General features: G+C 46.0%; 5 protein-coding genes and 1 pseudogene across 6 annotated transcripts; 5 read left to right on the top strand and 1 right to left on the bottom strand.

Annotated features, from left to right (window-relative positions):
* The first annotated feature begins 14,442 nt into the window (after nucleotides 1–14,442).
* On the top strand, nucleotides 14,443–17,492 carry LOC136460413 (uncharacterized). The gene is made up of 5 exons (XM_066460118.1): nucleotides 14,443–14,581; nucleotides 15,558–15,628; nucleotides 15,789–16,821; nucleotides 16,905–17,337; nucleotides 17,399–17,492. Exons 1-5 carry the CDS (start codon nucleotides 14,443–14,445, stop codon nucleotides 17,490–17,492), a joined length of 1,770 nt encoding a protein of 589 aa, XP_066316215.1.
* A 2,403-nt stretch (nucleotides 17,493–19,895) lies between these two features.
* LOC136461946 (sphingosine-1-phosphate lyase-like) lies at nucleotides 19,896–26,014 on the top strand. Its single transcript, XM_066461339.1, has 15 exons — nucleotides 19,896–20,423; nucleotides 20,549–20,594; nucleotides 21,597–21,742; nucleotides 21,890–21,949; nucleotides 22,341–22,565; nucleotides 22,671–22,812; nucleotides 22,938–22,988; nucleotides 23,085–23,176; nucleotides 23,914–24,040; nucleotides 24,149–24,164; nucleotides 24,536–24,643; nucleotides 24,738–24,792; nucleotides 25,089–25,235; nucleotides 25,474–25,552; nucleotides 25,662–26,014. The coding sequence occupies exons 1-15, from the start codon at nucleotides 20,239–20,241 to the stop codon at nucleotides 25,782–25,784; spliced, it is 1,602 nt and encodes a 533-aa protein (XP_066317436.1). The 5' UTR covers nucleotides 19,896–20,238; the 3' UTR covers nucleotides 25,785–26,014.
* Nucleotides 26,015–26,153: 139 nt separating this feature from the next.
* Nucleotides 26,154–29,670, top strand: LOC136461945 (putative pentatricopeptide repeat-containing protein At2g01510). Of its 2 annotated transcripts, XM_066461338.1 has the most exons (3): nucleotides 26,154–28,972; nucleotides 29,089–29,197; nucleotides 29,515–29,670. In XM_066461338.1, the coding sequence occupies exon 1, from the start codon at nucleotides 26,355–26,357 to the stop codon at nucleotides 28,896–28,898; it is 2,544 nt and encodes an 847-aa protein (XP_066317435.1). In that variant the 5' UTR covers nucleotides 26,154–26,354; the 3' UTR covers nucleotides 28,899–28,972; nucleotides 29,089–29,197; nucleotides 29,515–29,670. The 2 variants fall into 2 exon arrangements, with proteins under 2 accessions (XP_066317435.1, XP_066317434.1); XM_066461337.1 differs by lacking the exon at nucleotides 29,089–29,197 and having other exon boundaries at nucleotides 29,515–29,669.
* Nucleotides 29,671–30,908: 1,238 nt separating this feature from the next.
* Nucleotides 30,909–36,523, top strand: LOC136461944 (uncharacterized). Its single transcript, XM_066461336.1, has 15 exons — nucleotides 30,909–31,248; nucleotides 31,374–31,431; nucleotides 31,523–31,590; nucleotides 31,778–31,957; nucleotides 32,087–32,183; nucleotides 32,284–32,394; nucleotides 32,784–32,967; nucleotides 33,070–33,196; nucleotides 34,590–34,591; nucleotides 34,725–34,875; nucleotides 34,996–35,145; nucleotides 35,286–35,387; nucleotides 35,536–35,645; nucleotides 35,742–35,860; nucleotides 36,159–36,523. Exons 1-15 carry the CDS (start codon nucleotides 31,018–31,020, stop codon nucleotides 36,254–36,256), a joined length of 1,788 nt encoding a protein of 595 aa, XP_066317433.1. The 5' UTR covers nucleotides 30,909–31,017; the 3' UTR covers nucleotides 36,257–36,523.
* A 1,162-nt stretch (nucleotides 36,524–37,685) lies between these two features.
* On the bottom strand, nucleotides 37,686–39,514 carry LOC136460412 (uncharacterized; annotated as a pseudogene).
* A 22,773-nt stretch (nucleotides 39,515–62,287) lies between these two features.
* On the top strand, nucleotides 62,288–62,602 carry LOC136460411 (uncharacterized). The gene has a single exon (XM_066460116.1). It carries the CDS (start codon nucleotides 62,288–62,290, stop codon nucleotides 62,600–62,602), a length of 315 nt encoding a protein of 104 aa, XP_066316213.1.
* Nucleotides 62,603–70,804: the final 8,202 nt, after the last annotated feature.

The raw sequence follows: 70,804 nt of genomic DNA, 5'->3' as shown, positions 1-70,804 counted from the left end.
CACACTTAGGCTTTTACTCGTCCTCGATAAAAGGTTGGATTACTCAAGACATAACCTTAGGACAAGACATCAATATAAAACCATTCCCAGTTATGCATGCACCGCAGGATTCAAAGTGTCTACCATGAAACTTTGGGTGGTTGAAAAATGGAACAACTTAAAACATATCACCATCTTCCTTCAGTCAAGTCAATTGGAGAAACATTTTAAGATTTTTAAAAACAAGACATAGCTTACCTTCTCCTTTTGTAGTACTTCTCAAATCACTTTGTATATATGGTATTTTTGGATCCTCACCAAGGCATTGATGATTTTGCCTTCTTTTTGCTTACTTCTAAAAGCTTATGTGGAGCTTAGGTAGGGATGAATATGAAAACATACTTGCATTGCATATATTGTAAAGTCAAAACAAGGATCTAAATAGAAAGATGTCATACTCTTAGATCAAGAAGTGCATGTGTGTGGATATGTATATATGGTGGCTAACCTAATTTTACTATGCTCCTTAAAACATATCTCTCTTATTTGAAACTTGAAAATACCTTTGCAAGGAAACATGGGCTATCTTATTCATCTCTTTTTCTCTTTTTTCAGACGGGCATCTGAGTACCCATTGTTTTCAATATCTTGGACACTTGTCCATTTTTTCAATACTTTTTCTTTGAATAACTTTGGCATAGCCACATGCCTCTTTTCTGCAATTGAAACTTTTCAAGAAAGACATTTACAAGAACTTGGGGCATTTATCCTATCAAGCATATTTTTGTGTCTATTCCCAGTGTAGGAGTAGAACATTTATGGGTGGATAAAAACATAGTGTTGCATACCCCTAGTGTAGGAGCAGCAAATATATGTGGAATGTATGTGATCTTGATCTTGGGAGCATGATAAGTTTCTCAACAAGGGTCACAAGGCTTGACCAAGGCTTGACCAAACTCAATACAATGACAAGTAGTATATGTAGAAGGTTTCTCCTAGTCTATATTTGGCTCTAGTAGGACATTGCTTACCACAAAGGAGAGGTGTAGCTATTCATTTTACTTTTCGAAATAAAATTCTCTAGTAATGAGACATCAAGAATCAAGTTCTCATTATTCTACTATATCTCATTCCACAACAACTTAAGCGACATGGGGTCCCTAATTATAAGTTCCCAACAGTGGCATGACTTCCAGGAAAAGTATTATGTGAGTCTATCCTTAAGTCATGACTGAAATAATCTTTCCTCAGGTTTTAAAGTTGTTTATTAATGGATTTTCAATTTGGTTCAAAACGGAAAGCGAAACATATAAAAATAGAGTGTATTGGGCTCATACCTAACTGTGGACGAAGCACGAGGCGAGGCAGTGCTGTGGTGGGCCGAGCAGCCCATGTAGGAGGTTAGGCGGCTCGCTCTCGGGCCCATCTCGGTCCAACTTTGGCAAGCGCGGTTCTTGGTCCATTGCTTTCTGATTTTTGTGACTTTCACGATTGAATCTCGTCTTGCTGTCGTGGTGTGTCTCCCCCACACTTGTGTTTCTATATACCTTTATGCACAACATGTGGAGACAAACACATATCCAAAAGAAATAGCGAGCATACATTAAGAAGACTTTATTAATATATAAGGTACTTTATTACACAAGCACACATTAAGCACACACTTTTTTCTGACCTAACACAAACTTTAATATCCTAACCATCTGAGCTAAGGACAAACCTAAACATTAAACATGATCACACTTAACCTAATACTTGTGCCTTATCACTGGACCTATTACTTAGTTTTGCTTCTTATCCCCAAGACAGCGGGAAAGGATAGAGATTTCGCTTTTCAAATTCTTCCACTAGAGATGTTCTAATTCCATCCTCTTATTCATGACTTTGATAGTTCTAGTGAGGAGAAGGGTCTTTTCTTGGAGGGTTGTGACTACCTGAGTAAGGAGATCAACTCTCTTCTCAAAGGCTACCACGGTCATCCTCTAACGCTTCTCTTCCCTCTCTAGTGGAGCTAGGGTAGACCTCTTTGGTGTCTCCTTTGGTGGAATGATCTTGATCTACCCTGGTGTAGCCCGAACTCCATCAAAAGCTACTCAGGGTATGGTCATAGTGTACTTGGCACATGTGACATCCCCGAACTTGTTGGTCTTCACACTCATCAGCGTCTCATTAGGCCTTGAGGGAAGGAGCTTGGTGTCCTTCTGCACTTGAATCATCAGGCCCTTCATCTATTGTGGCTTGTCCTTCAGGAGCAGGCACTCATGCGATAGAGGGAGCGCTGGTTGATGAACTTGGGCGTAGTAGGATTGCTCATAGCTTCTTCTTGGAGGAACTGGAGCTACATGCTTGGGAGGAACAATGGCTAGGGGCAGAGGTTCTCCTACTAGGATGATGGCTAGAGACTCATCTATAGGTGATGGCTTCTTTGGGTTGGTCTCGAAGGGGATGATTTGCTTGTCAGCCATGGGAACTAGGAGAGGAGCAGAGCTTTGCTGCTGTAGGAGAGGGAAAGCTTTGATGGGATGGCTATGGAGACAGGCAAGGGCTCATTTATATAGGGGGGTTCAACTTGCAGCAGGGGTCAAGATCTATCCATATGAGGTCTCGTAATGAGGAAAAACAGAATACATCAAAAAACTATGGGATTACGAAGAGGAAGGATCTAGAAGACACGAGAGAGTTGATAGGACGCGAGAGGGACTGATAGTGGGTTAGGCGGCCTCTAGGTGGGGCCAGGCGGCCCCACATGTTGGGTCTCGCTCGGGGTGATTTTTCTTGTGGTGATTTCTAGCTCCTATCTAATCCCAAAAAGTATATTTTTGTGTTACGAAACATTATAGAGGATGGTAGTGGTGTAATTTATGGTAAAATCTAGAACTCTACCTCATCCAAATCCTCAGGTGGTTTTTTAGGTTCTAGAAAGATCTTGAGATGGTGGTCATTTACCTTAAATAATGTACCTTCGTCATTTTGAAGTGTTACCGCTCCATGTGACAAAGTGCTTATCACCTTGAATGGTCCTTCCCATTTGCTCCAAAGTTTTCCATGCCCAAATAATTTAACCCTAGAATTAAAAAGTAATACCTTATCTCCGGGGGTGAACTCCTTCTTCTTTATCCTCTTGTCATGCCATCCTTTCGTTCTCTCCTTGTAAATCTTAGAATTGTGATATGATTTTTCACGCCATTCATCAAGCTCTAAGAGTTGCATCTTTTTCTTAGTTCCTATTGCTTCAAAGTTCATGTTCCATCGCTTGATAGCCCAGTGAGCTTTGAATTCTAGCTCAATAGGTAGATGACAGGTCTTCCCATAGACCAATTGATATGGTGACATCCCAAGTGGTGTTTTATAGGCCATTCTGTAAGCCCATAATGCATCAGGTAATCGATCTTTCCATGCAGTTCCCATCTTGTTGACCGTCTTCTGTAGAATGTTCTTGATTTGTTTATTTGATGTTTTTGCCTGGCCACTTGTTTGAGGGTGATATGGAGTAGCGACATTGTGACAGATCTCGTGCCTTGACAAGTAATTATGAAAATTCTTGTTAGTGAAGTGAGTTCCTCCATCACTAATCACCATCCTTGGAACTCCAAATCTTGGAAATATTATCTCTTCAAACATCCTCTTGGAGTGTTTTGCATCAGCAGTTCTGAAAGATCTTGAGATGGTGGCCATTTACCTTAAATAACGTACCTTCATCATTTTGAAGAGTTACCGCTCCATGCGACGAAGTGCTTATCATCTTGAATGGTCCTTCCCATTTGCTCTGAAGTTTTCCATGCCTGAATAATTTAACCCTGGAATTAAAAAGTAATACCTTATCTCCGAGGGTGAACTCCTTCTTCTTGATCCTCTTGTCATGCCATCTTTTCGTTCTCTCCTTGTAAATCTTAGAATTGTGATATGCTTTGTCACGCCATTCATCAAGATTTGAGAGTTGCATCTTCCTCTTAGTTCCTGTGGCTTTAAAGTTCATGTTCCATCGCTTGATAGCCCTGTGAGATTTGAATTCTAGCTCAATAGGTAGATGATAGGTCTTCCCATAGACCAATTGATATGGTGACATCCCAAGTGGTGTTTTATAGGCCGTTCTGTAAGCCCATAATGCATCAGGTAATCGATCTTTCCATGCAGTTCCCATCTTGTTGACCGTCTTCTGTAGAATGTTCTTGATTTGTTTATTTGATGTTTCTGCCTGGCCACTTGTCTGAGGGTGATATGGAGTAGCGACATTGTGACAAATCTCATGCCTTGATAAGTAATTGTGAACATTCTTGTTAGTGAAGTGAGTTCCTCCATCACTAATCACCATCCTTGGAACTCCAAATCTTGGAAATACTATCTCTTCAAACATCCTCTTGGAGTGTTTTGCATCAGCAGTTCTGTATGGCATGGCTTCAACCCACTTAGAGACATAGTCAACTGCCACTAAGATATATTCATAGTGCTTTGACTTTGGAAACGGTCCCATGTAATCAATTCCCCAGACATCGAAGAGCTCGATCTAGAGGTTGTTGGTGAGTGGCATGTCATCTCTTGAATTAATATTCCCCTACCTCTGACATGCTCCACGTCTTTGGATGAAGTCCTTCGTGTCTTCATACATGGTTGGCCAAAATAATCCACTTTGCTAGATCTTAGAATGAGTGTAGAATGCACCATAATGCCCTTCATATGGTGATGAGTGGCATCGTTCTATGATCTTGATGCCTTCTTCTGCCGGTACACACCTTCTAAGCAGGCCATCAGAGCAAACTCTGAAGAGGTATGGTTTATCCCATATGTGGAGACGACTTTAATAGATAAGCTTCTGTTTGTTCTTCCCTGGTGGCACATAACCTGCAACCATAAAGTTAACAATATTTGCATACTAGGGGTCAAATTTTGTGACCTTGAAGAGCATATCATCCCAAAGAGAATCATTGATGGGTAGTTCCTATGAATTCTCAAACTGCATTCTGGACAAGTGATCGACAACAGAGTTTTCTACTACCTTTTTATCTTTTATTTCTAAGTCAAATTCTTGGAGTAACAAAATCCATCTTATCAATCTGGGTTTAGCATCTTTCTTAGTGAGCAAGTATTTTAAAGCAGCATGATCAGTATAAACAATCACCTTAGCTCCTACTAAGTAAGATCTAAACTTATCAATAGCAAAAACAACATCTAGAAGTTCTTTTTCAGTTGTTGCATAATTAAGTTGAGCTCATATTAGAGTTTTGCTAGCATAAGCAATTGCAAATGCTTCTTATCTTTAGTTTGTCCTAAAACTGCCCCCACAGCATAATCACTAGCATCACAGATAATTTTAAAAGGTAGCGACCAATTAGGGGGTTGAATGATTAGTGCAGAGATGAGTGTTTTCTTAAGAATATTAAAAGATTTCAAACATGCATCATCAAATTCAAAGAGAACATCCTTAGCCAACATATTTGTTAGTGGTCTAGCAATATATGAAAAAACTTTTATAAAGCGGCGATAAAAACTAGCATGACCAAGGAAACTACGGACCCCTCTGGTATTTACGGGAGGAGGTAATTGTTCAATTACTTCAATTTTAGCTCTATCTACCTCTATCCCTCTTTTGGACACCAAGTGTCCTAGCACTATTCCTTCTCTAACCATAAATGACATTTCCCCAATTAAGGACTAAGTGTTTTTCTTCACATCTTTGTAAAACCTTGTCTAAATTTTCAACACAATCATCAAAAGTTTTTCCATAAACAGAAAAGTCATCCATGAAAACTTCCATGATCTCTTCAATCATATCAGAAAATATAGACATCATGCATCTTTGAAAAGAGGCTGGAGCATTACATAATCCAAAAGACATTCTACGGTAAGCATATGGTCCATATGGACATATAAAGGTGGTTTTGCTTTAGTCATCTGGATGAATCGGTATCTGGTGGTACCCTGAATACCCATCAAGGAAACAGAAAAAAGAGTGGTTCACTAGTCGCTCTAACATTTCATCAATGAAGGGCAATGAAGAGTGATCCTTCTTTGTTGCCTTGTTAAGTTTTCGGTAATCTATACACATCCGCTATCCAGTGATGGTTCTTTGGGGGATTAATTCATTCTTTTCATTTTTAACTACAGTCATGCCTCCCTTTTTAGGCACAACTTGAACAGGGCTTACCCACTCACTATGCGGCATAGGATAGATAATCCCGGCATGCAAGAGTTTTAAAACCTCTTTCTTAACAACCTCTCTCATCACATTATTAAGCCTACGTTGGGGCTCCCTAAAAGGTATATAATTAGGATATATAGAGATACGATGGGTGCAAAGAGCAGGGCTGATACCCTTAAGGTCTTGGAGCGAGTAGCCAAAGGCAGAACGATGCTTTTCTAAGACAGTTAGCAAGCATAGGGATTCTTCATGAGAGAGTTTATCACTTATGATCACATGAGAATCCTGATCATTATTAAAAAAAAGCACATCTAAGACTAGAAGGCAGGGGTTTAAGCTCAATGGTGGGCTTAGGTGATTCCAACAATTCATCTAGAGGTTCGAATTCCCTTAGATTTTCATCTTCCTCCTCGATGAAGAATTGGGCATCATCTTCAAGGTTGGGTTCGATCAAATAATCAAGAGATGCAACCTTAACCTCTTCCATTGGGTCTTCCTTGGGAATTGGCTCACTCTTAGCATTTAGAGAATGAATAATGGGTATAGAAAGTTTAAAGTTTTTCCCAAGTCTTATATTTAACTTCCTCGTTTGGCCTTCTTGGATAAATCTTCTATTGGTTGTCCTATCAACAGGTCGAACTCCATAATATCAAAGATATAAAAGCTCAAATAAACTCTAGTTCCGTTGACATGGATAGGGAGGACATACAAAATTCCCAAACTCAGGAGAATATGTCTTGAAAGACCTTTCAATAACTTAGTTGTGGGGGGTAATGGCATGTGCTCCAATAAATCAAGAGCAAAAGATGCAGACATGATATTAATACCCACAACTGAATTATAAAGAGCATCAAAGAAGCTTTATTAATTTGGCAACGAATGGATATAGAAGGTGAATCTAAACAAATCACATCAGAGGAAAGCTCTGATTCTTCTAGACATTCATTGCTTATAATAGACACTAGCTCTTTCATAGTCTTTTAAGGAAAGCTTCCTTAGAAGGATCTAAAGGTTCTTTATTCAATGATTTCCTAGACTTCTGGGGTCTCCTCATGGTATGGTAATTCAAGGTGTTTCCATATTCATTAAAAAGTTCATCCTCGAATTCCAGCATAAAATCTGAAATCGGAGTTTCCTCCTTTTCTGGTGGTTCAGGATTTGGGACAGCTGAAGTTGGTGATGGGTCTGGTAAAGATTCGGGTTTAGCTATCTAGAATTCTTCCTCTAATGGCTTGTCTTCTTCTTCCTCAGGGATGTTCTCTAAATTTTTTGTAAGAATGCTTCTCCCTGCATTTGCGGAGACATGCAAGAACGAGCCTCGTGAGGCCTGTATTTAGAAGTGTTGAGCATTCCCTATCAAGACACATATAAAAGTGTTGAAGAAGAATAGGGTCTTGAATGGCAAGGTCAGGGCTAGTATTGATAAGAGTATTAAAGCGTTCCCATGCCGTGCCTAGAGATTCTTTTTTCTTTTGTTTAAAAGATAGAACCTCTGAACGAAGTTTGACTACCCTAGAGATGGGAAAGAATTGCAAGCAAAAGATAGAACATAGGGCTCCCCCAATCTCATTGTCTACTCCATATAGTAAGATTGTACCAACGTTTAGCTTTTCCCATCAAGAAGAAAGGAAAAAGCTTCCATCATAAGGTTTCGTCTGACATGCCTGTAATACGCAAGCATGCACAAGTCTGCTCAAACTCATTTAGGTGGGAATAGGGGTTTTCATCATATTCGCACGAAAAGGGTTTATCCTGAACCATATTAACTAAACACGGGCGTAGCTCATAGCCAGATGTTAGGATAGGCTTTGAAGAGTTTTGGTTGTAGGCTTATGCTCGTGGGAGCACCATATTAGTAAACAGGGGTGGATTCTAGATCTATGGCAAAAAGAATAAAAGAAAAGATAAAAGTATAATACAAGGATAAGTTAGGTTTGAAGTAAACTCAGCAACCGTTTCCCCAACAACAGCGCTAGAAATGCTTGTTGGTATAAATTAATGCACACAGAATAATCCGCAAGTGCACGGATATTATACCAATGTAGCACTTCACCGGGAGTACCCAATTTTATATCGAACTCAAGGAAATGTGTGTGAGAATAACTAACTCTAACTTATCCCAACTTCACAATCAAGGCTAGATAATACGAGCGTATTGGAGACTACTAAGGTCTTCTAGTTCTAACTTCGGTAAGCTTTGTCTTCTATTGTTCAATTCTGGGGATAATACTAGAGAAAACACAGACATAGTATGTTTCCTATAGCAATACTATCCTGCTAGTCCTATTAATGGGAGGTGGACTATAGAGGATTCAACGAGGCTATAAAAGTCACCCTCATGAGCTACCACCAATTTAGAAAATAGGGTACATCTACGAGTAACCGAGTCTAAGCACCACGCTTACACTATGAATACTACTTTAACCTAGGAACTACAAGGATTGAAGTACTCAAAAGAGAGTCGCAAACCTAGAGAACAATATGAACAAGATGCTTACTTAAATTAGAAGTCGATTACCAGAGAAATCTTAGAAGCAAGCTCAAGAAGAACTTGATTCCGCCAGGTACAAGCCGTAGAGAGAGCACCGACAGGCCAACACTCCTCCATAACACTTCCCTCACACTCTATCTCTCTATTTCTAGAACTAGACTAGATCCTTTGGAGGACTAATCTTCTCTTGATTGCTAGCTCTGATCCTGGTGGATATATGAATTAGGGTTTCTGGCCTCTCAGCTCTCAGGATCAAATGAGGCTTATGCCTAGGGGAGAGGCAGGGGCTGGATTATATAGCCCTGAGGGTCCAATGTGGGCCATTGGATCAAACCGACTTAAGCAATGGTGGAGATGCATCCTAGGAGGTTGTGGGAAGCCGACATAGCAACGAGGTTGACAGGTGGGCCCACAGAGGGCTAGGTGGCCTAATAGTGGGTTTGGGCATCCCCACATGTCATCCTCTGGTCCTCTGCTTCGATGACGTGGCTCTTAGATCCTTCTAGAGTCTTCCCACATAGGTATCGCGGTGGGATTCCATGTTTTCCTTTGATGATTAGGTCCTCCTTGGTGGTTTTCTGATTAAACCCTGCTGAAAATACAGATTTACCAAAACTCATAGAATTTATTAGTTTAAACCCCTAAGTCTACATTGGTGATTCTTTTATGCCCTTATACATATTTTATTGACAGATAAAATATGTATGATAATTACCGTCAACACCATCCAAGCTTTGAGATCTACTAGAAGTGGCTGGTAATCGCACATGGTGAAGTAATCAAATGATTAATTGTGTGATCCACTTGTTCTTCTCCCCCAAATCTAATGTTTCCCTATATTTGGTGATTTTTGGTGCTCTTTCTTTTTTTGTTATTTTTGGAACTGCACTAGATATGAGTCCTTGAGCTTTTTGGAGATGATTCTTGGGCCTATGGACATGGGTACATGATGGACTAGACCTCAGCACTTATCCCCCCATGACTTGTTACCAAAATCCCACTTTTCTTTGCCTCTAGTCCACTTATTTGTGATTTCTTTGAGGTGACCATTTACTATTGATTCTTGTGCTCAATCTAGATGGAGTGACCTCTTGGAAACGTTTATAAGCACATTGCTTTCAAAATTTCTATGGGGGTATGGCCCCCGGTATCCACAAGACAAGACATGGGCCGCACCATCAGAGGTGGCCCAACCCATAAGATCAAGGCCTACACGGCGCTGCTCGACATGCACCGCAAGCTATTGTATACTACCAAATAGGATACTTTCCTTATAACCCTGCCCCTCCAGACTATATAAGGAGAGGCAGGGGTCCCCTAGTGGACACGATCCATACATCTCAATACAATACATCAGAACACAGGATATAGGTATTACGTCATACTGACGGCCGAACCTGTCTAAATCTTGTGTCTTGGTGCTTGTATTACCATCTCGCTCCTGATCTCGCTCACCTCTATGACAAATCTATCATCGTGGGATACCCCTCAGTAGACTGCCAGCATCTTTTGTCGACAGTTGGCGCGCTAGGTAGGGGTGTGCGCTTGATCCCATGGTGAGCCAGATGGACCTCAAATCAACAACGTGTTCTCGTCGTCAATCTCGTGGAGATCCATGTCGGTCCACGATGACAATTCATCGCTGGCTACACCAGCCCCTATGACAGCAGATCCGATCTCGGAACCACCTCCAAGGTCATCTTCACTAACAACTCAACACCCGCCAGGTGCTCGCCGTCAATGCCAACCGGATAACACCATACGTCGCCGACCAGACTTTTTGTCTAAAGCTAAGTCATGTTTTAATATTCTTCTAAATATTCTCCAATCTCCGTATATCGCCATGACGTTTCTCCGAGCTGTTTTCTCCATGTTTGCTCTCCAAATGATTTTCTGAACCCCCGAACAGTCCTATTGATGCTCGGACGCCTCCAGAGATGGCCCTATCTCCGGCTCCTCCCTACACGTGCACGAGCGTCTGCCCTCTGCATTATGGGTGGTCGGCAGTGGCTCCTTAGCAATGCTTGTTCCTCCTACACATGCATGGGCTCCGCGCTACGCGTTATGGTTAATAGGCTAGGCAGGGGTCCCCTAGTGGACACGTTCCATACATTTCAATGCAATACATTAGAACACAGGGTGTAGGTATTACATCATACTGACGGTCGAACCTGTCTAAATCTTGTGTCTTGGTGCTTGTATTACCATCTCGCTCCTGATCTCGCTCACCTCTATGACAAATCTACCATCGTGGGATACCCCTCGGTGGACTGCCGAGCATCTTTTGTCGACAATTTCCCATGAGCACCTAGATTTCATCCTTTTGAGCTTTCTCGACAAAACCCCAACTTGAGAAGGGAAAATAAAAAATTGTGGAGAAGTTTTGATCTTTTGGTCAAGATCTCTTGGAGTATCTTCCCGATGGGGTAGCAAAGTTTTGTGCAAAGTTTTCATGATTTTTGGAGTTCATTTGCCTAGTTTTTTACTTTTTCTACGAAAGTTCATAGGTTGAAAACAACAAAACAGGTTGTCGCGGGTTCGTAACCACGACGAGCATTGTGGTTGTTCGGCAGAAGTCGATGTGTGGGTCTATGGTTGTTCGTAACAGGGAAGGGACATAGCTCGATTTATTCTAGTTCGGGCTTTGGAGCCATACATCCAGTAGTATAGTGATCTTCGTGTTAGGAATGCCCAATCAGGAGATTGCAATGGTGGAAATCAAGATAGATTGGTTGGGGATCGCTCGGTGCTATCCTTGAGTTCGTCAGTGTTCTTCCTTGATCCCTCGATGTTGGGCCGAATCGGAATCCTCCTCTAACTGAGTTGGGTCCGATCCCTTCTAAGGGGAGCCATGCCTCTCCTTATATTTTGAGGAGGACACAATGTACAAATCGGTTTAGTTCTAGTCTATAGTCTATACAACGGGTGCATGAGTCTTCTACTGCGGCGCTGTTGAATGCCACCTTGTCACATAGGGAGGAGTTGACAATGCCACAACCGCCTCCTGACGCCGTTGCCTCCATTTTGGCGCTTGATCGTCAGGGGCTGCCTGCTATGGCATGATCTCCTTTGGGTGAGCCTTCTCGAGGCTTCCTTGGTCCGCAAGGAGCCTCCGCCTAGAGGGACTAACGAGCAGGCACAGGAGCCCTCTGCCTTGGGAGTTGGTGGAGTCCTTTGTCTTTGTTTGTGTCACGCTTGTTGCGAGACCATGCTGAGAGAGCTGCCAATAGGTCCTCGCGCTCGTCGAACAGCAGTCGGTGCAGTATCTCCTGAGCCGGATCCTGGCTTATGCCTCAGGGCGTCGCTGGCCCAGGTGTGCACTGGGTCAGGCTCAAGACGCCGTCACTCGGTAGCCCGTGGCCGTGGTCGAGCCCCTGAGCCTGAGTGGTGGCAGTGAGGGCGCTCGGGCTTGCCCTGGGCCCGTCCAATGGGTGCGATCGAGGCTTTGTGTTTTTTCGTGCGCTAGGTAGGGGTGTGCGCTTGATCCCATGGCGAGCCAGATAGACCTCAAATCAACAACGCGTTCTCGTCGTCAATCTCGTGGAGATCCATGTCGGTCCATGACGACGATTCATCGCTGGCTACACCAGCCCCCGCGACAGCAGATCCGATCTCGGAACCACCTCCGAGGTCATCTTCACCAACAACTCAACACCCGCCAGGTGCTCGCCATCAACGCCAACCGGATAACACCATACGTCACCGACCAGACTTTTTGTCTAAAGCTAAGTCATGTTTTAATATTCTTCTAAATATTCTCCAATCTCCGTATATCGCCATGACGTTTCTCCGAGCTGTTTTCTCCATGTTTGCTCTCCAAATGATTTTTTGAACCCCCGAACAGTCCTGTTGATGCTCGGACGCCTCTAGAGACGGCCCTGTCTCTGGCTCCTCCCTACACGTGCACGAGCATCTGCCCTCTGCATTATGGGTGGTCGGCAGTGGCTCCTTAGCGATGCTTGTTCCTCCTACACATGCATGGGCTCCGTGCTACGCGTTATGGTTAACAGGCTAGGCAGGGGTCCCCTAGTGGACACGTTCCATACATTTCAATGCAATACATCAGAACACAGGGTGTAGGTATTCCGTCATACTGACGGTCGAACCTGTCTAAATCTTGTGTCTTGGTGCTTGTATTACCATCTCGCTCACCTCTACAACAAATCTACCATCATGGGATACCCCTTGGTGGACTGCCGAGCATCTTTTGTCGACAATTTCCCATGAGCACCTAGATTTCATCCTTTTGAGCTTTCTCGACAAAACCCCAACTTGAGAAGGGAAAATAAAAAATTGTGGAGAAGTTTTGATCTTTTGGTCAAGATCTCTTGGAGTATCTTCTCGATGGGGTAGCAAAGTTTTGTGCAAAGTTTTCATGATTTTTGGAGTTCATTTGCCTAGTTTTTTACTTTTTCTATGAAAGTTCATAGGTTGAAAACAACAAAAACAGGTTGTCGCGGGTTCGTAACCGCGATGAGCATTGTGGTTGTTCGGCAGAAGTCGATGTGTGGGTCTATGGTTGTTCGTAACAGGGAAGGGACATAGCTCGATTTATTCTAGTTCGGGCTTCGGAGCCATACATCCAGTAGTATAGTGATCTTCGTGTTAGGAATGCCCAATCGGGAGATTGCAATGGTGGAAATCAAGATAGATTGGTTGGGGATCGCTCGGTGCTATCCTTGAGTTCGTCAGTGTTCTTCCTTGATCCCTCGATGTTGGGCCGAATCGGAATCCTCCTCTAACTGAGTTGGGTCTGATCCCTTCTAAGGGGAGCCACGCCTCTCCTTATATTTTGAGGAGGACACAATGTACAAATCGGTTTAGTTCTAGTCTATAGTCTATACAACGGGTGCATGAGTCTTCTACTACGACGCTGCTGAACGCCACCTTGTTGCATAGGGAGGAGTTGACAACGCTGCAACCGCCTCCTGACGCCGTTGCCTCCGTTTTGGCGCTTGATCGTCAGGGGCTACCTGCTATGGCATGATCTCCTTTGGGTGAGCCTTCTTGAGGCTTCCTTGGTCCGCAAGGAGCCTCCGCCTAGAGGGACTAACGAGCAGGCACAGGAGCCCTCTGCCCTGGGAGTTGGTGGAGTCCTTTGTCTTTGTTTGTGTCACACTTGTTGTGAGACCATGCTGAGAGAGCAGCCAACAGGTCCTTGTGCTCGTCGAACAGCAGTCGGTGCAGTATCTCCTGAGCCGGATCTTGGCTTATGCCTCAGGGCGCCGCTGGCCCAGGTGTGCACTGGGTCAGGCTCAAGATGCCGTCACTCGGTAGCCCGTGGCCGTGGCTGAGCCCTTGAGCCTGAGTGGTGGCAGTGAGGGCGCTCGGGCTTGCCCTAGGCCCGTCCAATGGGTGCGATCAAGGCTTTGTGATTTTTCACGGCTTTGTATCCGTATGCAAAATGGCTCTAACTTTTACGCCGTGTTCGCTGGTCTGATTTGGCGGCTGGTTCGACTAAAGCTGAATGGGCCGTCCGGCCTAGGCATTCAGCTGCCTGGGCCAGCCGTTCGGCTGACCCAGAAAAACCAGCTTGCGCCCTCCCGACGCTCCCCCTCTCGCATTCGCTCCCTCACTCCCGCCGCCGAGTTAGGGTTTCGCTGCTCCCATGCTCCCGCCGCCGACGCGTCGAGTTGTTGCCCGCCCAGCCACTCCCGCATCGTCACATGGCCGTCCACTGTCCTTCTCCCTTCCCCCTCCCCCCCTCCCCCCATGCTGCTCCCACGCTCCCACCGCCGACGCTTGTAGTTCTCGCCCGCCCAGCCACTCCCGCTTTGCCGCACGGCCGGCCGCTGTCCTTCTCCCTTCCTCCTCCCCCCCTCCCCCCGTGTCGGCGATGGAAGCCGCCATCCACCTAGCCCGTGTCGCCGTATTCGGTCTGGGCTTGCCCTCGCAGATCCTCCGCGTTGTCCTCGCCGTGTTTGTGGACAGATCCACCCCCTTCGTCGGCTACGGCCTCACCTCCAACGACTCCGGTAAGTACCCGACTTGCTTCAATGTTCTGCCGATTCATATGTTTGGTGTCCTTTCCAGATCTGACTTGTAGTCAGTGCATACACATTAAATCCGTCGTTTCCTATCCCATTTTGGCTAGAAACTAGTAGATCCGCTTCGTTAGGGTTCAAGTTCGTGCTTCCAAGTGTGGTTGCCTGTGTACAGCCAGATTATATCATCTACCGCTTATGTTTGCTACACATGGTCATGGGCATGGAGTAGTAGGTTTTGTTTCTAGATTTGATTTGAGCGGGAATTCGATCGAGTGTTGCTGTTCCTCATTCTTTTTGTATCATATATATCTGCGACATTCATATATATATATTGAGTGTTGCTGTTCCTCATTCTTTTTGTATCATATATATCTGTGACATTCATATATATATATATATATATATATGAATAAACATTGGACGATCTATTGCATACTTTTTATGGATTTTTTTTCCTGGGTTTGTTACGAATCAGAAGCTTTTTTTCCCTGCTCAGTGCTCAACTGCTCACCTTGTGCTGCCACTGCTAAGTTAGCGCAGGCTATGTTGGTCTGGCTCACCGTCATGAGGTCGTTTGGCTGGATAGTAGGTTGCATTTTGATTCACAATTTTTTCATAAAAAAATTAATATAACTGCACATCAGCTGTGTGGACATTTCTGCATCTTCATCGAAGTCTCAGTTTCCCCGGTAGTTTAAACTGAATACTCCTATTTTGCCCCATTTGGTCATTCAAGAAGGTACTGTTTCAAAGTGATGACTATGTTATTTCTACAACTCGGGAATAGTAGTAGATGGCTGGCATCTGCTCGATGCATGATGCATGGTATGAATCATACAGTTGTTACAATTATGATGTGACGTTTTCTGCACAAAGATGGACAACCTGTGGATTCTTTAAATTTGCAATGACCCTCATCATACAGCTTCGATCTTACTAACAGATTAACATGTTCACCATGTAGGTGTGCACTTTCCAAGTTCATATACTGGCACCGTCGTCAACAGCTTCCTGCTCCCCGCAGAAATCCTCCCGGTACAACTTGCGTTCCAAGCGCTTGAAGCGAGAAATCAAGGCAAGTCCACATTCTGTCCATTGCTTCATGTTTGAGTTATTTCGTTCTTTCCTTTAGTTTTTTTCGGTACCGTTACTATGCCCTCCCACAAACGACAATAGCCCTTCCACGTTCCAACAGATGCCTCCGAAGCGTGCAAGTTGGACGGACGACGAAACCAAGCTGTTGCTGGACCTTTGTCTTCAAGAGAAGGAAAAGTGTAACTTCAATCAGCAGGGCCTCACCATAGCTGGCTGGTGCAACATTTACACTTACTTCCCCCGTTTTGATAAGAAACAGTGCAACAACAAGCTAGGTTACCTCAAAAAAGCCTACCTAACATGGAAAGAAGGGCTTACAGCCATTGGGCTTGGGAGGGACCCCCAAACGGGCGCCATTGCTGCTGATAGTGAGTACTGGGAAACTCAAGAAGTTCCGCAGCCCATGAACTCAGTATGTCAGCTTGTTACAAGTTGTGAAAACAGCTTCAACGAGATGGTGAACGCAGCTATGGCTGCTGGTCTAGCAGTTGCACACATGCTGCATGTACCACCACAAGGTAACCATGTTATCCAAGTGCCTGAGCTTACTGGAAGGCAGTGGGTAGACAAGCTGTTGTCAGATGCTAGCCGTTGCTTTGACAACTATCGAATGAGGCCTGAAAGTTTGGTTAGGTTGCATAGCATACTAACTGATAGCTATGGGCTAACAGGCAGTAGGGAGCTTGAATCAATAGAAGCTTTAGCCATGTTCTTATGGGCATGTGGTACAAATCAATGCCAGAGACAAATGCAAGAGAGATTTGGGAGGGGGTTGGGGACATGTAGCAAGACATTTGCTCATGTGCTGGCAGCCGTGGCTAGGTTTGCGGATGACGTGATTAGGCCTAAGGACACTAGTTATTCAGAAGTGCCGGCTGCTTTGGTGGAGTACAAACCATTTTTTGATGGCTGCATAGGCGCCATGGATGGCACGCACATAGAAGTCATAGTTGATAAAGGAGTCCGTGATAACCACATTAATAGGAAAGGAAAGCCAACCCAAAATGTGGTTGCGGTCTGTGACTTCGACATGAGGTTCACGTATGTCGGGGCGGGGACAGAGGGTTCCGCTCATGATATGCGGGTGAAAAGGAAGGCAGAAGCCGATGCATCTTTCCCACATCCACCGTCAGGTAAGTTGGAGCTTAGTCTTTTTGGTTGTGTCATGCTTGAGCTAATTGGATGGTAACAGATTATGTCCTATGAAATTATGTAGGCCGGTATTACTTGGTGGACTCTGGTTACGCACTTCGACCCGGGTATCTAACGCCGTATCCAAATAAGAGGTATTGGGTGAAGGAGTTTGAGACAAGGGGGCCTGCAGATGCGCAGGAGTTGTTCAACCGCCACCATTCAAAGCTGCGTAATGTCATAGAAAGAACATTTGGGGCAGCCAAAGCGAAGTGGCAGATGTTGAAAGCCGTACCCCACTATCAGGGGATCAAGCAATCCCAGATAATCCTTGCTCTTTGTGGACTGCACAACTACGTGCATGAGCTGGAGGGTCAACACCAAGTACGGCACTTCAGGCAGCCGACAGACCTTGGCCCTTTGACTCAAGTGACAGCTATGGCGATGGAAGATCCTAATGACATGGAACATGTCCGCGAGTGGATAACCTATGGACTTGGACTCATTGGGATGACAAGGTAAGTGAAACAATTTCAGTTTGTGGAATGTTATCTGTTAAGTCATGCATTTGTCATCCAGGCTGCCTAGTTTGGGTCTAATGAAACTATGTTCACATGCAGGTGAAGTAGTTGCGTACAAGGTGCAGCAGGTCCAGTACTATAAATTTGTTTGAGGTATTACTAATAAAATCTTTTTCCAATATCTATGCTTCCTTAGTGTTTCTTGTAATATGACAAGTGGATACACAAGGTGATGCACATTGACACTTAGAATTAACTGCAGTTTCTTTTAGCAGTAACAACATGAACATGTTGTGACTGGTGCCGACACATAAGATGGGTCAGTACATGTACAAGGCTATATTTTGTAGGTTGAGTGTCACATGCACATTTTCTTCACACTGCTGTTGCATTATCAAAGAGAGTTGAAATGGTTTGTTTCTTGCCTTGTTAGTTATGATAGGGATACATGGAGATGATTGAGGCAAATCAGTTTAGAAGGGTTCATTTCAGGGTGTTGTACTCTTGGCCCTTGGGAAATAATCTGAAAGTGTGGGCGGTAGGAAATTGTCAGTTCTGTTTTTGTGGTTACTCAATCATAATAGCATAATAGATAACTGACCGCCTATAAGCTTGCACTATGATTCAGCTGAACCCTGCCTGCTTTGCTATTTGTGATAAGGCTGAGATGATGAACTACCTGGTGACCTTGTGTTTTTTTGCATGAGAGTACCGGTCTAGCAGTAACAACATGAACTTGTTGTGACCATGGTGTGTAGTAATTTCCTAGCAGGATCACTACACTGACGGGACTATTTTGTTTATTTGTGAAGTACTGCAGAGTAGCAATATGTTGGTTTGAGTTAGCTTTAACCATTTCAAGACCCTTAGAATTGGAACCTTGAACTCTAGATGCAAGCGGTGTACTGATTTGTACTTGTGTTTCTCATTTCCTTCGCTTCATGTTTTTCCAGAGCAAAGCTGGTGGTTTCATTCCTTGCTGCATCGATGGATCAAGGGAAAGCTCGGTCAGCGCTGGAACGACAAGGCTTAGCATTCCTTTGTGGCTTATAAGCTAGACTAGTCACTTGTGCTCATGTATGTCATGGATTTGTGTGAAATTATGGCCAGCAGCAGCTTGATCAATGTTTAGGATTTTTTTTTGTTTGACCATGTATCTGAATCTGCCTATGTACATGGCTGTTTAATTGTTATGTAGCACAATCAGCCTTCAGGTAGTGCTGTTTGAATTTCAAATCGAAATGCATTTAATGCTGTTGTGGGGCCATTTTTTTGAATCACTTCCTTGCTGATTCAGTCGGCTGAACATGCAACTGTTGGCTGGAATGAGGCACTGTGCCGTCCTTTCAGCTCCAGCAGGTTTCAGACAAGTTCTTGACCAGCCGAACACGGCCTTAGTGTTTTGGTGGCCAAAAGTGCTCCCCGCGCAAGGGCGTTTGGTGCAGTTTGAAGACGGTGTAGGAGTCGCACTCGCACTGAACGGCCTTAAAAAAGCTACTTACTAAAAATTTTAGCCTGTAACGTATCCTTAAATTTTGAGTCTGTCTACCCAATAACTACGTGTTTTATGTAATTTCAACGTATAAATTTTTTTACGCCATAGAATTAAGATTCAACAATCCCCATCCTCCTTCTACCTCCAGCCTTCTTCTACCTCCAGACAATCACAAATCACAAGATCATAGATCTACAGATCCACGTATCACAATAAACAATTTTTTTCTATGCAAGGACAAGAAGACAAATCCGGTCTCGGGTGGCCGAGGACTACTGGTGACCTCCCAGTACCGGGCTTACGCATCAATGTCGTACTAAACCATGCATATACAGCCGGGCTTACGCATAGACAGTTGAAAAGAGAGAGAAAATCCATATGTTTTTTATGCTAAAACACATGTATGTTATATAGCATTTCGGTAAATTTTAGTTTGTGACGTATCCTTTTTTAAATATTAGATTTTTATTAAATAAAATAAAATAATCCCGTAACAAAACAAAAACGCTCCACCCATATGGAGGTACCCACTTTAATGGCTTTCTAGAAGGCTGCTAGTGCAGTAGCCAACTATATATTGCAAATTCAAGTTGAGAAGGAAGTGAGTAATGTTAGGCCTGTTTAGATTTAAAAGCTAATAGTTAGCTGCTAATAGTTATCTCTTTGGATCCAAATAGATCTACTTAATAATTCAACTAACTATTAGCTGACATTCAACCAACAACTATTTCATTAATCAGACCAAATTAGCTAATACTAGCAGCTAATATTGGCTATGAGCCCGTGATCTATTAGCGAGCTAATTATTAGTAGCTAATAGACCCAAACAAGCTCTTATTGTAATTCAAGTACAGTATTACTCTTAGACGTGCACACCTTTGCTGACTACAGTGTGAGTACAATTTATTGGCCTCGCTTGACTCGGCCCGCTTTGGGTTGCGTCCAAGCACACCTTTGCTGACTTCACTCCCAATCGACCGTGTCAAAATCAGAAAAGGCGTCAAAGAATATCACTAGCAGTATCCTCTGTGTTATATAAAAACAAAAAGGGGGGAAATGATAAAATAAAACAAAACAAACCAAATGCCTGGAGCAAACTCAGTTCATTGATCATCGTGCCTTCCATCTTCTGCTGCGTTGCTGATTCGTCTTTGCCGGGCGCGGCGCCTGGCCGGCCAGCTGCAGCGGCAGCGCAGCAACCCCTCCGCCCTCCGGTCCCCCACCCCACTCCTCCTCCACGCCGTATATAACAATTCAACCCGGCCCGGCTCTCCTCTCCTCTCCTCAGTTCGATCGATCGCATCCGGCGCCCCCCGCTACACGACACCGCTCACCACCACACCGCGCTCGACGCCTCGACGAATCCCACCAAACCAATCCGATCGAATAGTCGAGCAACGGCCATGGAGGCGGCGTCGGAGCTGGCCCTGCGCCTCCGGGCGGCCGCCAACGACCGCCTCGCGAGCTACGAGCCGCTGGCGCTCGTCGCCGCGCCGCTCCTCGCGCTCCTCGTCGCGCGGGCCCTCCACGCCGCTGCCAACGCCGTCGCCGACCGCGGGCTCGTCGCCATCGCCATCGCCGCCGTCAAGTCAGCGCCCGGCCCCCGCTCTTCTTGCTTGATTCCTTATGCCCGCCTGCCCGTTGACGACTGCGTCTAAGCGGCACGTACTACTAGCGTTGCTTGCTCATCTAGCTCTGCTTTGCTCTCCGCAGGTTGCTGCCGGGAGTCTCCGGCTACATCGCGGCGGAGAAGAAGAAGGTACTAGTGCATCTCTATAATTATTCTTACACGCCGGAAAGGAAAACAAAAATTCACAAAAGTACAAAACCTTTCTTCTCCTTCTGCTTCGTACTTGCATCAATCGGTCGAGAAGCGTTCGTGTTTTTATCTCTCGTGCTCCACTATTGATTGATTGTGCAGTGTGAATCAGATTGTTGCAGGTAGATAGTCAGTCGCTGTTTCTCTTCTCCTTATGATAGTAGTAAGCAAGGAACTTGCCACAACTTTGTTTCCGTCAACATATTTTGACGTATGCGCCTTCAAAAAGATGCTTTTCTGGCAAAGAGCCAAAAGTCCCGTACACAGCTCCGCTGTCAGTGCTGTTCACATGATCGCGGTGCCATTGCACCTTGCACCGCATCGAATATTTAGATACTAATAAGGAGCATTAAATATAGATTAATTACAAAACCAATTGAGGCTAATTTGCGAGACGAATTTTTTAAGCCTAATTAATCCGTCATCAGCACATGTTTACTGTAGCACCACGCTGTCAAATCATGGACTAATTAGGCTTAAAAGATTCGTCTTGCAAATTAGTCGTAAGTTGTGCAATTAGTTTCGTAATTAGTCTATATTTAATACTCCATGCATTTGTCCAAATATTTGATATGACAGAAATTTTAGGACCTCCTGTATAAACCAAACAGGCCCGTCTGTTAGCTTCTTGGTGCTACACGCCTACACTGCTACTGTTAGCTTCTCCTTTAATTAAATCTGGCTGAGTACACGCATCTTATAGCTGCTTTCGTGCACGCAAAATGTGGCTTCTAAAGGCTTGTGGTCCTTGATCAATCTCGTGTACTAATTCTGAGATGTCATCGACATGCATGAAACATGGTGGACTGCTTACCCTGATCACTCTTGTGATTACTTTCGTACATCATGATGTACTATATATGCTTCCTGTTGACGTTTTGTTGTATTATATAATATGTATCAAGATATAACCTTACGACGTCTCTGCTGCTATTGTATCAGGTTGTTGATAAGATGCAATCCGGTGGGGCCAAGAACGATCGGCGAGCTGAGTTGCCAACTATTGGTCTTGCCGAGCAAGTGATAGAGGAACTTGAAACCCTGAAAGCCAAAGATGTAGACTGGCAGGGAAAATGCTCTGGCACCGTGTATGTGCACCTCATTCTCACAGACAATAAACTGAAACTAGTGCATCCCATCACGTTCCAATTTATTAGACTTTGATTTGGTCATCATGTTGTAAACTACTCATTCTTTTCTATCAAACAAAATTTATTGGTTAACTTTTCTTGCAGATATATTGCTGGAAGTGAGTCTGAGGGCCATTTTGAATTGATAAACAAGGCGTACTCTATGTAAGACTGATATTTCCTTTATGTCACTTTCAATCTTGATTGATCCAATGTACGCATACTTCTCATGGATCTCATCTAAATGCGACATGCCTTTCTCAGCTTAGACAGGAAATATAGCTTAGTTAGGTGTCTGTGATTGCATTTTATATCTAAGTTTGAGAATGTGTCTTCATTCAGAACTCATCAGTGGGCGAAGAACGAATTCCAAATCATTGCTGGTGTTTGTGGAATGCCTTTTTTTATTAAGCAATGCTCAAAGTTTCCATGTGATTCTACTTATCTTATTTTAGCCCTTCCATAATTTAATTTAGACTCAAAAATTCTGATCTGTTATGTTGATTATGGGTACCACATCAGTAGACGTTTTTTTTAAAAAAAAATCTTTTTTCAGGTTTTCACACACCAATCCGCTCCATCAAGATGTATTCAAGAGTGTGGCAAACATGGAAGCTGAAGTAGTTGCAATGACAGCTGCTTTACTTGGCAGCAAAGAAAAATCATCTGGTGGACAAATTTGTGGCAACATGACATCAGGTGGAACTGAAAGCATATTATTAGCAGTCAAAACAACACGTGACTATATGCGATCAAAGAAAGGGATTACAAAGCCTGAAATGTGAGATAATGGTTCATTATGTTTGATGTTCTCGACAAGTACCTTTTTCTTTTGAAAGTTCTACAACTTATTGTCTCTATGGTAAGAAAAGGTTATTGTACACAGGATAATGGCTGAATCAGCACATTCTGCGTATGACAAAGCTGCTGAATACTTCAATATTAAAGTGCGGCGTGTACCTGTGAACAAAGAGTTTCTTGCAGATGTGAAAGGATTCAAACGATGCATAAATGGAAACACCATAATGGTAAGCTTTTTCATGATTTTAAATCACAAATGGTCCTCAAAGTTCTTGCCCAGTATGGAATATCGATGGAAACAAAACAAAGGAACATTATATATAATGTCGCCTAACAAACTCCTGTTGTACAGATGATTGGATCTGCACCAGGATTTCCGCATGGTTTAATCGATCCTATCAAGGTATGAAGCTAAATTATTATCATGTTAAAACATTACTATGTCATATAATTCTTAATGCATGACTGGTTTGTTGGTTGCTTCACAACATATCTCCAGGAACTTGGGGAACTGGCTTCGCGCTATGACATTTGCTTGCATGTTGATTTATGCCTTGGTGGCTTTGTACTGCCTTTTGCTCGTAAGCTTGGGTACGAGCTCTCTTCATAGCCGTTAGTTTTTCCTAGCCATATTATTTTACTAGGTATCTGTACTTTGAAGAACTTACTAGACAATTTCAGAATGAGCTTTCTATTTATTGCAGTAACTTGATGATTGGCCTAACAATAATTTCCTCATTAGGATAAAAGTAAAGTTCTGAATGCCTAGAATTGTTATTTGTAGGATCATAACACCATGGTTCCTGCAGGTTGCAAAATTTTCTTGTAACCCCTCAATATGTGCACCCCAACTTGAAGCAGTTGAAATGATTATAAGTTTTCGTCTTAAAACACTATGTTCATTCAAATTCTCTAAGTTGATGTTTGAGGTTCAGGATTTTTTTAGATTTGTTTGCCAGCCAACATCAATTGCCTCTATGTAAAAACTTTCATCATTGACGATAAATAAACTTAGAAAATGGTTACAACTTACAACTAAATATGATATAGGATAACCACATATGAAAGCAATATGTTTGATTGCTGTGATCGTCAATATAATTGGAGGTGAACAAAAGCTTCTGGTTAAAGATCAGCTTGTGACAAATCTTGATAGGTTTTGTCTGTGTTTTTGCCTTCCCTTTTGTGGGACATTGGTTGATTTTTGGGATCTAGAAAGAATAGCGGTATGTCAATGGTATCCATTAATTTTTTTGTTTGTGAACTTTGATTTTCTGAAAGTGCTACGTTTTTTGTATTTTGTTTTGTGTTTTATCTGCAATATGCAGGTACCCTATTCCTCCTTTTGATTTTTCTGTCAAGGGTGTTACATCAATCTCATCAGATGTTCATAAGTACGGATTAGCACCAAAAGGCACAAGCATTGTCCTGTACAGAAATCATGAAATTAGAAAGGTAAGAAGAATCATGGTATATCTGTCTTTACTTTACTCGACCAAAATTCTAACATTTTCCTCTCTGTGTGATTCACTCTGACATCTGGGATATCACCAACAAATTCAGCATCAGTTTGTTGCTGGTAAGCTCGTCCTCTTCTTCCAAAATAAAATGGAACTTCTTTAATGAACTTATGTCTTTTTAACTTATGTTCGTATTAATGTCATATATTGGTTTCCGTTATGGAAAATACATATAACTGGCCGTTGGGGCCATTATATAAAATCAGGTGGGGAACGCCTCCCCCCGTTGACCTTCACAAAAAAAATATAGCTGGAAGAACTGTTGGCTGTAATTTTTTTTAAATGGTCTGGAGAAGTTGGATATACTTCCGCTATCCGTGGAAGTAGTACTTGGTTCCTGAAAATCCTTTGTTATCTTAACTTCTTTGAGTCTTCTTCAAAAGTTTGAATAGTGATTTACAATTGCATTTGTGTTTCCTTGTTTGTTCAGTTACTGAGTGGACCGGTGGGCTTTATGTTTCTCCCACTATGGCTGGAAGCAGGCCAGGTGGATTAATTGCGGGAGCTTGGACTGCTATGATGTCTCTCGGACTGAATGGTGACAAACTTATTCTGAAATTCCATCAGTGTGTAGTGGTGGCTTAGAATCAAATAATACTTGTGATGTATACCATTGCTTTTCTTGCTTCCAGGCTACTTGGACAGTACAAGCCGTATCATGGAAGTTTCGAAGAAAATACAAAGAGGGTAAACTTGTTTGCTTATTATGCCTGAACTCTGAACTATGACTACAAGACATAAGACAAACTCTGACTGTAGCTATGTTTTACCCATTTTTGTTTATTTATTTATTGTAACTTTTTAAATTGAAGTAGTATTCACGCAGATATTTATTTTCTACTAGTATGCATGGTCAAATGCCAAATTAATTAGCACACTTGTAATATTTCTATACTAAGAATAGATGTGCTTCCTTTTGTTGTGACTGGATCATCAAAATGGATCACTGCTTAGCTGTGGGTAAAATTTTATGGCTTGTGCAGGATTGGAGAGATCCCAGGGTTGTTTGTGATTGGGAAACCAGATATGACCGTTGTGGCGTTCGCCTCGGATGTTGTCGACATATTTGAGGTGAACGACATAATGTCATCAAAAGGTTGGCATCTCAATGCTCTGCAGAGACCTAACAGGTAAATCTTAGCTTCAGGCAAACAATTGTATTGTACTCCCTCCGTTCCAAATTATTAGAGATTTTTGCTTTTCCACATACATAGCTTTTTATATGCACTTAGATATACATAATAAAAACAGTGTATCTAGAAAAACAAAAAAAGTCTTATAATTTGGAATGGAGGGAGTCCCTTCTCCCCAGCAGCCATCGGTGCTATTTGCATTCTCGGCTAGTCTGACAATCCTTACCGGTTTCAGTTTGCACATTTGTGTGACCCTTCAACACACGACTATTTACGACCAATTCCTGAAGGATCTGCAAGATTCTGTGAACACTGTGAGTTGCTCAGCACGTGTTATGTTATGTCGCCTAATGGCTACTATTGCCCTGATCCATTCCATCGCTAGGAAAGGCTATGTTTTCTTATGACGTTTGGCGTTGGCAGGTGAAAGCAAACCCAGGCCCTATTAGCGGTGGAATGGCTCCTATCTACGGCGCCGCAGGGAAGATGCCAGACAGAGGCACGGTGAAGGAGCTGCTTGTGGAGTTCATGGACAGCTCTTGCTGAACTGATTATGGCTTGTGAAAAACAGTCGCAGTGCTGTGATTTGTTTGCCTAGGTATACAAAGTTATCATAGGAAAGAGGGGAAAGTCATTGAGGCGATACAGACACATGTATTAAGTATTAACGATTATTACAAGAAGTGTATCCGTATGATTGTATATCAATATCAGAGCATGCAGGTTTCAAAAAAAAATATCAGAGCATGCATATGCAATGTACCACCAGGCTTACAAACGTATCTGTTCCTATAAAACATCATTTCAGGGGATAATAATAATAATAATAAACATTTGTTAGAAGAGATTGGGTAGCAAGAATACGTTTTCGGGAGACTACAATACGTCTTGTCCACCAACAAGCGTACTTTGGGAAGGCAATAAAACACCACGCACTTTCAGGATTTGAACCAAACGACGGTTGGTTCCGAGCTCCGGCCGTGCGGCAGCGCGGCACGGCGGTTGGTGAAGCAGGCATCAGCATCACGCGACGGAGGCGGCTGCAGAGGGCAATACCCCGGGGCGAGGCCGCGAGGGGCTGAGGAGGTGACGCTACCGCGGATTGCCCATGCTGCCATGCCGCCCATGCGCCCATTCAAGCCCACCGCCGGCGCCCGCAGCATCGCCTCGCGCCTCGCCGGCGCCACCACGCCGGCGGACGCGCGCATGGTCAAGGCGGGCTCCGACCCAGCCACCTACCGCCTCGAACTCCACTTCAACCACCTCGTCTCCTCCGGCCGCCTCGCGGCCGCCGGCAAGGTGCTCGACCAGATGCCCGAGAAGAACACTCTCTATCTCAGATCACTCAACCGCCTCGAACTCCACCTCAACTACCTCGTCTCCTCCGGGCGCCTCGCGGCCGCACGCAAGGTGCTCGACCAGATGCCCGAGAAGAGCACCCTCTACCTCAGATTTCTCAACCGCATTCTTTGGGGATGCTCCAGGTCCTACGACCTCGCCGCCGCCAAGGCGCTATTCAGCGCCGCGGCTCGCCGCAACGCCAAAACCTGGACAATCATGATGAGCATGCTCCCCGCGGACGGCCGTGGCTCCGACGCCGTGTCGCTCTTCCGAGACATGCTCAGGGAGGGCGAGGCGCCCGATGACGTCACCGTCACCACCGTGCTCAACGTGCCTGGCTGCGATGTCGGGACACTCCATCCCGTGGTCACCAAGCTCGGCTTTGGCGCCAGTGTTGTCGTCTGTAACACGCTGCTAGACGCGTACTGCAAGCAAGGATTCATTGCTGCTGCTCGGAGAGTCTTCCTGGAGATGCCACACAGGGACACCATAACGTACAATGCCATGATGATGGGCTGCTCCAGGGAGGGGCTGCACGGGGAGGCACTAGAGCTATTTGCTGCTATGCGACGTGAGGGCGTTGACACCAGCCACTTCACGTTCTCAAGTTTGCTAACCGTGGCGACAGGTATGGTTGATCTCTACCTTGGGCGTCAGATCCATGGTCTCTTTGTCAGGGCCAACCCATCACGTGATGTCTTTGTCAACAATGCATTGCTTCATTTCTACTCCAAAAGTGACTCCCTTGGTGATCTGAAGCAGTTGTTTGATGAGATGCCAGAGCGGGACAGTGTTTCATATAATGTGATGATATCTGCCTGTTCTTGGAACCGATGTGGTGGCATGGCTTTGCAGTTGTTCAGGGATATGCAGACACTCGGCTTTGACAGGCGGGCCTTACCATATGCTAGCTTGCTCAGTGTAGCTGGGGCACTGCCTCACATTAAGATTGGGAGACAAATACATGCACAATTGATCCTTCGTGGCCTTACTTCAGAGGATTTCGTGGGAAATGCCCTGATTGACATGTACTCAAAATGCGGTATGCTAGATGCTGCAAAGACTATTTTTGCATACAAAAGTGACAAAACTGCCATTTCCTGGACCGCGTTGATAACTGGGTGTGTCCAGAATGGGCAGAATGAGGAAGCATTGCAACTATTCTGTGACATGAGAAGAGCTGGTCTAAGTCCTGACAGGGCGACATGTTCTAGCATCACGAAGTCTTCCTCAAGCCTGGCAGTGATTGGGATAGGAAGGCAATTGCATGCTTACCTCACAAAATCAGGCCACATGCCCAGCGTGTTCTCAGGTAGTGCCCTTCTTGATATGTATGCAAAATGTGGCTGTTTGGATGAAGCCATCAGAACATTTAATGAGATGCCCGAGAAGAATTCCATCACGTGGAATGCTGTAATTTCAGCATATGCGCAATATGGACAGGCAAAGAATGCCATCAGGATGTTTGACAGCATGCTTCACTGTGGTCTTTGTCCTGATCCAGTCACTTTCTTGAGTGTGCTAGCAGCCTGTGGTCACAATGGTCTTGCGGAAGAATGCATGAAATACTTTGACCTGATGAGATATTACTATAGCATGTCACCCTGGAAGGAACACTACTCTTGTGTTATTGATACCTTGGGTCGGGCAGGCTGTTTTGATAAAATTCAGAAAGTGTTAGATGAGATGCCATTTGAGGATGATCCAATAATATGGAGCTCCATTCTTCACTCGTGCAGGATCTATGGAAACCAGGATTTAGCTACAGTGGCTGCTGAAAAATTGTTCACTATGGTGCCCACAGACGCGACTGCCTATGTCATATTATCCAACATATATGCTAAAGCTGGTAATTGGGAAGGTGCTGCACGTGTGAAAAAGATTATGAGAGATAGAGGAGTTAAGAAAGAGTCGGGTAACAGTTGGGTTGAAATCAAGCAAAAGATCTACATGTTCTCTTCTAATGATCACACCAACCCAATGATAGATGAGATTAAAGAAGAGCTTGAGAGGTTGTACGAAGAGATGGATAAACAAGGCTATGAGCCCGATACTAGCTGTGCCTTGCATATGGTGGATAATAAGGAAAAGTTGGAGTCACTGAAATACCACAGTGAGAGATTGGCCATCACGTTTGCCTTGATTAATACCCCACCAGGGACACCAATTACGGTTATGAAGAACTTGAGTGCCTGCCTAGATTGTCATGCTGCCATCAAGATGATATCGAAGATTGTGAACAGAGACATTATCGTAAGAGACTCACGCAGGTTTCACCATTTCAAGGATGGGTTTTGCTCTTGCGGAGACTACTGGTAGGAACTTGGCTGGCTACCTAGTTAGATGAACAATAAAAGTTACACACTGAAGGTCGACAGGAACACATATTTCAGGTATAGTGTATGTACTAATGATAAACTGAACGTAGTGCTGTTCTTCGCATTACCATTATGGTGCAATGTTGTTAATGGTATTTAAGTTCCTCAGTTTTATTTTTGGGGACAAAAAGGTATCAATGGTTTTCTATTGCATCCATGTCGATGGACCATGGAGGAATGGAAGTGAATCTGAGATCCATATCCATTTTGCCATTTCAAACAAGGCTTCATGTATTTAAGGTGTGAAATGAAATTGTTCCCATTGTAGTTTCCCAAATTTAACCACACATAATAATTGCTGAATCTGAAAATTTCCTGCGTCTGTGAATTTCTATTGCCACGTTCCTGTCAAAAAAAAAAAATCTCTGGTCACATTGATATTCCTAGTGATTCAACTGTAGTTCCTGCTGAGTTTGACTACAAGCCAAAAGTCGCATTACGCAGATTCTTAAAATCATGGTTATATAGATTTCTATGCATTTATAGTTGCCATTGTCCTAAATTTGAATACCTTCCCTTTTCTTAACTGTACCTGAAGACTTTTATGGTTTGCGCAGAACTGAAGACAACACTGAATTATTTGCTGTTGAAACTTGAGTCATAACCACAGTGGTACTTGGCTCAGTTGTAATTGACGTATTCAAGGCGAACAAAGGGTTGTTATCATTCAGCCTTGAGGCCTGACAGGTTAGTGCCTTTAGTTTTGAAGATACACTTTTAGCTGCGATTGTTTCTCTCTTGAGAAGGATGTGTTCCACTGGAAACCCATGATGAGGGAGGTTTTATGTACGCTTCTCCTGGTAGCATGTAGCATGACAGCTTATACTGTGTTTGCTAGTCTTTGTTAGAAGAGAAATGTCAACTATGGTGAGAAAAGTAAACAAGTCAGGCACAACTTTCCAAAAGTAAAAAAGGGCGTACCCAGTGCAGAGAGCCCCGGCTCTGTGCGGGGTTGGGGAAGGGTGTTAGTGGCAAGCCTTACTCTCGCCTGTGCAATGCGGGGAGACCGCGACTTGGACCCGGGACCTTCCGGTCACAAGCTGTAAGACTTGCACAAGTAAAAAAAAAAACAAATATGGTCACATAATAGAGTATCTACATATATTTCGAGCATTCCCCCCCAAGACATACTAGTATGAGTGCTACTTCCTTCACACAAAAAAGTATGGTTGTTACTTGACTGATAATAAAAAATGGGACGTTTTAGTTTATCAGATATTCCATGGATGGGTGAATTATGGTGCCTTGCATCAGTGTCGACTCTACGCATTCTTTGGAAATTGGAAATTCAAAAAAAGGAAAGAAAATCTTGGTACCGATCTGTAGAAAAATATCTTTGCTTGTTTGGAGGCATTGGTGCTGATTTAAAAAATCCGTGGACTGTAGCGAATTCGGCTAGGCAAAGGTCTGAACGGCCGGCCAGCCGCATCCTGGTCCTGGTGGGGTTGAGGACTTGAGCTTGAGGCTGAGGCTAAAGTTAACCAAGCGGTCTGTGATGGAACACGTCAGTCACACAACTCACAAGATTTTACAGCGTTGCGACTCAGCCTGTTCGGTTGGCTGGTTCATATCGTTGCTGGTTTGTGAAGAAGTACTGCTGGCTAGTTTGTGTGAAAGAAAAATACTGTTCCAGCTGTAAATTTACGATCGTTTACGACAAGCCACAGCCAAACGAACGGGCTTCTATCGCTGTGGAGTGTGGACTCGGATTTTCCTTTTTCTTTGATGATGATGAGGAATGCGGACCAGCAGCCTAGCAGAAATTAGAGCAAAGGTTGACAAAACGTAGTATTTCTAGTGGACCAGTAGTGTGCTATGCGTGCGCACGCTCACACCTTATGTTTTTTTTCTATATAATTTGTTTCCTTTTTTCGCTGCGAAAACTACCCAGAGCAGTAAATAGCCACAGTTACCAGCTGACCTCTCTCTCGATTCCTTGGGCCGCCTGGTGGCTCTCTTCTTGGTCCGCCTGGTGGCTTTCTTCTTGGTCTCGTTCCTTCGGCTGGACACCTGTGGCCGCGGCCGCGCTGCTTGCCTTGACTTGCTCTGGATTCGTGGGCATGGCGGCTTCGCCGGCTTGTGCTCCAGGCCTCATCTCCGGCCCCACGCTCCCTCCGCAGCCCGTTACCTTCCGCTGCTACTGGGCCCAAAAGCCCTCCTACGCGTCGTCCACCTCCAGGCGCCCGCGCCGCAGGCGGTTCGTTCCGGTTGCAGCTGCCTCCACCCGCACCTCCCCTGCGGCCGCTCGGGGCCTCGACGCGGACGACTTCCGCCACCCGCTCGACAAGCAGGCTAGCTTTCCTTGATTTGACAAAATCTTTTCCTTCTGTCCACGTATAATCATCGATTGCGGCTGCGGATGATAGATGAAGTTCCTGTCTTCTGAAAGAGAAGCCCTTTTTTTCTTGTTTCACAGAATACTTTGCTGCTAAGAGCGATTCCTGGGCTCAACGACATAGGCAAAGCTTTGTTAGGTCGCTCACTCACATTTCTCCCTCAGCGTTACCAATCCATCTCAACGTAGTATCCTCAACGATTCATGCTTGCTTTCTTTTGCTACTGCAGGACCTGTCTCGGAGCAAGTTATGGTCCTCCAGAACATTGGAACATCAGTTCTCGTCTCCCCAAACCAGGTCCGATCTGCCTGTCGCATTAATCAACTCAATGTATTCTGAACTTCTGCACGCTGATAACACGCTTGACTGACTGATATCATTGACTTCTGTTGTTTCCGGACCTTATAGTTTGTTGTTTTGTCTATCACCACACCCTACAGATTACTGTAATTCAGGGAACTAATGATTTGTTTTCTCTCTTCAGCTTCCATATCTCCACCAACTGCTGGCTGAGGCTGCAACGCTCTTGAACACAGAAGCTCCTGACTTGTACATAAGGCAGAATCCTGTTCCAAATGCTTACACCTTAGCAATCAATGGCAAAAAACCATTCATCGTTGTTCACACAAGCCTTGTGGAGCTGCTTACTCCAAAGGAATTGCAGGTGCTGTTGTGTCTAAACAAACTCATCAACTGACAATGTCTAGATGAACAATCCAAATAAGAATTATTATTTGCTTACCTAGTGTCTGAATGCATCGATTACTCATCATATAGGATTTGTTTCAATTAGGCTGTTTTGGCTCATGAGCTGGGTCACCTCAAGTGCGATCATGGTGTGTGGCTCACTTTTGCCAATATACTCACAATGGGAGCATACACTGTCCCTGGTAGACCATCTAACCACTTAATATCTCATTAGAAGGGTGGGCTATGTACCTACACTTCATTTCAACTGCATCTCATGGTAAGTGCATGCACTTTCTTCAGGTTTTGGCATGGTTGCTGGCTTCCTGGAAGAGCAGCTATACAGATGGCTACGAGCTGCAGAGCTGACTTGTGACAGGGCAGCTCTTCTTGTTGTGCAAGACCCAAAGGTACCTTGAAACTACCTCATTTTTTAAAGTTGATTTGTATTGAACATGAGGTGTAGCAGAATAGCTAGCAATGCTACTCTTCTATCTTTGATTTTGCTCTGGAAGTGGATTTTTTGCATGGTGCGGTCATGGATTATATATGACTCTGAGCAAAAGTAGAGGTTCTTGTAGTTTTCATCATCCAAGTAACAATTTTTAGTGCGTAGAAAGAGCAGCTGTTCTTCAATTTCGAAGAAAAGGAGCAGCTGCTAGTGAATTTAACATATAATGCATCCATGCTTACTCTACAAGTTGGTATCTTCACCTAATGCTAAACTCTTGATTGTCGAGAGGTAGTCATCTCCATTATTGACTGTCTGAAAATACAAATAACTGTCTTGCGTTGTAATGCTTATCCTGCAAGTCTGTGTCATCACCTGATACTTATTCTTCATTGTCAAGAGGTTGTCATCTCTGTTCTGATGAAATTGGCCGGAGGATGCCCATCTCTTGCCGACCAGCTAAACGTGGATGCCTTCTTGGAGCAAGCTCGTTCCTACGACAAAGCTGCATCGAACCCAGTTGGGTGGTACATCCGGTTAGAACTGTTATCACTTGAACCATGATTGGCGACATTAGTGTTGTTGAAATGAGTATGTGTTGTATGACATTTCTTTCCCAATCTCTTTACATGCTGCAGGAACGCACAAACCAGAGAGCTTTCACACCCTTTGCCTGTGATGCGAGCCCGCGAGATTGATGAGTGGTCAAGAAGCCAGGAGTACAAGACCATAATGCAAAAAATGCTTCAGCTGGGGCTAAACAGAGTATAGTTAGTGGCAACACATACGAAAAGGTTTGTTGACCAAATCCCACATGTTTCTTTGCAAGGATTTAGCTTCAAATCATGACTATTCTTTTGCTGTATATCTGATCATGAGTTTGTGTTTTCCTCCTCCTGGGTGGCTGGGCACCATTTTTTTTTCAGGACTGTAGAGTTTGTAGCTTGTGTATGGAAGGGAATGCCTGTATTTGGAGAAGACTGGTGCTGCTGGAAAACAGATACAAGCATAGACATACTGTATATATTTGCAGTTGAATTTAGTTTCCTTGTATATGCTCTCTTTTTCTTTCTTTGTATCACTGTAACTAGAATGAATAAAAGTTTACTTGAGCTGCCGATTAACTGGAAGGATACGCTGCCTTTCTAGGTCTGAGTCCCGTGACAATGTGATGCATAAGAGGCTATTGTGACTTGGATCATTGGCTAGTAATTAAGTTTGGCAAGAAAAACAGGATAATCTTGGCTATTTGTGTTCCAATCCTCCTATATCCAGACAGAGCATATCCAGACAGCAACAGAGGTTAATTTGGTTCGCAAACAGATTTTGGCACAAGAAGATTGAACCTGGCTTGAATTGGCCTAATTCTGGTGTATTTTGGCTCCAAATTGAATTGGCCTAGTTCTGGTGTATTTTGGCTCACAGGTTGGATGCATTTCGTCTTGCGCATATTCTCTCTGTCCCTAAATATCTGTTATTTTCGCTTTCCGAGAAATAACTTTGATTAAATATATATTAAAAAATATTAATATTTATAGTACATAATTAATATCATTGAAAAGATTTTTAAATTTATTTTTTTAATAAACTTATTTAAAGATATAAATATTATACGTATTTTCTATAAATCGAGTCAACGTATGTACGGAGGTGAGGGTCCTGAGGGGCCACACACACCAATTGTGTCTGGACCAACTGACTGACCGGGAAAGAAGGCCACACCTGTCCGGCGGTCCCCGCCTCCTCCACCCGGGGAGCAGCTGCTTGCAGCCACTGGCACTGCAGTCTGCAGAGGAGGAAGGAGGGCCAAAGCCCAAAAGGCGGAAAGGCGATCGACACGTACACGTACGATAAAGATGGGGATGGCATTGGCATCGCCATTGGCCATTGCCGCCGGTGTCACAGGTTGGTACACCGCTCCCCTTCCCTGCCTGCCTGCCTGCTCATCTACTGGTACCCTGACTGTTTTGGCTCGATCCGACTCCGAGTCCGAGGTTGGGCTTGTTGCGTTCCAGGATGAGCTTCCTCGCTCCGCCGCCGTCGCTCAAGGCAGCCGCGGGCGTTCCGGCGGCCGGAATGGGCATCCCGTGGCCGCGGCAGCGATTGGATGGTCGCCGTTTGCGAGCAGCCCCAGCAGGTCTTCCTCGACTGGCATCAGTGGTATCATCATTTATCCTGGATTTCCTGTCCTCCGTTGCATCAATCATATATGCCCAATGCGCAATCGGGTGGCTAGTAAGTAGTAACCACACAGCTACGCGCTCTGATTGAAATCGCATCGCACGCAGCAAAGCGTGGTGCTGGACATCGAGGGCACGACGAGCCCCATCTCGTTCGTGACGGACGTGCTCTTCCCCTACGCCCGCGACAACGTCCGCAAGCACCTGGACGCCACCTACGGCACCCACGAGACCAACGACGACATCGCCCTGCTGCGCGCTCAGGTCTGCTTTCCCGTTCCCCGTCTCCCGTCACGCTGAATGCCGCTGCTGAATTGCATTGCTCAACAGCCAATGAACTTCGGCTCCTTCTGAAAGAGGCCGGCTCGGAATGGAATCTTACAGGTCGAGCAGGACCTAGCCGAGGGCGTCGCCGGCGCCGTCCCGGTTCCGCCGGACGAGGCTGGAAAGGACAGCGTCATCGACGCTCTGGTCGCCAACGTGGAGGCCATGATCAAGGCGGATAGGAAAATAACCTCACTGAAGCAATTGCAGGTACTGATACTGATAACTGGCTACTTACTCTGTCTACTGACACTATCCGGCAATTCCTTCAGTTTCAGGTTGAAAATCTGGCCAGGTACAGATTGAGAACACCCTGAGATGATTTCTCATTTTCTCTTCATTGGTTGAAGGGCCACATCTGGAGGACTGGGTTCGAGGGCCAAGAAATCAAGGGAGTGGTGTTCGATGACGTGCCACCAGCTCTCGAGAAGTGGCACGCGAGCGGCATCAAGGTTCTCGCTCCTCCTCTACTAATAAATTTATATATGTGGATACGTACATTGATCATTCCAGAGCACATTTTACCATTTGTCATCAACCATATACACTGATTGACTAACAGCTCTTGCTGAACTTAGTTTGATTTACATATGCTTGCAGACGTACATATATTCCAGTGGTAGCAGAGAAGCCCAGAGGCTTATTTTCGGGAACACTACCTACGGCGACCTTAGAAAGCACCTGTGTGGATTTTTTGACACGACAATTGGGTACGCTGTACAGCTAATATCACCTTCCGTTCATTGATTCATATCACTCTATATGACTGTGATTGTTAATTTATCCTTTTGACGTCTGCAATGAAGAACCAAGAGAGAAGCTCGCAGCTACTACGAAATCTGGCTGTCCGTTGGGGTAGATCGGCCGTCTCAGATATTGTTCTTGACAGATGTGTATCAAGAAGCCACAGCAGCACAGGCCGCAGGTGAGCTTCTCACCACATTTTTCCTTGCTAAAAATCCAACATGTACTACGAGAATATCTACCAGTTAGACAACTTAGATTCATGTACTAGGAGAACCATCCAATACGACTAAAATACAACATGTAGATACAACACTTTTCCTTTGGGCAATTTTCCAACTATTGAAATTGCCAACCTCAGGGCAAATGGCAATTCACAAATCAAGTTGCACATCGATCACATCCATGTAGATGGCAATGGTCAAAATGTCAATCTTTCAGAAACTCATGCTGTCATGAATTGTTTAAACTTTTTACAGGCCTTGAGGTACTAATATCTATCAGACCTGGAAATGCGCCACTCCCTGAAAACCATGGGTTTGAGACAATCAAGTCATTTGCTGAAATCTTGACATGAAAGATGCATCTTCGACATGCCATATGCAGAAATTGTTATTTCTAGATGGAAACAAACTAGCACAGTTAACAATAACTAGCAAGTTAAAGGCAGACGTAATGGTTTGAAGACCTTTGATTGTGACTTGCTATGAACAAAAACAGAAAATACATAGATATCTCTTATTTCACAAAAAATCCTTGTGCTACAATGCATTTGTAGAAAGATATATATTTTGGGTGAAATGTGTTTGTAAGGTAATATATGTATTGGGCAATGCTACAAAAACGACCATCATAGAAGCTCAACAGCACATAAACAGGAGCAAGACAGACCTTGGTCTCATTTGTTGTTTGAATTCAATCAAACAACAAATATTGTCACATCTATAATGTGTACAGAAATGAGAACCCTGCAGATAGACAAAGCTCAAGAAATGAGAACCTGCAGAGGTAGACAGACTATATATACCCCCTCCCCCCCCCCCCCACCTTAATCTTGCATTTCAATGTCGGTGGATTAAGCTTCATACTGCATGTTTGAATGGAGACAACCATGCAAATGAAGTCGTTTTGCATGCATTAGCTGTGTGATTACCCCCGATCCTTTCCTATCCCGGCGCAGTGCGAGGAATCGAACCTTGCACCTCTCAGCTGAGGCCTCTCCGCAATAACCAACCCAGCTGTGAATGTTTGTTGAATAGAAGGTACCGCAAGGCTATTTAATAAGGGAAAAAATATATCTACGCACCACTGTTTGGTACGCTAAATCATGTCAAAGCGACTTTATTTTTGAGTATACCGAGGAAGTAGAAACTATCTATTAGAAATGTCTACCTGCATAGAAACTATACATGATTTTTAGCATCGGAGAGACTCTGTAACTATTTATTACCCTCTATTTATTAATTTTTGATGACGTAAAGAAATATAGAAGAAGAAAAACCGAGTCTATAGACCGTCTACGATGGAATCCAGGCGGAAGAGACTACGCCGTCCACGTTGGATCGAGCATTCCAGCCTCCCAGATCCCGTGCGCTCACCGTGTCCGCAAAGCTTGCCGCCGCTGTGGAGCTCGCGCGCCCCATCGGGCTGTCGGCGAGCTCGCACGCGACCGGCCCGCGCCGCCGCTGCGGACCTCACGCGACCCATCGAGTCGCTTGCGGAGCTCGCACGTGGCCGGCCGGCGACGCCGCTGCGAGACGGGCGGGAGCGCGACCCGGTGAGCTGGCCCGTGGTGGCGAAAAGGGTGAGAAGATGACGCTGATGTTTCGTGTGCAGGTGCTCCCCGGTGGCCTGCAGGAGGTGATGACCTCCAAGGGCACCATGTCCGACGACGACGAGTCCCTCGTCGCCATGGACTAGTAGTAGCAGTAGTAGGAAGCGACGAGTCCCTCGTCGCCATGGATACTACTGCTACTGCTGGAAGGAGATGAATCCAATTGCAAGCTAGACTCGCCCGGTCAACAGAGGAGATGAGACATCGATTAGGAGCACACAAGCTTTTGGTAGGAGTAGCACAGTAGTAATTTGTTTGCCCTTGCTCTCTCGTCAGGGCAGAGTCATGCGGCGGAAATTCGGAATCGTGCGTGGTCGCGGCAGCCGGGAACTCCTGCGCTGACTGGGCGGATGGAGCAGAGGATCCGGTGAATAATCCTAAGGCCCCGTTCGTTTCCGCGGGAATGACCCCACGAAGAATTCATGGCCGGATTCGTTATTTAATTTATATAAGAATTTTCTTGGCCGGAACGATTTCTGGCGTGATACGCCCTAACTGAACGAGGCCTAAAGATTTTTATCAGACTCAAGGTAGAAAAATTGCATTTTGAAGCATAGTTTCTGGACACAGTATCTAGTCTACAGTAACCACTTCTAGTTGCATTGGGAGTGCCCTTAGGCTTTCCAACAAACCGCAGCTGACCGATATGCATGTTTCCATCCACAAGCTTCACACTTCCATCTCTAACAGCAAAGCGGAGAAGGTTCCCTGGTCGCAGGTTTGACTTTCGTATGAATTCACTGTCCAGACCACCAAATACAATAGGAGGATTGTCAGAACTCAGAAGTAACTACCTTGCCATCTTCTTGCAACTCCAGCACAAGATGCTGCTCACTTGGTGTTTCTCCCTTACTGCCAGTGTCAATAACATACTGGCTACAAGCCCTATCTTTCCATACTAGTGCGAGCGCTGTGATTCCAGCTTGATAATGTGCATGTTTGCTGTAAAACAGTGTGGGCCATCTTTAGCATAAGATGTGCTCCCTATGTATGCTGCTTGAAGACCCTGAAGAGGGCATTCATATATAGGGACGACACCGAATTTATGTCTGTGATATGCTGATGGAGGATGGCCGGCAGAAGTTTCTGTGAGCTTAGAATTCAACAAGAAAAACCTGAACTCTGCGGCGCAATCATACATCGAATAGCCTCGCCAACAAATCATGTCGATGATGTAGTATGTTTCATCAGTCTGCACCACAAGCAAAATAAAATGTTAAAAAACAGACATAAAAACAGCGAATGAGTACAAGTAGCTTGCGCCGAATGAAAAAAAGGAAATGTGTTTGGTTTAGGTACCTCGTGAAAAATACAATCAAGGATGGAGTAACTCGCTGGGCTAGAAGTATCTTTTGATGATCCATTTGGTAGAGCAGAAGGGAACCGATGAAGAATGGTTCCATTACGTCCTCTGCTAATTGTCATGCCATTAGTTGACACTACCAAACATCGTTTGCCAGAAGGCCTAGCGAAAACATACCTAATAAAATGAAATGAAGAAAATAGTAGTGTCAATCATAATGTTGAAGACTTATGCAACTCTGAAGACATGATAGGAGTAACTGATGACCAGAGATTGAATAAATGTAAGTGTATTATATATGATTTTTTTGTTAATTTCAACGGGGCAACAAGGAAACAAGAATACTATTTCGTAATGTTTTTGTAGAAGAGTAGAGAAGCAGAATGAAATAAATCAAACCAAATTCAGATAAGTGGTGTGTAGATAAAAAGGACAGTGGGAACGAGAGTGGCAGACCAGTGATCTGGCGGGCGCGGGGCGTCCACCATCCACTCGGGGAGCACGATCTGGCGGGCGAACCACGGGCGTGCATTGGAGCCGCGGAGCCTGGAGGCGGCCGCCGCGATGTCAGCGACGATGTTCTCTTGCTGTTCTTCATGCTCGTCCTCCTCAGTCGTCGTTGAGGTTGGTGGCTGGCTGGCCGCGGTAGGGATCTGTGTCAGCAACCTGGATTCCACAGCTGAAGAAGCCGGCACCATCGAGGGCCCCGTGGCCACCTATGCTGCTCGCCGCGAGTCCGCGCCCGTCGGCGTCAGGAGGAGGTAAGGTCGGGCAAGGCATGGTCGTATGGAGGCTCGTCGGCGTCAAGTCGCGTGCGCGGTGTGCTAGACGCCGCAACATATGTAGGGAACGATGGTGAGATAAACCAGGCTCCTCTGAACGTCATCATTGTAGGATCTCCGGCCAGCCGCCGGGCCGCCGGCCGCCACCACTTGACCAGTTGACCTAACGCTACGGCACCATCACCAACGGTGAACCGCAAGGACGGGGGACGTGCGCTTCACCATGGACGGAACGAGCAGTGCCAGCATGCATGTCATCACTAGGGATGCAAACAGTCGGGAAAATCTTTCAACCGTTTTCTACTTTACATTTGAATACGAAAACAAAAGCGAAAGTGGTAAAGCCGGACACGAAAACGAACACGAACTTACGGAATTTCGAGAATTTCGAAAACGAACTAATTTGAGCGGAATTATGTCAGGGGTATACAAAATAGCAATACGAAATATTGACCCGCAGGACCAAATGCATAACAATTAACAAAGTGAATAATAATTAACAAGTCTTATAACTTTTTTAAAAAGTATCTCCATTCGACACGGTGTAAGAAAGATATTATTTTTTTAAGGCACCAAGCGCCTGTACGCGATTAATATACCGCTAAAATTTTGTTTATTTTTTTGAACATCTTAAAGACCTCAAATGGAAAACTAAAAACTAGAATGTTGTAGATCTCGTCGAGAGCTACAATTTTCATATAAAAATCATCTTCATCCGAGATCGTATGAAAAAGATACAATTTTTCTAAGGCTGGACTTCTGGTGGGCCAAATTTGGTTTAAACCGAATTTCGAATTCGGGATATTTCGAATTAAAAGTGGAAAAGTAGAAAACGGTCGAAAAAATGTCAAAACCATTTTTGTACCGATTTCGAATTTGTTGTTCTAAATTTCGAACCAAATTCGAATTTATCTAAAAATATGAATTCGATCGGATTAAATATAGAAAATGTAGAAAACGATGTAGTTCAGTAATATTTCTGTACCATCTTTGTCCCTGCTCATCACGGACGGAACCAGCAGCCGTCGCAGCCACCACCACGACCTTCAGTGCGCCTGGATCCGAGCATGCATGCGTGCCCAGGGACATGCGGCCGAGGAACTCGACGGCCCTCTGGCCGCCGCCGTCGCTATCTGTGATCCCCCACGCTGGGCTACCAGCTCAGCTCACGGACACGGGCTTGCTGCCACTCCGAGCGGCGCCGTGTCTGCAGGCCTCGCGTCCAATAATCCAGGATTTCCCCACGGATAGCTACTCTAGTAGGAGAGCGGAGGAAAATGGCGGCCTCTGTGAGTATAATAATTACACCAAAAGATAGAAGATGATTAGTTTAAACAAAATTAATTTGTAGCAAATACGCAGAAAATCACTAGGTCTGATAAAAATAGGGATTTGCTATTTATCTATAAAAACAAATTTCTTCACAACAAAACTATCAAATCTGTCGAATTTATCACCTCATGATTTAGCATAAAGATTTGCATCACACTTCTCCTTCATCTTCATCAACTCCGTGCAGCGGGTGGGATGATGAGACAAGATGAGCGTGGCAGCAAAACGGCAAGGCGGTGAGGAGGCAGCAAGGATGCGATGAGGAGATGGTGAATGGTGAGGCGGTGAGGAGGTGTGGCAAGGTGGGATGGCGAGGAGATAGCGAAGCGTGGCGACCAAAGGAGCGTCATCGGCGTTGAAGGCGAAGAAGTCCCTTAACAACGCTCCTGAGGGTTCGAAACAATCTCGTCCCCTACCAGTCTTGCATTGACAATGTGAATCCACCATATCGCCTCTGATAAAGCTCAAGCTCCACCTGAGTAATGAGTGTAGTCCTAAACTCATAAGAAACTCTACCTGAGGGCTGCTCCGTAGGAGTTTCCGTATCATTACCACCGCTAACAAAGCCTCGCAATACTCTTCGTTCGGGCCATCTGCAAATACATTCGGAGGTAGCAAAAATCACCAAGCATAAGCACGACAAAGTAGACCATTCAAGATTAAAGGTAAACAACGATAACCTACCCTCGAAGTAAGAAAACCAAAGGACCTATCCAACCTTACCTTCATAAAGACCTTGGAGCATGGCTTCAAGAAAAACTTCACAATGATCTATATCCGGATTTGACGAAAACCAGATAGACACCACCTGAGCCCAGTATTCATAAGGGGATGTGTTGGTATTTATAAGTGCAAATAGAATATGAAGGATTCCGCAAGCGCACATAATACCAATGTAGCATTTTACCGAGAGTATTCCAGGTATCATTATTTATATTTTACCACAGGAAAACAATGGAGTAAAGACTTGTTGAATATCAAAGGAGTATCTATCAGTCAACATACCAGCATGGCTAGAGCAGGGGTGAAAGTAATGGTAGGAATTAAGGATAATGATACTCAGGAGGTAGATCTATAAGATAACGTAAACTAGTCAACTCGGGAGAACAACAGGTGAGGTAGATTCCTATGATATTTTTATTACAGGATCAAAGTATATATACCCAACTATAGCTAAGACTAACTCTACTCTTGTGCACTTCGAGATGCCGCTTAGACGGTAGAGTACAGACCATAGACAACTCTACCGACGCGACTACGGTCCTACAATTTAAGAACCTGCTCAATTCGGAGTGGACTACAAAGGATAGACGTGGCTGTCACCTCCTGCTGCTACCACCCAACCAGAGAACATGGTGTACTCACAGGCAGAGCATCGTGTCACGGAACCGACCAATTTATAAGAGCACAAGTACAAAAACAATCGCCGGAATGATCAAATTCTCGAACTTGAGCCCATATAAACCCGGTAGTCAACCGAAATCTCGAAGGATTTCAAACCAACTTGCATACAACCAAGATCACAGTAATCCAACATAACATATCGTACGTTACAATATTTCACAGATGTTCGCAATTAGATTACATCATCACAGAGTCATTGTTATTACAAAATGAGTCTTGTAAAACATGCGGAAGCAATTAGTTTAACTCACACACCGAGTTCAAATACACATACTAGTTCGCTGATCACAGACCGCAAAAGCATTCAGATAAGAGAAAGGAGATCATGCCCATGATCTAGTCCTCATCACCCGCCGGGTGGAGACAATACTTGCAGAAACCCTGATATAGAAGGTCATCTGCAACAAGAGGGAATAAACCCTGAGTACGGGAATGTACTCAGCTAGACTTACCCGTCGAAAACCAAACAAATGACACCAAGGATTATGCATAGTTTAAAGTAGTGGAGCTGGCTGACATTTTCTCTTTGCAGAAAAGCATAAGTAATAATGATCAACTCTTAACCTGAACTAGCAGTAACTTTTTAGCCATTAACCTGTCATCTATATTAGCACCTGTACTAAGCAATCATTTTATTAGGGTGCAAACATTAATAACCATATCAGGTATTCATTGTGGCAACCTTATCATCATCCATTTAACCATATCGTTAAATTAATTGAATCTACGTTGCCGCTGCTCAGTCAAGTTCTCACTATCCGGGAGAGACGGCGATTCGAATCGATTCCTATCCAGCTGGAGGGGTATTCCTAAACACAAACCCTGCTTCCCCCGTCAGGGTCGCAACAAGTCACCTTTGGTACAATTCAGGAGTCGCGGGTCCGAACAGATCGGCATTCTCAGAGAACCACTCTGCCAAGGTTGTTCGGGACTCTAACCCGCCTTGGACTTATGCCAATGGCTCTCTGCACATCCTTACTACCTCCAGAGTGCCGCCACTGCTCGCGTTCCCGGCCTGAATCGAGCTACTAGGCTTCGCGGTCGGAACAACTTATCCGGCCAGCTAAGTGTTAGGCTGCGTTCAACATGACATAAGGACGTATAGCGTATCGGTCCTTAAACGACTCAGACAGAGTCACTATGTTCAAACCTACACAAGACCCCGCCCGGTCTTAATTCATTATTTACATGGTTCTTTTCCACGATAGCAAATATAACCAACCGTGATCCACCTCATCCTAAAGCTCGCAGGTGACAGGAAATCACCTGACTTCTACCGCACTAAGCATGGCTAAGCATTTAACCCGTCCTGGACTTAAATAGGATTCCAGTGCGATATCTGGACAAGGAAGGATATATAATGCAGCAATTGGTTCCAACCAATTCCTATACTTAATGCATCATCAACAATAAAAGATACTCAATGTATTTGTGAAAACATAGGAGGCTTAATATGCTCTGGGGCTTGCCTTTCAGGAACGAGGAAGGCTGGTGGTCAGGGCACTCGGGCAATTCCTCCGCGGCGACTGCTTCGTCGGCTTCCTGCACTTCGGGTTCCTCCTCCTGGTTGGCTCCCTCGAACTCCAGCAACGTCACTCCCTCCGGCACACCTATTGCATGAATGCGCAAGATAAATATCATGGATGCACATGTACGAATGTCGGGGATGCTCGGGGAATGCACATGTTCGCTGTAGTTTGCATATTCCAACTTAAGCCCTATTCAAATCACTTTCACTTACCACGTTTATACAACCTAAGGTATAATTGCTCATCTTCCGTTAATGACCTAGCACCTGCACCTAAGCATATTCTTAAGTTAGGCTAACCCCTAAACAATCAACGAGAACCTTGCAACAACATACATTCAAGCATTTGTATTTCAGCAAAATAAATACTATGTAGCGGCGCAGTAGACTAGTCATAACTGAAGATTTATAAATCCAAATGATATGCAACAAGACAATCTGGAAAGCTTATAAAATTGTCTACAATACAATTTCAGACCTCAAAGCATGATTCAAACCTTTACTAGGTCGAATCCATCCATCAACAGAAGTCTATCCTCACAAGGCAGAGAATAAGCAAAATCTGCAACCTAACTTTAAACAGCTGTAGTTTCTAAACTACTGGGCCAATTGCCCTCAAATTTTGATAGGAGCTAGACACATACATTATATACAACTTTTGTATTCATCACAATCACAGAAAACCAAATTATCATGGGGAGCTTTCTAAAGTCCCCAGATCTGTCCAGAGGGACATAATGCAAACAAGTAATTAGCAACTTATGATGTACACATATAATTAGACAAAACCAACTTTACTATCTCATCACACATATCATAAGAACACCAGAAAGTAAAGTGTTCATCACCAAAACATTTCTTTTAATACCTTTCTTAATTTATTTAATTAATTAGTGGAAATAGTAAACATATATGAAAACTACCCCATTAATTCTACAAAAATTACAGTAGACACTACATGCTCTAAGTAGACTACCATAAAAATTTCACACCATTTTAGTAAGTACAACAGCCTACACAAAAATGGTAAGACAGAATGGCTTAAAATGGCATAATTAGGAAACCTTAGTGAAAAGTGTCAAGCAACAGATTTCATATTTTTCCTAGCATCTTTCAGGTACCAAGATACTACCTACCAAGTTTCATGGCCATAGGATTCATAGATAATTTACAAAAATTCACACAAGTATCTACCAATGATAAAAGGAAAATCTATAACTCAAAAACTACACATGCAATGACCCTCAAATTTTAACCAGAGCTTCTACTATACAATACTAGCTTACCCACAAAATTTCATAATTTTTGGATCACAGAAACTCAAGATATGATTTAAACAAGTTTGCATGCATTCAAAAACACTTTTCAAGTTCCTATTTAATTCACCCAAAATTTCTACATAATATGCTCAAGATATATTTTTATTAAATACTAGACCTAACTGTGAGTCTAACAAAATTGGAACCATCCAATTTGGATCTACATAACAGGAGATACAAAAATATCAAATAAGCAATCAAAACTGTATTTTTGAACTATCCTTAAGAACAACAGCCACTGACGTGTGGGACCCGGCTGTCAGCCGACCCCACCGGTCAGCGAGACAAAACAGAGGACACGGCTGCGACGGCGCGGCTCGCCGACGGCGAGAGCTCCGGTGACACCAGGGTTACCTACATGGTCTACGTGATGCGGTGAATCGATTGGTGCGACTAGCTCGAGCTATGACCTAACGGAGGTGGCTCGTCGCCGGTGATGGCGGCACGGCAGAGCTCCGGCGCGAGCTGCCGGCGACGGCAAGCCACGGCTAGCTCAACCGAGCACGGCGTGAGCTACCAGAAGTCGCCACGGTGCTAACACGGCAAAGAAACAGGGACAGGACGATTCCTAGCTACCCCGGCCACGGCGGCCTCATCTCCGGCGAGGTCACGCCCATGGCGGTGACGGCGGAAATGGTCACTGTGACCTTACCAAAGCATGAATGGCGCAGCTAGGAGGTGGAGAAGGTAGAGGAGGACACGACGGAGCTATGGTGAAGACGGAGTTCGCGTTTTTGCAGTGGTTCGCGAGCTCGGAGACGGCGAAGCTCGCTCGGCAGCAATGGCGGGCGCTGAGCTCGGTCGCTGCTTGCGGTGGAGGCGATGCAAATGAAAATTTGAACTGCGAACTGGTCGGGCAGGTGCGTGTGAGTGTGCCCGTCGTGGCTGTCCTTGCCAGGGCGTCCGCGGCGCGTGGCAGCAAGCTCAGGTGACCGGCGACGCGCGGCACACACGCGTCGAGCGTTTTCTGAATCGGTGAACACTGTAGCTCGCCATTCAGTGCTCCATTCACCGACTGACAGCGTTAATTGATTGTGTTTGATTTCTCAATTCGTGGCGAATCAGTGGAAACAATGTTCATGAAAGTTGTAGAGTTATAGTAGGGCTACAACTTTGGTTTAGCAATCAACAGTCAGTTCTCCATGGATTGAGTTATATCAAGCCAAAGTCGGCCCATTCAAACTAAAATGGCAGTTAAGACTTAGCAAAATTTTCAAGTGTTGACTCCACCTTCAAATCTGACTTGTGGGACCTTTTTGAACATGTTGTGCACATTTTCAAGACTTGACTTCTAAACAAAGTTTGTTCCTTATATAATTCTCTACATCTTTGCTTTAGGTTGCTCATACATGCAAACATTCTAAGCCACACTTTTTTAAACAGTCAAACACAGGAGCTCTAGGGGTCCAAATTGGTCAACCATGACTTGGAACCCTAATTAGGCAAAATGATCAACATGAACAATGTTCCAAATGACATTCTATGTGTAACTAAGTCACTTACAAGCATTTCTAGCCATACCATACATTGGTCACACAAGAATTAATCAAGGTATGTACTGAAACAATGAAAAAAACACAAGAAATGTTGCAAATGTTTCATAGTCATGTTTCACATGTTTCATGATCTTGTTGCATAGTATTAACAACTCTTGTTTCACTAAGTGAGTGGCACATGTTGCACTTAAGTGTTGCACACTTTACATTTCATAAAAGAAACAACACACATAAACTATTCAACATGTTGCAATGTTTCGAAATCATGTTTCATGTGATATAAGCTCACGAAGGGATGCATGATGCTCATGTTCATGAAATGTAGTGCAAATGTGGAAGCTAAACACCAGGGGTGTTACACATCGTATAAGTACCATGCTTACACGAGGCTCGGCTACTTAGCCCAATCGATAAACTAGCATGCTAAACGCTCTATGAACCCGCACACAAAAGTATGATAACCTCAACTAAGCAAGATACATATTAAAAGTAAGCATAGCCATATAGATAGGAATATGATGAATTTATAATAAGTCTTACAAGATGTGGAAGTGAAGATACAAGGCTTTGCCGAGCCTGCAAGACTAGATCCGAAACTTGAGCATGAGCCCAACTCGAACCTCACTCCCGAGCTACTAATCTACTACATTGGAGAGTCTATACCTAATCCACCTGGTGTATCTTGATCTTTGAATGAGAGGTATGAATTAGGGTTTCAGGGATGCTCTAGGGAGGGGGTAGGGGCTACTATATATAGGCCAGAGCATCAATTCTGAACCCTCGAATCAAACCGACTTGAAAGAATGACGTAGATGTAATCTAGGAGGTGGTGGAGAACCAACATTCGAAGGAGGGTCTGATAGGTGGGCCCAGGAGGCTAGGCGGCCTGTAGGTGGGGCTAGCCAGCCCCACATGGCAGCCACTTGTCCTCTGCTTCGATGGTTTGCCTTCTGTAGTCTTCTAGAATCTTCCTACGTCGATTTCGCTACGGATAAACATGATTTGCTTTGATGAATTGGCCCTCCTTGATGGTTTTTAAGTAAATCCTCCTACAAACATAGATTCACCAAAACTTGTGGAATTTATTAGTTTAAACCCCTAGACCGATGTTGATGATCCTTTTTATGCATTTATATAAGTTATATTGATGGTTTATTATGAATGTTAACTACCGTCAACAGGGTGGAAACCCAATCGTTGCAATACACAAATCCCCAAAAAAATCTCGGGTGTGCATCAGGGCAGGCGACATACGTGCACAAAATCTCAAATCAACAACTAATACAAAAGCAAAACAAAAAAAACCAAAAGATGTACAAGCATCCTAACCTGCACTCATACGAGGGGCGCTTATCCCGAATATCCTCCTAATCTCCCTTTGGTCATACAAGGCGCCACTTCATTCCATATGAGATGTGAAAGTCCTAGTTTGATTTTGGGTAATTGATGAAACCTATGCACTAACCTTTGTCATGAGATGTGATATAAGCTAGGTTGGTGCAATCCAAGTGTGAAGCATGGTGGCACTCCAGAGATGGTGATGATCACATGTAATGATGAGATGATGATCAAGTGCTCAACTTGGAAAAGAAGAAAGAGAAAAACAAAATTCTATGGAGATCAAGGCAAAGGTATAAATAGGGGTTTTATTTCGGTGATCAAGACACTATAGAGAGTGTGATCACATTTAGGATAGATAGCCATACTATTAAGAGGGGTTCTTAACTAGACAATTCGGTCATCTAGTGCCACTAGGTGTTGAACTTCATGCATTGCATTTAGGCCTAGTGCACTTCGGAGAGCAAGCAAAAAATATTTATTGAAAATGTTTTTAAGAAAAGCTAACTTGGCTCTAACTTGTTTTGAGAAAACACTTTGTGTCGGCGTTTCGAACCACCGGCTAGTAAATTTGTATCTGCGCGTCTAGCCCGGATGGTGTGCTCAGAGGACACAAGGATTTATACTGGTTTGGGTGAAATGTCCCTACGTCCAGTCTGCTACTGCTCGTGTTAACGGCACTAGTTTGTAGTAGGGGTTACAAACATACTAGAGAGGAAGAAGGTCCCAAATCTTAGGTAAAAAGATCGAACGGAGTTGAGTCTTGTTGAGCTCGTTCAGCGATGTGCTGGTGCCTCTCCCCCTTCATGGGGCGTCCTGCTTCCCCTTTTATAGGTGAAGGGGAAGACACAGGTTACAGAGAAAGAAAGAGAGAGAAAAGGAGAAAAACAAGGGAGAAGAAGGCCTATAGGGTCGCGACGTCCTTCATCTCCTTTATGCAGGTCCCGCCAGTCCTATAGATGATGACGGAGATGGCTCCACATCGTGGCCCTATTTGTCACTGGCGCTATATGCATGCATCGTCAGTCGGTCACAGTGCTCCACTCCGTTCCAGCGGGCGACGTGGTCAACAGGTACTCCTATCAGAAGCCGTACGAGGATTAGGCAACACAGCGCCGGCACGCCCGACACTGTTGGCAATGTGAGCCCCTAGGTATGGTCCGTCGTGTCCACAGGTCACGTAGAGACATGCCCGCTTCCCTCCCAGTGTGAGAAGTTTGACCCTGGGGTCGTACTCTTAGACCCGTAGTGGTTGGAGATAGTATGTGTAACAGCCTCGGTGTTACACCCTAAATCATTTACTAAAACATGTTATGAGCATCATACTTGTGTGTTAATGTATGTGGTGAAGTGAGTAGATAATGCATTGCAACTAAAACGATCAACAAAAATATGAAACAAAAGTTGCTCCACGATTCATACAGTTAACAAGCAGGGGTGTAAACTAATTTTTATTGAACAAAAATTACTATAGAACCTATATATGAGACTTAAATAAAGTTTAAAGTACAAATTTTGTAGATAACAATGCAACTCTTGCTGTAGAAAAATAATGTTACTAGCTAGTATTTCTAATAGTCTAGAAACAGAACTTGAAAACAAATCCAGCTCAAGACTTAGAAAATTTCCTAAGGTGAGCAGCAGTGTGACAAAGCCATATTTGGCAAATTATTCTGTGAAATTGAGTTAAGAAGGGGTGTTGTGTTGTAGCTCTTGTTAATAGCCTAAGGTGCCCTCTTTAGAGTAGTGAAGATGGCTTGGTTCCAAATTGAATCGTTTAGTTTTTACGGGCGCTTTAAAATTTGTCCGTGTACTCAGTCTCGGGCCACCTGGCTCAGGCGTGTGGTCACCACGTGTGGCCATTCTATGTCGCTGCGTGGCTGTGCCGTGCGCGTGCATGCATGGCCGCACACCGACCGGCCAAGGCTACCCTTGGTCTGGTCGTGGCTTGGCCACGGCTTGGCCGCTCTGGCCGCACTGCTTGCAGCCAGCCATAGGCCACCGTGCCCTGCCAGCCCTCTCTGTGCCCGACCACCACTGCCACCATAGCTACCGCTGATGCTGCTGCTGCCCTTCATGTCACACGTCGCGATGCAATCACGGTCACAGTCGCTACCGCTACTGTCGTGTCACTCCTACACTCGCGTCTGCTCGCTGCATCACGCTGCCCCCTCCCTGGCCTAGTTGGGTGCCATCCACACGTGGCCATGCATGTTGTTGTCATGCCATTAATGGCGCTGTGGCGCATGAGCCATGGCTGGTCGCGAATGCTCGCGCGCGTCCCCTCGTGCTTGGACATAGGTCCCTTGGCCATGACAACTGTGCCTCGCCAAGGCATGCGCCAGCCGAACCACTGACCGCACCTGCCGCCCTTTTTTCCGGCTGCGCCCCTGCTTTCCGCTGCCATCGAGTTGCGGTCACGGTGAGCTAGAGAGCGAGCACCTCTCATCAATTCCTCGTGCCTACATCTCTGCCTTTACGTCCTCTTGCTGACCGCCCCTTCCCACATTGATTGCTACCAGGTCAAGCTCCAATTTTGGACCTTTGCTTCCACCACCGTGCCATTAAGGCCTAGCCCACCTCACCGTGGACAGCTTCCACCTCGCCATCTCGAGCCAGACTAATTGTGCCGCTAGCCCCATCAAGAACCCTTCATCGCCATGCACACCTAAGCCGCACTCATACCACCAGTCTCTATTCTGCTGACGCGGCCGGGCCACCATGACCCATCGTCGAACTTGCCGTGCACGCATGGCTAGTCTCACTCGAGGCATCTTCGATCGAGCCATCACCACGGGTAGGTTCGTGGTGAGTCACTGGTGCTCACCAGTTGTTTCTACCACTTTCGAAAGGCCGTGGCTCATTGGAACTTGGCTGCTGCCGCCGTAGGGTGCTCGTCAGTCAGTGGAGAGGCCATTCTACTATGTCCCGGCTCAGTCCAACAGCTGGCCAAAGTTGCGTGTCGTCCCGTAGGTGAGGATGTACCTCCTAGGTGCGTCGATGGGGCTCTCGGATTGGCCGGTGTGGTAGCATAGGGGCGTCGAGGACCGGTCAGATGTAAAGATGGGTTAGGGTGAGGGCCTATCAGCATAAGGGCCGACTGTAGGAACAGGGCGCATAAGAGCTATGTTAATACTAGAAAGAGCAATGACGTTTTTACAAAAGCGCCACACACGCTGGGCTCCCTCCCACTGTGGGCCGGCCTGTGTGCATGCGTGCGCGCGCCGCGCGCGAGTGGGCCACATCCGCGTGGTTGTGGGCCACGCCGGTGAATTCATTTTTTCTTTTATTAGAAAATAGAAATAGCCTTATATTTTAGTTTCTGTGCTGAACTTTGATAATTAACAACAATTCATATAGGTGTCCAAAAATCGTGAAACCAATTTTGTTAGGCTCTTAAATTCTTTATCTATCTATTAGTATAATTATTTCATACATATCTATGATGAAGCAGAGGTCTATTAAATCAATTGGAAATACTTAATATTATTAGGTTAATAATTGTAGGAATTTTTGTGGCAAAATGGTAATAGCTTTAGCTCCAAAAATTTTATGGTAGTTTTCTGGTATTATTATATGCTCGCTATAATTTTTGTAGCCTTAGAATAATCTAAGCTTTAGGGTAGTTAGATACCCCTTGTTTTAATATATGTTAAATCGCTAGTAGAAGCAAGAATATATGTTAGTTGTTAAGTTAATACGTGTTAGATGAATTTGTACCTTGTTTGATGAAAATACTAGTTAGCTTAGTATCTTAGTCATTAGAGTTAGCTTAGTAGATTAGTAGATGTATTCTTATTTTAAGAGCTACTGTTGCTAAAATACTAAGTGTTGCATCATCGTTGCATGCATGTAGAGAACGAGTTGGTGGAGTTCATGACCACCGGAGAGCAGGAGTACGAGGAGGTGATCAAGGAGTACGAGGAGGAGGTCCTTGTATAGGAGGAAGCCTTAGAGCCACCGACGACTGACATAGCTGATAATCCGCCTACCCAAGGCAAGCCCCGGTGCATAACCCTTATTTTGAATAATCACTGGATATATATATATATATATATATGTGTGTGTGTGTGTGTGATGTCCATTTTCGTTACAGAATTTATATTGAAACTACATGCATAGATAAACCTACCTATGAGTCCTACTAGCATAGGTCGAGTACCTGCTATGCTTAGGCTATCGGTAGCATGAGTAACCTACCGTTACTCACAATAGGTGATTATTATTATTACTTTCATGATAAAATGGTGAAAGGAAATGAAGACCGGGCAGGGATATGGTATGGGTATTGGTGGATGTAATAAGTTATGTCCCATGGCCAACGGGGCATAGCTTGGTTACACTATTTTCCCTATCCATGTTGGTTAAGGACCGTCCATTGCTGTGGATGGTAGTCAGGTCACAAACTTATTATCCTGAGCACATACTTGCTTATGGGAGCAGGAAGGCTTGTTGCTCTCTTGTCATGGGTTCTGGCTCTTTCCTGGACCAACTGATTGGAGGGCAAGGATGGTGGATGTCAACAGAATAACATCGGCAGTCCTCTGAAGGGTATCCCACAAAGGTAGATTGATCAGTAGAGATGCATGTAATTGAGAACAAGAAGGCAACAGAGACACAAGAGTTAGACAGGTTCAGGCCATCAGCGCGACGTAATACCCTACTCCTATGGTATGTTGGATTGTATTGGCTATCATATGATATTGCGTGTGTTTTGTGGGGGTCCCTGCCCACCTTATATAGTATGGGGGGCAAGGTTACAAGTTGGTTAGATCTAGGAGATAACCGGAAAGTAATAATAGATTACAGGAATCATGGGATCTTACATATCCTAACAGATCTCATAGTATCTTCAAGATATTTTCCCAGTGTCTTGTGGGGCGCGCCGAGCAGCGCCGTGCTCCGCAAGGCTTCATCTTATGGGTTGGACCACCCCTAGGGGTGCAGCCCATATGGTCTGCCATGGGTATCCAGGGTCATACCCCCTACTGTGGAGGTCTAAGCACCACACTAAGTCCGAGACTCAGGAGTGGGGGCTCGGAGTCCAAGTTTGGACGGGGACCTGGACCCCTTGACAAGAGAGTGGTGGGTTGGTCTTGCTTGTGCCTAGGGTACAAGCAGGGCATGTGTTTTGGGGTACCCAGCTAGGATACATTGGTTCATGAATCACCATGTGATATGGTATGACTTGTCTATGGTCTAGCACCATAGTAAGAACTAGAAGATGAAAGGGGATGAATGGATCTGATTGCTCAACTCTTGCTTGAAAGTAGAACAGGTGCTTACATAGAATGGTTAGCTAATGAACTAATCATGACTGCTAATAAAACACATACATAAGGATTCACTACTAGTAATGCTTTTCGCAAAAGGAAACCTAGCAAACCATAAAGCTTATCATATCCTTTGGAGTCAGGAGATTATTCCCACTAGTAGGGTAAGTCTTGCGAGTACATTATGTACTCAGGGTTTATTTACCCCTATTGCAGGTGCAGCTTGAGGAGTGGCTGTTGTGTGGAGGAATTCTTCTGATGGGCACAGACGGATCCTTGTATCTTATCGTTAGATAGTTTATTAAAATTTCGCACTCTAAACTTGGTATTGTAATAATGTATTTCTGAGAACTCTTGTTGTATGAAATGGACTAAGTATTGTAAACTCATTCTCATTATTGGATTCTAGATGAAAAACGTGGATTGTTTGAGTTCTCCCTTGGGGTGTGCTCGACTGGAACCGCCTGGTATAGCTTACTTTTAGGGTGCTTAGTGTCTAGTGGAAGACAAATGCCTCTGAAGGTGTGTTATATCGGGCGGTTCTGCCATAGTATGGATCCCCATCAAGCGAGATAGAACCCATGCCTAAGGGTTCTAGCGAGACGGAGCCCACACTCAAGGGGTCTAGGCGAGATGGGTTCTGTGCCCCCGGGGTCGGGCGAGATGGAGCCCGCACCTAAGGGGTCTGGCGAGATGGGGCCTGCACCCTCAGGGTTGGGTGAGATGGAGCCCACTGCCCTTGGGGTCGAGCGAGACCTTAAATACATCTTGGACCATCCGGGTGAATTAACGTTCATGGCCATTAACTTCCTTCCTCTAGGTATCCCTAATATCGATACCCGATAATAGCCCTCGAGTCTGCGGAGGAGTAGAATACTCCTTTGGAGGCTTTTTTTAGGCGAGAGGACTCTAAGGGCCTCAGTTTCCCTTTGTAGCCCACGGGGTGTCTTGGTAGGGTTGCGATTCCCTTCTGTCATGATCGGACTTCTTGGGAAAATGTAGCTACGGGATTCGGGGGTCGGAAAAAGATTTCTTTTGATTTTGATCCCTTCCTAGGATCCGATCGATCCGCCATCGTCATACGACCACGTATTCAGTCTCCTTATGAGTCCAACTTCCCTCGAGCCCCTACACATAGCAAGGGTCTGGTCGAGGAGTCAGCTCATCTTGTGATCGTCCTCCCTCAATTGTTTTTTGGATAAAACAGAGGGGTTGAGCCGTGCCATGTTTTCCTCGATGGACGAATCATGGTGCTCGGTGAGCTGTTAATGGGCTAGTCCGAGTGGGGCCTTGGGTTCCTATTTATGGGGGTCCGGCATGGGTCAGCTAGGTGACTGACTCCAGATTCATGTTAGCCAATCCATATAGTTCTTGGGTCCGTTCGACTATTCCTAAGGGCTCACTACCTTTCTTCGAGGAAAACCATGGACTGTGAACCGACCAAGACTCGAACATGGGCCGGGATGCTTGAGGTGCTTGTGCACCTAGGTACTGGTCGCTAGCGGGCCCATCCCTTTCCACCCCTCACTCTAAAGGTGCCATGGAGTGGTTGTGAACCCGTTGGTGGGTCAACCTTCGAACTCCTAGGCCTGAATGGGCTATGGGAGCATTTTTTGCTCTGTATACCTCCTTACCTATGGCGGTTCTCGGACCATCTATCGGGCAAACCGTCATTTGATGCATCCTTTAAGGGAGCGAACAGAGGTAGCATGTGCATGATCTTCTAGCACATGACTTATCTGCCAAGATAGAGGATGAGATCATCTCCCCTAAAAAATAGTTAGTTAGATAAACGAAATGGTGGTCTTGTAATAAATGAACAAGTTTTAGTTCTTTTGTGTTATAAAAAGGTTACTGCATTTCGACCATTTTCCTGTTGTTAAGGCTACAAAGCTTAAGGCACGGATGAAAGAACCCTAATCACGTTGGTGAGCAAGAACATCGTAGCCACTGGGGCGTAGGTTCCTTGCAGTCCAACCAACTTTACTCAGTGTTCATTTCCACAACTCTCGCTTTTAGATCTTAACATGAGAAGGGGTCGGGCATAACAATTTTTTCTGAATAGGTATGCTCTTATTAGCCCCCGAGGGAGGCCTAGCCCTGTTCTGTTGCTGGGGTTGGGTGTCACTAAGGATCGAGGGACGAGATAGCGAAAAAGAAAGCATTTTTGTATTTCAGAAACACCGTTCTTAGTTTTCATGGGTACATGCATATGCTAAGGGTAAAAATGACGTGGCTGCTTGATGTTCCATGCATTGACAGAGACCTTGTCATCAATGGTCTTGAGCTTGTAGGTGCTGGGTTAGAGCACTTCTGCGATGACGTATGGTCCTTCCCATGGCAGAGAGAGCTTGTGACGGTTTTTGTTGCTCTAGATGAGGCAAGTGTCGGGGACCAATACTAGAGTACCCGAAGAGGAGGGGCTAATGACCACCAACATTGATTCATCTGAGTAGTCAAGAGTGTGACTACAACTCCAACCAACCCCTAGGTACGTAGGCTCCACCTCGCCCAACCTTTAGGGGTGGGCTCCGCCTCACCTGACATCGAGGCCACAGGCTCTGCCTTGCTCGACCTCTAAGGGCTAGCTCCGCCTTGCCCTACCTTTGAGGGTGGGCTTCGCCCCGCTCGACACCAAGGCCATAGGCTCTAGTCTCGCTCGGCCTCTAGGGGAGGACTCTATTTCAGCCGACCCTGAGGCCACGAGCTCTGCCTCACCTGACCCTTGGGTCTCTGCTCTGCCTCGCTCGACTCTTGGGTGTGCGCTCCGCCTCACCCAGTCTCTGGGGGAGGACTTCGCTTTGTTTGACCCCAAGGTCATAGGCTCCGCCATGCCTAACCTCTGAGGGTTGGCTCTACCTCGCTTGACCTCTGAGGGTGGGCTCAGCCTCGCCCAACACCAAGGCCATGGGCTCTACCTCACCCAACCTCTAAGGGCGGGCTCTGCCCTACCCAACATTGAGGCCATGGGCTCCATCTCACCCAGCCTCTTAGGGAGGACTCCACTTCATCCAACCCTAAGGCTACAGGCTCCGCCTTGCCTAACCCTTGGGTCTATGCTCTGCCTCACCCAACCCTTGGGTGTGCGCTCTGCCTCACCCAGCCTCTAGGGAGGAGTCTGCTTCGTCTAACCCTGAGGCCATAGGCTCCACCTCGCCTGACCTCTGAGGGCTAGCTTCACCTCGCTCGACCTCTAAGGGTGGGCTCTGCGTCTCCTAACACTGAGGCCATGGGCTATGTCTCACCTAGCCTCTAGGGGAGGACTCCACTTCGTCCAACCCTGAGGCCATGGGCTTCGCCTTACCCGACCCTTGGGTCTACACTCTGCCTTGCCCAACCCTTGGGTGTGTGCTCTGCCTCGCCCAACCCTTGGGTCCACACTCTGCCTTACCCAACCCTTGGGTCTATGCTCCACCTCGCCTAGCCTATGGGGAGGACTCCACTTCGTCTAACCCTGAGACCAAGGGCTTCGCCTCACCTGACCCTTGGGTCTGTGCTCCACCTCACCCAACCCTTCGGTCCACGCTCCACCTCGTCTGACCCTTGGGTCCTGTGCTCTGCCTCACCCAGCCTCTAGGGGAAGGACTCCACTTCATCTGACCCTAAGGTCGCAAGCTCTACCTTGCCCAACGGGGACTCATACCACCGCCAACCACTCTGGGTCCAAGCGTATGGGCTTGGGTCAAAGCTTTGACATCAGGGAGGTGACCGGCACACCCCGATATAACCTGTGGCCTTGATGGGGCATACCTAGGGGATTCACATTAGGAACAACGTCGGGTGTACCGATGTTGTTCTACCTAACCCTCGTACGAACACTGATGGGCATGTTAGTTCACCATGACATTTGCCAGGACGGAATGGGGTGCCACGACTAGCATATGACGCCTGCGCATGGCTCCAGTGATGGACAGGACCGTGATGTGACACCGTCTCTATTGACATCTATAGGGTCGACGAGACCCGCATGAAGGAGAAGAAGGACCCGGTGATCCTAAAGGACTTCTTCTCTCCCTTTCTCTCTCATTCTCCTCTCATCCTCCTGCTATAACCCGTGCTCTCCCTTGGTCTATAAAAGGGAAAGCAGGCCCTCCCTTTAGGGGCATCGAATGATCAACTCATTGAAACACATCACATCGATCCAGGCTAGATCCAATCGAACCATCACGAACCCATCAAACCTCGAACATATGGCTAAGCAGCAACTGAGCTCTCGACACCTATTCGCTCCCTTCACCAGAGACTTGGGACCTGTCCCTCTCTCGACTATTTATAACCCCTACTACAAATTTTCAGTGCTAGTAACATGAGCAGTAGCAACAAACTAGACATAGGGACATTTAGCCTAAACCAGTATAAACCTCATGTCCTCTTAGTACACCATCCGGGCTAGATGCGTAATATTAGAAATTTACTTGTTGGTAGGCAACTCAAAACACCAATAGTTGGTGCATCAGGTAGGGGCCTTTTGCACTGTCTCGAAGTCCACACCAGGCTTTGGATGGCTAGTCACAACGTCAGCTGGGTCCTAGGCTGCACACGTGCATTTCAGGGACGTAGACTTCATCAGTCACGACGGAGGGAGAGCTGGCGTTGGCTCCCATAGCCATCCAACCACTCCACTCTACCAGCCTCGACATGATCATCCAAGGCGCTTGAGGAGCTACAGCTAGCATGCACTAGAGGAGAGCCCCTCTCCTCGGAATACCTCATCTGGAGTGCCCCGACTAGCGCTCTCGGTTGGTCTGTGCAACACTACAGAGACTAGTTGGCCACTTTGTGGCGCAACACACTCCTAGGTCCCCTATGAATGACGAGTTCATGGGGATGACCGAATACATCGTGGAGTCTTTCCATGACCTCCTCGCAGGAGAAATAGAGTCACCCTCTACCTCTAACTCCAATAGGGGGGCCATCACCTCTCTTGTGAATGTTTTATGGAAGGTACCCTCGAGGGACACATCAAAAGCATCCACTGAGGAGGAGGCTACCCCAACGAACGGCCTCAACAACAAAGTTGAGGGAGAAGCAGGGGCCCCACCCCACCTATGGGTGGAGCAGCTGAAGGCTCGGCACCAAGAGCTCGAGGAAGCGCGACTCCAACTCGAGCATTAACGCGTGGAGCTCGAGCAAGAGATCGAGCGCCACGAAGATGGTGGGCACGCGCCATGGCCCATGACATGAATCGAAGGATCATCGAGGATGATGAAGCCCTCCCACACTTCGCTCGGGTGGACCAAAACATCGTTGCTGCGGTAGCCTTACTCTGGGGGCTTCTAGGGCCCGCGATGCCCGAAGACCATCAGGCCCACCACAAGATTCACACGCTACTCAAGCGTGTGGCAGCGTAGTAGGCCGAGAGCTCACTGTCTCGATGATGTGAGTTCAACACCAGCCACTGCACGCCCTTTGAGTGACCCAATAAGGATGCATCCATCCACCAGGTGTCGCAATGTGGCAAGCCATGCACCATGGTCCTAGTGCATGAGCGTCTCGGCCACAACCGTGATGCGCATGACAGTCTCGACGCTCGTAGGAGTGCCTGTGGTGATCCAGGTGAGGGAGCTAGCCATGGCTACCACCCTTGTCATGGTGGACGCTACGACAGCAGCGAGGACCAAAGCTCGAGCCCTAGCCTATCAGGACCTCAGGCCTTTGGCCAACACATCCTCAATGCCACCTTGCCACCACTGGTACCGACCACCAACCAATATCCTAAAATACTCTGAGGAAACAAACCTTGAACTATGGCTCAAGAATTATCAGCTTGCCTACCAAGCTGGTGGGGCAAATAATGATGACTTCATTATCCGCAACCTTCCATTATTCCTAGCCAATTTGGCATGAACATGGTTGGAACACCTTCTGCCCAACAGAATCCAAAGTTGGGCAGACCTAAAAGTGATCTTTGTGGGGAACTTTTAGGGCACGTACAAGCATCCTAGGAACCCATGGGATCTCAAGAACTGCCGATAGAAGGCTAGAGAAACCCTCCATGGGTACATCCGACGCTTCTCCCAGTAGTGCAACAAGCTGCCTAACATCACCGACACCGACGTTATAGGAGCTTTCCTATCTAGGACCACCTACGAGTCCCTAGTTCACAAGCTGGGATGTAAGGGCCTATGAACCACCAAGGAGCTCCTCGACATCACCACTAGCCATGCCTCAGGTGAGGAGGTGGTCGGGGCAATCTTTGATTGCCTCAAAGGCAAGGCAAAGCGGGACAAGGATGTCGGCGAAGGTGCCTCCAACCATCCCAGCAAGAAGAAGAAAAAGCAGTGATGCAAGGGCTCTCTCGTGGCCGCCATCGACCGCAGAGGGGGTTAGAAGCCCACGGAGGGTACCCCAAACCACTTTGAGAAGCTGCTCGAGGGGCCATGCCCAAACTATGCCTTCCCCATCAAGCATTTGTACAAGGACTATGGCCTCATGAAGTGGTTCATGTCCAGAGACTCTAATAAGGGGGCATGGGAAGGACCCTGAGCCGACCACGGAGGATGCTGAGGGGAGGGACAGTAGATTTCCAATGTTGGATGGCTACCTCATGATCTTCGGAGGGTCGGTGGCCTATGACTCCAAGCGCCGCCAGAACCTCACGTGCCGTGAGGTCTATACGGCCAAGCCGGCCACGCCTACCTTCCTCTGATGGTCGGAGTCCACCATAACCTTTGATCTGACCGACCACCCAAAGAGCGTCCTGCAACTAGGGAGATATCCGCTCGTGGTCGACATGATCATCAGCATGAAGTGGCTCACCAAGGTACTGATGGATGGAGGTAGCGGCCTCAACATCATGTACGCCGAAAGACTCGACACCATGGGCATCGACCGATCACGCATCTAACCGACCAGAGCACCTTTCCATGGCATTGTGCCTAGAAAGCATTCCATGCCACTTGGGTAGATCCATCCAATTATAGGATAGAAACCCTCACCTTTGAGGTGGTCGGGTTCCATGGAACCTACCATGCCATCCTAGGATATCCATGCTACGTGAAGTTCATGATAGTCCCCAACTACACCTACCTAAAGCTAAAGATGTCGGGCCTAGGTGGGGTCATCACCATTGGCACCTCCTTCTAGCATGCCTATGAGTGTGAGGTCGAATGTTGCGAACACGTCGTGGCAATCGTCACCTCCAAGGAGCTTGCGGCCATCAGGAAGGAGATCGCCGAAGAAGCACCCGACCCCAAGCGGTCGGCCGGTTCCTTCAAGCCCATGGAGGGCGCCAAGGAGGTCCTCGTTGACCCTAGTGGCTCCAATAGCAAAGTGGTGTGTATTAACACCACGCTTTCTTCTGAATAGGAAAGCACACTCGTCGACTTCCTCCGCGCCAACAAAGACATCTTTGCGTGGAAACCCTCAGACATGCCAGGCATTCTGAGAGAAGTCACCGAGCATGCCTTAAAGATTAGGTCAGGCTCCAAGCCAGTGAAGCAGCACCTGTGTCACTTCAACGAGGGGAAACACAAGGCTATCGGTGAGGAGATTGCAAAGCTACTGGTGGCTGGATTCATCAGGGAAGCGTACCACCCCGAGTGGTTAGCCAATCTTGTTCTTCTATGAAAGAATAGTGGGAAATGGAGGATGTGTGTTGACTACATGGGTCTCAACAAAGCATGCCCAAAGGATTCATTTCCTTTGCCACACATAGACCAAGTAGTTGACTCTACCTCAGGGTGTGAAACCCTTTGCTTCCTTGATGCGTACTCCGGGTACCATCAAATTGCGATGAAAGAGTCTGACCAGCTTGTGACATCTTTCATCACCCTATTCGGATTGTTCTAGTACGTCATGATGCCATTCGATCTAAAGAACGCTGGGGCTATGTACCAGCATTGTATGCTCAAGTGCTTCGGAGACCTCATCGGGTGAACTGTTGAGGCCTACGTGGACAACATCATGGTCATGTCCAAATGGGCTTACTAGGTCGTAGCTGACCTTGAGCAGACCTTTGCCAAACTTCAAGCAAATGGCATTAAGCTCAACCCTGAGAAGTGCATTTTTGGGGTCCCAAGGGGTATGCTGCTAGGTTTTATCATCTTTGAGCATCGCATTGAAGCCAACCCAGAGAAGATCTTGGCCATCACAATGATGGGCCTAATTCAGAAGATAAAGGGGTACAACGAGTTATAGGGTGCCTCGCCATGCTTAGCTGCTTCATCTCGTGCCTTGGTAAATGAGGTCTCCCCCTCTATCGGCTTCTAAAAAAGGCCGACCACTTCGAATGGATGCCCGAGGCCTAGGAGGCGCTTGACACGCTCAAGCAGCTCCTGACGAAGGCCCCGATCTTGGTTCCTTTGACCGATGGAGAACCGCTTTTGCTCTACATTGCGGCCACCATGCAAGTGGTCAGCGCTGCCCTGGTGGTGGAGCGAGAAGAAGAAGGTCACACCCTCAAAGTATAGAGCCTCATGTACTTCATTAGCGAGGTCCTATTCGATTCCAAGACCTGCTACCCCCAAATCTAGAAGCTCCTATATGCCATCCTCATCGCAAAGAGGAAGCTATGCCACTAGTTCGAGTCACATCCTGTGATGGTCATGACGTCCTTCCCCCTCGATGAGGTCATCCAAAACTAGGATGCCATAGGAAGAACTACGAAGTGGACACTCGAGCTGATGGGTCAAGGCATTTCGTATGCCTCCTGGATGGCCATCATGTCCCAAGTGCTGGCTAATTTCATTATAGAATGGACCGAGGTCCAAATGCCGCTAGCAGTCGTCGACCAGGAGTACTGGACGATGTACTTCGATGGATCACTGATGAAGAAAGGTGCCGATGCGGGGCTGGTCTTCATTTTTCTACTCGAGGTACGCATGAGGTACATGGTTCGCATCCATTTCCCCTCCTCCAACCATGTGGCCAAATATGAGGCGCTCATCAATGGCCTATGCATTGCCATCAAGCTCGGTATCTAATGCCTCAACGTCCGGCGAGACTCCCAGCTGGTCATCGACCAAGTCATGAAGGAGTCAAGCTGCAACAATGCCAAGATGGCTGCATACTACCAAGAAGTCTGCCAGCTGGAGGACAAGTTTGATGGCCTCAAGCTCAATCACATCCCGAGGCATCTCAATGAGGCAGCCGACGTGCTAGCAAAAGCAATGTCCAACCAAGAGCCAGTGCCAACAGACGTCTTCGCCAGCGATCAGCATGTGCCCTTGGTTCGATATAAGGAGCCAGAACAAGCCGGTGATGGGCCACCCGCCCTGGGCTCGGGGGCTGACCAACCATCGGCTCCATTCGACCCCAAAGTCATGGAGCTTGATGAGGATCCAGCGATAGAGCCCGACCCTCTGGTTGACTAAAGGATGCCCTACCTCGACTACCTCCTCCGTGAGGCGCTACCGATAGACAAGAGGGAGGCTTGATGGCTCACGCATCACGCTAAGTCCTTTGTCCTTGTTGAGGGCAAACTCTACAAGCGAAGCCACACTGAGATCCTATAGCACTGCATCCCTATCGAATAGGGGAAGTGGTTGCTGAGCGACATCCACGGTGGGGTCTATGGTCACCATGCCGCGCTGAGAACCCTTGTCGAAAATGCATTCCGACAAGGCTTCTACTAGCCGACCATAGTAGCCGACACCGAACAGAGTGTGCGCACCTGTGAAGGGTGCTAATACTATGCTTGGTAGACCCACCTACTGGCCCAAGCACTCTAAACGATCCCCATCACATGGCCATTCATGGTCTGGGGGCTTGATCTGGTTGGACCTCTCAAAAGAGCGCCCGAGGGCTATACCCACTTGCTTGTCACCATAGACATGTTTACAAAGTGGATAGAGGCCTGGCCGATCTCCGTGATCAAGTCCGAGCAAGCTGTGCTATTCTTCCTTGATGTCATCCATCGCTTTGGGGTCCCAAACTCCATCATCACGGACAATGACACGTAGTTCACTAGAAAGAAGTTCCTCCGATTCTATAATGAATACCACATCCGTGTCGATTGGGCCACCGTGGCGCACCCCCACACATATGGGTAGGTCGAGCGCGCAAACAACATGGTCCTACAAGGCCTCAAGCCTAGGATCTTCAATCGGTTGAACAAGTTTGGCGGATGATGGGTCATGGAGCTTCCCACGGTGCTCTGGAGCCTGAGGATGACCCCTAGCTGGGTCACCAGCTACACACCATTCTTCATGGTCTACATTTCTAAGGCTATCCTCCCGACTGACCTCGACTATAGAGTGCTAAGGGTCAGGGCATACGATCAATATGGAGCCGAGGCATCCCTTGAGGATGCCATGGATCAGCTGGATGAAGCACGCGATGTCATCCTCCTCCGCTTGGCCAAGTACCAGCAAGCGTTATGCCGGTACCATAGCCGTCGAGTGTGGGGTTAGGCCTTCAACCTCGGAGACCTGGTGCTCCACCTTGTCTAGAGCAAGAAGGACCGCCATAAGCTCTCTCCACCATGGGTGGGACCATACATCATCGTGGAGGTGCTCCGACTAGGCACCTACAAGCTCAAGACCATCGACGATGAAGTCTTTGTCAATGCCTAGAACATCGAGCAGCTATATCGCTTTTACCCTTAATAAACACACACTTTCTCTTATTAGTTTCGCTATCGAAACTCCCCTGATCTATAGTGACACCCGACCCCAGCAATGGCGAGGGGTTCAGGCCTCACTCAGGGGCTAATAAGAGTGTACCTATCCGGTAGACATTCTCTACGCCCGACCCTCTCTCACGTTAAGGCTCAGAAGCGAGGTTTATGGAAATGAACGCTAAGTAAAACTGGTTGGACTATGAGAGACCTATGCCTCGGTGGCTATGGCGCCTTTGCTCACCAACGTGATCAGATTATTTTTCCACACCCTAGGCTTTTTTACCTTGGTCACAAAAAGTGTCAATGCACGTCTAAGAGTTTATCCACCTAGCCAACTTTCTCTGTGCCTGGCCCCCTCTCATGTTAAGACCTAGGAGCTAGGGATGCGGAAACCAACTCTGAGTATAACTGGTCAGACTACGAGGAACCTAGGCCTCGACAACTATGTCGCCTTTGCTCACCAGCGTGATCAGAGTTTGTCGATCCGCACCTCGAGCTTTACGGCCTCAATAATGGAAAGGGTCGGAATGCACTAACCTTTTTATATGAAAAGGGGAGAAGGGCTAAAAATCTATTAGGCTATATGAAATTTAAGAGCTTGTCCATATTATTACAAGTTCACCGCCTGGCTTATCTGACTAACTAAATCCTTGCGCGGGATGTTTTCATCCTCTATCTCTGCAGGTCACACAAGTCGATCGAACAGCTTGGCTGCTGCTGAGAGATGGGGTAGGAGAAGTAGGGTGCCCTAGGCAGGTTATGCCGACCCTGTCAGTGAATGACAGACCCATATTTCACTCGAACATATTCGGTAAGAGCTCCCTGAACCTATCACTCGTACCATTGAGGTAAGTCCTATGCCAGTAGGTCACCCAAATTGATTGGACGATTTGGGCCGCTGCCAAGAGATGGGTCACCCTTACTTTACGCACATTTTCTCATATTGATTTCGATATCGAGCCCCTGATCCCAGCAACAGCAAGGGGTCGGGCCTCACTCGGGGGCTAGTAGGAGTGTCTATTCGGTAGACATTCTCTATGCCTGACCCTTTCTCATGCTAAAACCTAGAGGCAAGGGGTGTGGAAACAAACCGTTGAGTAAAACTAGTCAGACTGCGAGAAACATACGCCTCAGCGGCTACGGTGTTTTTGTCGCTCACCAGCATGATTAGAGTTCTTGTCCCCGTACCTCGAGCTTTAGCCTCCGCCTTCCCAGGAAGGGTTTAGAGGGGCCAACCTGCGGAATCTCCATCAAGGAGAGGCCACAGGTTGCCCAAAGCCAATCAAATGGCTTAGGTCACGGCCAAGAGACAGGTCAGGAGTAGTGGGGTACCCCATGTAGGTTACGCCAACTCCGTCATTAACGACATATCTAGACCCCACATGAACATATCCAGTAAGAGCTCCTCAAATCCATCACTCAAGCCATCGAGGTAACTTTACCAACCCCCACTTTTCTTTTCCAGTGCATGATCATTCATTCATCCATGCTCATGCATGCATTCATGCATTCATCCATTCATCCCATACATCTGAGCATTGCATATGCAATTGCTTCATCACAACGCTTCGCGTCACATCACAAAGCGATAGTCGTCTCATTCGACAAGAGCGGCAACCAACCAAGGTTCAAAGGCCAGCCCATGGAGGGCTCAAGGCCACCTTGTGTCAGCTAGAGCCAGGGGAGAAAAACCGAGATGAGCCCCAGCAGCCCTTGCCCAACCCCGCTCAGAAGCGAACAGGGACATCTCGACCTTTCTTGTTCGATCCTAACCTCGAGACAACCCCATAGAATCTCCATTGAGGTTAGGCCATTAGGCCACCCAAGCCTATCGAACGGCTTGGGCATCTCTTGGTAGGCGGGTTAAGGAGCAGTGGAATGCCACATGAGGGCTATGCTGACCCCGTCAATGAATGATAGACTCGGATTCCACTCAAACATGCCCGTTAGCGAGCCCACCGAGCGCGGCACTCGAGACATCAAGGCAAGTGTCGCTAGCTTAGCCCCTTCGATTGTGAAAACCACAGACGGGGTGACACATGAAACATGGCCAACCCCTACCGAGTTCCATGGGGCTCGAGCTGCCTAACCCAAACTCAGGAATCTGCCTGACCAGGGTTCGAAGGCTGGCCCACGAAGGGCTCGAGGTCGCCTTGCGTCAAACAGAGCCAAGGGAGAAAACATAGATGAGCCCTAGCAGCCTTTGCCCGACCCACTCAGAAGTGAACAGGGTTATCTCAACCTTCTCGTTCAATTCTAACCTCGAGCCAAGCCCATAGAATCTCCATTGAGGAGAGGCCAGCGGGCCACCTGAGTCGCTCTCCAAAGCAACATAGGCATCTGCTGGGAGGTGGGTTAAGGAGCAGTGGAATGCCACATAAGGGCTACGCCGATCTCGTCATGAATGATAGACCTAGATTCCAGTCAAGCATGCCCGTTAGTGAGCTCACCAAGCGCATCACTCAAGCCATTGAGGCAAGTGACGTTAGCTCAACCCCTCCGATTGCAGAAACCGTGGATGGGGCAACGATCACAAAGATGAGCCAACCCTTGACCGAACCCTTGCTACGCGTAGGGGCTCAAGGAAAGTTGGACTCACAAGGAGACCAAACACGCGGTCATAGAACGATGGCTCAGATCCTAGGGAGGGGCACGCACTAAAACAAGAGATGCTTTCTCCTACTAGTTTTGCTACCTCTCCTCGATCTTTAGTGACACCTGACCCCAACAACGACAAGGGGTTGAGTCTCACTCGAGGGCTGATAAGGGTATATATACACCCTTTCCAAAATAGTCATCGCGCCCGACCTCTTCCTCATGTTAAACCTAATGGCAAGGTCTACAGAAATGAATGACTGAGTAAGGCTGGTCGGACTGCAAGAAACTAATGCCTCGGCAGCTACGGTGTTTTTGCTCACTAGCCTGATCAGAGTTTCCCTCCTACACCTCAAACTCTATGGTCTTAACAAATAGAAGGGTTGGAACGCATTAACCCCTTTTCACACATAAAAAGGGAGAAAAATAGATTCGATCAAATGAAACAAAATGATAAGTTTGTTCAGATAGTACAGAGGGGTCAGAGCTTGTTCACTTGTTACAAGAATGATCACCTGACCTATCTAGCCAACTAACCCCTCTGAGGGAGAACTATGCTCTCTATCCTATCTGCCAGGTACTATGAAAGGGGGGCCATCGCCGCTTCCATCTCCTCCAGCCCGTGGACTTCATAGCCAGGCCTGAAGCTGTGTCTCATTGTCTCCATGTCGATGTTGCCTCCATAATTAGAACAAGCAATCATGAAGGATTAATTGACCCCAGCATGAAGGGCATTCTTCTCGAGCTGACGCATCCAAGCTGTGATCTCAATGGCACACACCATGAGCGAGCTGGTCCCCTCTAACTGCACCACCTCAAGGTCATCACAGACCACTCCAAGGGCAGCGCTCAGGATACCGAGCTCATCGCTCTCCACTTGAAGCTCCTCCTTGTCTCGGTAAGGTCCATGGCCAGCCCGATAGAAATGCTCTTGGCCTCTAGCTTATGGGTTGTCACGCTCTCAAGCTTGGCCTAGAGGGACATGACCTTCTGTTGCGCGTCATTGCGCTCTTGGTAGGCCTGGTCACGCTCTCAGAAAGCCTGGCCGTGCTCCTCATGAGCCGCACCATGTTCTAAGCAGAGCCTCTTCAAGGTTTGGAGTAGCTCATCCCACTCCTTGTGTAGCCGAGCGACCACCACAGCATCCAGGCTCGCCCTCTTCTCTAGGGCCACAAGCTTCTCCTCAGCCTCTAGCTTCAGCTCCCTTTCCTTCTCCACCTCGGCCAGAAGGTCAATGATCTTCTGGCGGGCCTTGGCGTCCTTCTGGAGCAGCTCATCTCGCTCCATCCTAACCTTGGTGGCCTCCTCATCATCTCTCCATGACCTTGCCGATAGGGCCTCTAACGCCATCTCAGCCTCATTAGCATGCCGACGGGCCTCGGCCACCCGCGATCAAAGACTGTCTACCACCTAGGCAATTGGAGTTAGGTCGGCCACCCTCTGCTAGGCGGCAACAAGCTGAGCGGTCACCTCCCCACATAGCCACGCCTCCTCGATGAGGCGGTCAAGGGTTTCCTTCTGTTCACGAAGGAACTGAGACTTCTGAAAGGTCCTAATGGCTAGAGGGGGGTGAATAGCCTAATAAAATTTCTACAACAACACTTAACAAAATAGTTAGACAATTATGAGGCAAAGCAAGTGTTGCGCTAGCCTACTCAAAATGCAATCCACCTACCACAATTCTAATTTAGATAGTGTTGATTCACACAAGAGCTATGACACTACCCTATGTTAGTGTGCTCTCAAAGGCTAATTAAAGACCCACACTAACCAAGTAAGCAAGCTCTCACAACTAGCTACACTAAAGAGCTTGTCAACTAGTTTGTGGTAAAGTAAAGAGAGCGATCAAGAAGGTTATACTGCCGTGTAGATGAAGGAACCAATCAATCATAAGGATGAATAACAATGAAGACCAATCACCTTGGAATCAATGATGAACACAATGATTTTTTACCGAGGTTCACTTGCTTGTCAGCAAGCTACTCCTCGTTGTGGCGATTCACTCACTTGGTGGTTCATGCGCTAATTGGCTTCACACGCCAAACCCTCAATAGGGCGCCGCACAACCAACACAAGATGAGGATCACACAAGCCACGAGCAATCCACTAGAGTACCTTTTGGCTCTTCACCGGGGAAAGGTCAAGAACCCCTCACAATCACCACGATCGGAGCCAGAGACAATCACCACCCTCTGCTCAATGATCCTCACTGCTCCAAGCTGTCTAGGTGGCAGCAACCACCAAGAATAACAAGAGAAATCCGCAGCGAAACATGAACACCAAGTGCCTCTAGATGCAATCACTCAAGCAATGCACTTGGATCACTCCCAATCTCACTATGATAATGAATCAATGATGGAGATGAGTGGGAGGGCTTTGGCTAAGCTCACAAGGTTGCTATGTCAATGAAAATGGCCAAAGGTTGTGCCATGGGGCTTAAATAGAAGCCCCCATGAAATAGAGCCATTATACTCCTTCACTAGGCATAACACGGGCTAATCGGACGCTCTGATCCAACTGACTGGACACTCCAGTCCAACTGACCGGACACTCTGGTCCAACTGACCGGACATAGCACCGAACGCTCCGGTTGTGAATACCGGACACGTCCGATCGGCATACCGGACATGTCCGGTAGCCCCCAGACTGCCACATGTTCAGTTCAAACCATCATAGCCATTGCTACTTAATCTACCGATGACCGGACGCTCACACTGGATGCTGAGTCACAAATGACCGGACGCTGAGCCGCAGTGTCCGGTGGAGTACAGTAAGCATCCTTGCTCGACCGGACGCGTCCGGTGATACCGGACCGGACGCTACCAGCATCCATTCGACTGTCTTGCCGAACACTACCTTTTCTGATTCACACTGAACGTGTCTGGTGTGGCGACCGGACGCGTCCGGTCGCTGAGTCTGTCGCCAAAATACCGGACACATCCGATCACTCTGTAACCAGCGCGACTAACTCCTCTTCGACTCTATCTTCTTCACCCTTGCTCAAATTTGCCAACCACCAAGTGTATCACCTTGTGCACATGTGTTAGCATATTTTCACAAACATTTTCAAGGGTGTTAGCACTCCACTAGATCCTAAATGCATATGCAATGAGTTAGAGCATCTAGTGGCACTTTGATAACCGTATTCCGATATGAGTTTCACCCCTCTTAATAGTACGGCTATCAAACCTAAATGTGATCACACTCTCTAAGTGTCTTGATCACCAAAACAAAATAGCTCTTATAGTTTATACCTTTGCCTTGAGCTTTTTGTTTTTCTCTTTCTTCTTTCCAAGTCCAAGCACTTGATCATCATCATGTTATGATCTTCATTTGCTTCACCACTTGGAATGTGCTACCTATCTCATGATCACTTGATAAATTAGGTTAGCACTTAGGGTTTCACCAAAACCAAACTAGAGCTTTCAATCTCCCCCTTTTTGGTAATTGATGACAATCCTTACACAAAGATATGAATTGAAATTCAATTGAATCCATGTTGCTTGCCCAAGCATATTTACCATGTGTAAAAGGATATGGACAAGTTTCATGAACCCTAAATGGTAGCAATTGCTCCCCCTACATATATGCTAAGAGTTTGGATTGTAGTTTGCACATATGCTTAGATAGGAAATGTAGGAGTCAATGTCTACCACATGATGCTAAGGTATAAAAGATGGACCTTTGAAGCGTGATACCAATCGGAGTGTACCAATATACCATCCTTAGCACCAAGGTTAGCTCAATACCACTTAGAAATATTTGGAAATGAAAGTTATCTAGTGATTTCATTTCATCATTCAATCTAACAACTAGCATACATCACACAAGCATGGATATTTTAAATTTAGAATGTATGCCATGCAAGCAAACATATGAAATGCACATTCAAATGCACCGTATAAGTTCATGAGCTTGCTCCCCCTACTTGTGTGCTCAAAATTTTAATTGATACCTTTCCTTTTTCACTTCTCTCCCCCTATGTCATATATCAAGTATATCTTTATGTTTCTCTCCATTTATGATATTTCTCCCCCTTTTTCACTATATCTTTGTTTCTCTCCCCCTTTGTCATCAATGACCATAAAGGTTCAAAATATAGATAGTATTACTTGTAGGGTCGAGATTATCAATGTCAATCAATGGGGTGAAGATCATTTTCCCAAATTTGGTCCAATCTAGATCATTTGCCAAAGATATTTAACTCGGTTTGACCCAAGGACAAGCTTCTTCACACCTCCAAATAAGGGTTATCTTGTACCATGTTGAGTTAAACACTTAGAGCTCATTTTCTAGATTAAACACTAGGTTTGCAAGCCCATAAACATGTCATATGCTATCACTAGATCATGTCAAGCAT

The sequence above is a fragment of the Miscanthus floridulus genome, chromosome 6 (assembly GCF_019320115.1).
Source record: "Miscanthus floridulus cultivar M001 chromosome 6, ASM1932011v1, whole genome shotgun sequence".
Classification (NCBI taxonomy): Eukaryota; Viridiplantae; Streptophyta; class Magnoliopsida; order Poales; family Poaceae; genus Miscanthus; species Miscanthus floridulus.
This window is presented reverse-complemented; position numbering and strand designations above follow the sequence as displayed.

Coding starts and splice junctions, on each gene's coding strand:
- LOC136461945 (XM_066461338.1), top strand. CDS start 26,355: ATGCCGCCCATGCGCCCATTCAAGCCCACCGCCGGCGCCCGCAGCATC.
- LOC136460413 (XM_066460118.1), top strand. CDS start 14,443: ATGGAAGCCGCCATCCACCTAGCCCGTGTCGCCGTATTCGGTCTGGGC. Junction 14,582..15,557: donor CCTCACCTCCAACGACTCCG/GTAAGTACCCGA, acceptor TTCACCATGTAG/GTGTGCACTTTCCAAGTTCA. Junction 15,629..15,788: donor TCCCCGCAGAAATCCTCCCG/GTACAACTTGCG, acceptor ACGTTCCAACAG/ATGCCTCCGAAGCGTGCAAG.
- LOC136460411 (XM_066460116.1), top strand. CDS start 62,288: ATGGCTGCATACTACCAAGAAGTCTGCCAGCTGGAGGACAAGTTTGAT.
- LOC136461946 (XM_066461339.1), top strand. CDS start 20,239: ATGGAGGCGGCGTCGGAGCTGGCCCTGCGCCTCCGGGCGGCCGCCAAC. Junction 22,813..22,937: donor TAAATGGAAACACCATAATG/GTAAGCTTTTTC, acceptor CCTGTTGTACAG/ATGATTGGATCTGCACCAGG. Junction 24,644..24,737: donor GATGTCTCTCGGACTGAATG/GTGACAAACTTA, acceptor TCTTGCTTCCAG/GCTACTTGGACAGTACAAGC.
- LOC136461944 (XM_066461336.1), top strand. CDS start 31,018: ATGGCGGCTTCGCCGGCTTGTGCTCCAGGCCTCATCTCCGGCCCCACG. Junction 31,432..31,522: donor CATAGGCAAAGCTTTGTTAG/GTCGCTCACTCA, acceptor TTGCTACTGCAG/GACCTGTCTCGGAGCAAGTT. Junction 34,876..34,995: donor TCGCCCTGCTGCGCGCTCAG/GTCTGCTTTCCC, acceptor GGAATCTTACAG/GTCGAGCAGGACCTAGCCGA.